This window comes from Strigops habroptila, chromosome 2, assembly GCF_004027225.2.
Source record: "Strigops habroptila isolate Jane chromosome 2, bStrHab1.2.pri, whole genome shotgun sequence".
Classification (NCBI taxonomy): Eukaryota; Metazoa; Chordata; class Aves; order Psittaciformes; family Psittacidae; genus Strigops; species Strigops habroptila.
In genome coordinates this window covers 78,533,955-78,606,043 of record NC_044278.2, presented here as the reverse complement: position 1 = coordinate 78,606,043, position 72,089 = coordinate 78,533,955, and positions in this window count along the sequence as shown.

Sequence of the window (72,089 nt, the reverse complement as noted above, 5' to 3'; positions counted from 1 at the left end):
TTCCCACATGCAGGTGAAGATGAGGTGTTTCAGGGCACCCAGAAGGGCACTAGGTACCTCTGTTTATGTAAATTATCTAACACCAAGAAGTCTGCAAATTTCCTGTGTATTTTCTTGTTTAGTAGTATTTTTGAGGATAGTGTTTGAGTTGTGATAGGCTCTTTTTTTCTGTTTTGCAGAAGACATATCTATACATTTAATTGTATTTCATTTAAAAATACACATTTTTGCTAGCTTTGTGCAAATTTTGCCTAACCCAAAATATAATGGCAGTGGTGAAGTAGCCAATGATGAACCTGGTATCAGTAATACACTTTGAAGACAAAGAAGAAAATTAAATTTATATTTAACTGTACTGATTAGGGGAAGTCCATGGTTTTGAATTAATTTCCTCAGTAGGAAACAGCTTCATCATTATGTCAAGTTTTATAGTACTAAATCAATTTATCAGTGCAGTCATTTTTATAAAAGAACAAGGGTTACCTATAGTATAGGCCATGACAAAAACATGAACATATTCATAGAACTAGCTTTCTAAACAAATAAAACCCAATCATTTTATGCCAATCACTTCTGTTTTGATTTTTTATCAAATTCTTTATCACTCATGCTTTTATTTTCTAAAAAGCTCAAAATGTCCACCTTTAAAATTTCATGTCTAATCAGATTTCATGAAAAATCAGTACTTGGAAGAACTGAGCTTCAGTATTAAAAAAACAAAAAAATCAGATCACATTGAAAAGTTTGACATATAATATTAAATACAATACAACAAAATTGAAAATTAAAATATTATTACATAAAATTTAAAATTCAAGACAATTATAATATTGAATGTAAATAGTGTAACTATCCCAAAAAAAGCATTTTTATACTAGCAAGATAAACCAGAAAGTCTAAATGCTCTATGTTTCTGTTTGCCTTTTTCCCGCAAAGTTTATGTACTTTTGAATCCCCAAATTTCAATAGAACTACTTTTGCCAATAAATCCTACTTGATCCTGTCCTCACATTTGAATTTCTATCCAGAGACACTTTTCAGCCTTCCTAATAAAATTACTTTCAACTGGTGACTTCATATTAATTAAAGTTGAGATACCCAGTGCGCTTGTGTCCTAGATATAGAGAACTCTTTTCGGTGCTTACATCATTGTAACATACATATTCTTCTGGGAAGAATTAATGGAAACAGGAAATCTGCTAACATTTAGAATGCTAAATGAGATTACTGATTAAATTCCTTTCCAATAAAGGCAGCTTTTAATAAAAAAATATTTACAGTACCTAGAAGCACCACAGAGTAATGCAAAACACATTTTATAATGATGAGCATGATAAAAAGATTAGGTTAATCCCCAGTTTTATCTCTATTTGATTGTTTATATTAACTCATCAGTTTAAGAACTGGCAGGTGAAAATGTGATTTTTTGTTCCAGCTCAAGTGATTAAAAAGGCTAACTCACAGTGCTAGTGACTGAGCATCATTAAGTTGGTAGTTTTATATGTGTAGAATATTTTATATAAAAATACCCTTAAAAAGATATTGAAGTCATAAAAGCAAGTGTTAAAAAGTTAGAGAACCATTATTGTTGAAATTTCCTTAGTATAATCAACCCCAGGGAAAATCAATCTTAAAAAATTTCAGCTCAAATGGTAAAAGTCTTATAATGAACGAAATAACAGAGGTGGAGGCTTATAACGGTTAGTGCAGGCCAAAATTAACTGTAAGTTGTATTACTTTTTTCACCTATGACAGAGCCCTGATTCTTTTTAGAGTTCCCTGAGGCTGATTCTAATGAAATTTTAACAGTAATGCCGAAATCCTGCTTTATCACCATAGGCTGTGGCTATTTGATATAACTTAGTGGCACACTGTGGTAGTTTTTGTATCTGGGAGAGGCTTGTTCTGTAGGGAAAGTAAACTTTACTGTTGAGTCATGCTTTAGGTTTGGTTACAGTAAATCTTACTGAAACTTTCTTAGCTATTCTCTTGAGGTTTTTTGGTACCTTTATGGTACCAAATGGAAATCATGGAATATACCTCTTCAAAAGGCAGGTATGACCTGGAATCAAAATGGTAAGGGTCTGGAACCAGAAATTTAAATTTAAGTTCCATTATGATAGAGAAAGACCCTTTCTTTAAACCAACTTCTGTTGCTGTTTGTTTTGGGTTTTCTTTTTTTTTTTTAAATCTTTTCCTCATTTTTATTCTAATACTGAAATAGTCTGTTGACTAATAATTTCAGCCTCAGATAGTGACATGAAAAATACATCACTTGTATAAAAGTAACTTACTGTGGACTGCCTAATTAGAAGTTATAATTTCTAATAACAACCACCTTTTTTTTTTTGGTGAGCTATAGGTTAACATTTTTGAAGGAATATTCTGAAGAAAGTCTAAAGAATATTTCCAATTTAAATAGGATTATGTAAACCAAAAAAATGTTGTTTTATAAGCCAATTCTCCTGCCTGAGGAGTTATTGCTATAAGCAATTAAATAAAAAATAAGAAACAGTTCCTCACCAACCTAAGCTCCAATGTGGGCACATGACTTTCAAGAGTAATAAGCAGTAGCAAGTATTTCTTCCTCTTCCTACCATGTTAGCTTCATGGCAATATTTTCTTTCCCTTCCACACTGAGGCATGTAAACAGGATGGGTGGAGTAAATTATAAAGGTCTTGTAATTTAGCATGGCTCATGTTATCACTGTCCTGGTCACTGCTGATCTAAACTTGTAGTGAAGGTCATGGAATAACTTTCTGGAAGAGTGACAGGGGAGATGTTGGGTGGGGTTCAGGAAATTATTCACTTAAATTTAGACATCTATAATATATGTGTTTACACCTGTACTAGGACTGAGAGACACAGGTAAAACGGCAAGTAGTCATAAATAACATTCTTGGTTAGGATGAAATAAATTAGTCCACACGTCTCCAGTGAGGATAACATGATTAACTCACATACAATCACCCTGCTTCAGATACTTAAAATTACACTAAATGATCCGTGTTCTGGTTTCTGGTTTAGAGAACAGTCAAACTCTTATTCTCTTCCTTCTTTTATCTTCAGAGCACACAAGATCACTGCAACACTTCTGGGATGACCATGAAGGCTGTTGTGAAAAGCAGAGTATTCTCAGGAACAGTGTGGTCTTTACTGACAGATTCTTACCCAGGTAGGCTAGTAAAACTGTAGGCAAGTTACATCACAGGCATTGTGTCTCGTACCTGTCCTATGCTGAGGCAATGACTAGAAGAAAACAAGCAAATTTCTCTTGTCACTTTTTTTTTTCCTGTTTGCTTTTTAGAACTGTAAATCTCTGTATTTTTTAGGCCGACTTTAAAGTCATAACATCAAATCAGATGATACATCTCTTTGGGTCTGTGTCTTTGCATTAAACAGAATTTCAGTAAACTGATAATATTCAGTAATTAATAAAAATGAATAATTGTCACTAGAAAAATACATCTTGCTCTGCTTTTCTCTTTCCCTTTTTTTTTTTTCCTTTCCCCTCCTTCCTCTCCTTCTTTGCTGGAAACAGCAATCTCAGCCACAACAATTAATCTTGGAGAGACCTGATACAGACTAACTTCTTCACTTCTTCAGTTGGCCTGTGTTTAATTTGCTCCTTCTCAGCTGGTTTTGGCTGGAAATGAACAAAGATGAAGAGAAATACAAGTGCTTCCCATCCCCCAAACCTGTTTATGAAAGTAATATTTTAGACTTCTCTCTTTAAAATGTACATTTTCCTATGTATTGTTCTACCCCAGGTGCGTAGCTGACTTCCAGCCACAGATGAAGCCAATAGTTTCTCCCTTGCAAGTTGCAGATTCCCAGGTGAAGTAAATAGTGAAAATTAATTACTACATATATCTTTTCCTACCATCTTCTTCTAATGCCTTTTCTTCCAAACCTGTGTTTCCTCTCCCATATTTTCATCTTATTCTCTAAAGAAGTTTCTCCAGCTGCAAATATTTTAAATTGAAATTACAGTATAATAATGGAAATTACAGTAAGCTAAACCAGAAAAGATAATGCTCATCCAGGCTTTCTATAGATTCCTAGATATGCTAAACTTTGCATCTTTTCTCAAAGCCCAAATCCTACTGATACCTCGCTTGTGGTTTCTGCAGGGCCAGATGCCGGAGGTAACATGCACCACAGGTAGAAGTCCAACTACAGGAAGTACTTATAAAATCCACAGCAAACTTTTTTCCTTTAAGTATGCTGCAAGCATAAATTTCTTTTTTCTTTTTCTATTTTTTTTTCCAGAAAACATCTCTGAAATAGATAATAATTTTCTTCATTTTTGCAGAAACCCATGAAAGTATTGCCAGAGCATAGAGGGAGCTAGTGTCAGGGCTAGATGAGGCAACGTTTTATTGCCATGCTTGGATCAGAATTTCAGAGGATTTCATGATCCTGAAAGAAGCTCAGTCTGAATGCAGCATCCGGAAAAGGATGTGGTATGTTCTAACACACACATACACACACACCCGCCCCCATGCATACAGATACTTGAATATTACAGCAGAACCTCTTAGGACACGGAAGACTTCATTTGATCTCATTTGGCTTTGGGTCTGATCCTGTCCATATGACGAATATGGAGATTTCCACAGAAAATAAAGGAGAGTGAAAAATGGAGTGTAAATCCTATTTTTACAAAAAGCATTTTGTTTCCTCACTTTCAGTTTTGCAGATCAGATCCTGAAGAAAGGAGGGGTTACTGTCTGAAAGTTGATATCCCCCCCACTCCCTCCCCCTACAAAAGATAATTTACTGGGACAGATTATTACACCTGAAAATTTTTAGCACCCCCAAATTCCAGAGAGAACTACATATAATTTTGAAAACATTTTCTTAAAATACATTAAATGATTGTAGAAAGAAAACATAAAATAATAACTTTTTTTTTAAAATAAATACTCGAAGGATTTCAACTTCTAGCAGAGTTTCTTCAGTGAAGAAAGCCAACAAGTCCCATTCACAAAAATTCTTTACATTTCTTGTGAAAGAATTACCATTTCTAATTTCTAATTACTTTTGAAAAGCAGGTCAGATGCACTGTCTCCAGTGCTAGTCCTCTAATATTCATGTACTAAGCTAATTACCCGTCAGAGCTGAGAGTATTCAGCATTAGGATCTTTCCCAGGCTCTGGGCTGCACCCTTTCAATGTAGACTGCCAGTCTATCAGCTGTTCGCTGGGCCTTGAACAACAGCTGCCAGCAACTGCAAACATCCGGCCTCAACTGAGAGGCATAAAGAGCCAATTGATAGGAACAAACGTCAGGATGCAGAGGAATGCCTGCACAATTATAAATTAATTCTTTGAATTTTAATACATTCAATAGAATGAGAGAGAAGGAAAAGTTAAAAAAAGGAAGCTGATGTTAAGGTAAGTGAGTGTGGTACTAAGTTCTTGGTTGCCCTGAGATGATTGCAGTGATTTTTACTTGAGTTGTCTTGGATTTAATCCTTTCTGACCTTCATTTCCTATGCATCTACCCTTGCAAGCAAGTTTATACAATACTCTGATAAGCTGCTTAGCTAAACATCATTTGGCTGTAACAGTGGCTGATTTGTTTCCTTGTCAAAGGATAGCTAAACCAGTTATTCTGCCTCCAAAACATAAAGTGATAAACTAGATGGATATGTCAGTCTTTCATGACTGTGAACTGATACCCCTGCCAAACTGATTCTCTTGTTGTACTGCAATTAGTAATTTTTAAAATATCCTCATGATAGCTTAGCCATTTGAGCAAACGAGCACTGCTTTGTTGGGAGAGGTCTCTCCTGACTGAGTTAACAGTGCCAGATCAGATAGGATTTCTTAGTAAAATATTTCCACAGTCAATGTCCTTCTTACAAAAAATAACATGAGAAAAATAGGAAAAACATGTTAATTTCACACTGCTAGATATGACTAAGTAATTGTGCTATGGTTCATGATCAATTATTGTGACAAGTTGTCTCTTCCTACATTTAATGCAGCATTTCAAAATGGATCATTATAAGCCTGAAGTTCACGAATGAAGTATGTTCAGAGGAAAGCCACAGTTAAATGGTTGCATTAGGAACTCCAGCGGACAAACCCAAGACAATTCAGAATACACAGTTTTCTTCAATGGCTGTGAGAACTCAGAGACAGGAACAGCATGGGCTTGTAATGGAATGTCATCCTTAACTCTGAATTTCCTGGCAGTCATTCATCTGAGTCACAACTTTAACAGTGTTTAGTTTTTTTCATTCCCTCCCTCACCACGTGTGAATCCCCTTTGTGTGTTTTTCTTTCTTTTCTTTTTTTTGGTGATTGTTTTAGTAACAGTTTCTCTATATTACATAAACTTGCAGAAACATGTTCCACCAGTATTTCAAAAATGCAGGGTTTTTTTCTCGTGTGTGAAACATAGTCTGGTCTTCATTGATAGACAAGCCCAACCAATGCCTTTTTAGCCACATATGGGCTCTTGGCTGGCAACTTAATGTTTTCTTGCTTTGGATCTGGAGACAAGAAGAAGTATATGGCGTTAATACTTTGAGCAGGGAGCAAAGCCCAGCTTTATGCAAGCTGTATATGTAAGAGCAGAAAGGCGTTGAAAAAGTATTTGTAGGCCAAGGCTGATGTGGGGCTAGATAATCTAAGACTGAAAAACACATTTCTACCCTGCCTCTCTGTACAGAGGAATCATAGAAAGACATGATGCCAATCTCGGTGTGTTCCTGAAAATAGACTTCATCATCCCTTTTTCCAGTAGTGTATTTGGCAGCACCTAGCCATAGATTCACATTAACACTGTTATGTTGTCTGTTTTTCAAAGCAGTGGGTATCCACAGCTTACTAATTACAGTAAATCAGGCCATCTTTAGTCTAACTCTTTTCTTCCTGTTAGCAGGAGAAAATTCCGAAATTGTATGTGTGCCTTAAGTCAAGTTTTGGATTTTGACAAAATTCAGGGTGTGTTCTTAGGGTTCTTTTTACATTGTCAGTAGAAAAAAGATATTCTGGTCAGAACTTCACTGATTTTTTTTTTTTTTTTTCCTGTTCAGCTAAAATGAAGGTCTGAGACTGATCATGCTACTCTTATGCAAGCAAAACTCCCAGTGAAATAGGAGGTATTATTGCTCACTTGATTTTGGGTATCCATATTGTAGATCTTTATATCTTTATATCTATCTTTATATCAAAATGTAGCAGCTATTTCGACTCCTTTTTGTTCAACAGAATGAAATAGACCCGTTCATGGTTCAAGTTATTGAATTTTGCTACTTTGCATAGGTATCTAACTTTGGATAAGATGAATTGCTGCTGAAACACCTCTTCTTTGCTGTAGAAGACCTCTAGATGAGTAACTAAAATGGATCAGTTTACATTGCAGAGGGGCTGACTGCTTCCCCGAGTGCCAGTAAGAGCTTTACCTGTAAAAGAGGTCCCAGAAGCGAACAGAGCTGGTAGAGTCACGTTATCATACTGATCACATAACATGGACAGAAGTTGGTTGTATTTTTATCCCATGATGGGAATTTTATTTCGTGAAGCCAGGGGAAACTGTCGGAATTCAGCCTCCCTCAAGACTTAGTGCAAAGAATACAGCAATTTTTATTAGTATGCTGAGGCAAGTCCCTGCTTGTCTGTTTCTCCTTTTTCTCCCTGCATTCTAGTTCTTGCCATTAAGGTTATGGCATTTTGTCCAATGACTCTTTAATGCAGAAAGTATAAGGTCTCTGAATCAGGAAATGGAACTTAAGACCCCCTTCTGCCAGGGGAATGCAACTGTATTAACCACTGGACAATGCATGAGCTCTCTTTTGTGTTTCTCACTGATCTAGTTTTGTACAGTAGACCAATATTTAACACGGGAGTCTTCCCACTGCAGTCCCAGCTTTGCACACAGACTGGTAGTTAGGCAGTCTTTTTGAAAGAAGAAATGAACACCAACAGTCCAGGAAAAACCTGCAGCCTCTCTCCATCAGTTTTTTTGACATAGTGGTCCATAGGATAGCTATGTGGTTTTGCTTTATTTAGTGCTGTGAGTGTGCTCTGGTTGTGGTCTCTTCCTCCCTCCTCTCTCCCCCTCTTCCTTCAACATATGCATTTTGCGAGAGTTCGGCACAGGGAAGACTCTTTTGCTTGATGCAAACAGCCTGAAGCACGAAATAAGCCCCCAGATCCTTGGCTCAGACACAATGGCAACATCTCTAAACAAGTACAGTAGCAGAACTTTAGGCATCTGAGCTCGTAAACATTCCTGCATTGACCCCTGTGGTCAATGGCTGCTTAGGCAACTAAGCTAACTTGTGCCCTAAGTCAGTCATGATTTCCCTGTAAAGCCCACTCGCTTAGGTTGGTTTTTTTTTTTTGGTTTGTTTGTTTCTTTGTTTGGTTGGGGTTTTTTTTAATTTCATCCTTTGTCAGCAAACTAGTGGAGTTTAGCAACTTTTCGGAAAATCGTTTAATGTTTAGGAAACAGAGTGCAGTTACTGCTGAGACATGCATAAGTGTATTTGGCCTGAAAGAAGCAACATCTATTTTACAGATATAAAGAAACAATGCCGCAGCTTCCTTTAAATATAGCTTGTTACTTTAGTCTGACCCATTAAGTTTTCTAAACCAAGGCTTGTGGTATTTGGCATCCATTCTTCTGTTCTTTTGATAAGTACCTGAACAGGATGTCCTAGCAAATTAAATGAAAAACAGCAGTGGAAGATTTCCTCCCTCAGGAATAAGTATTAAGATTGGCAGATGGCTTAAGTGGAAATACACAGGAATGCACTTTAGCCAGTACTTGAAAATCGTTCCAGCAGATATTGCTGAGGTAGGTTCATGAAGCCCCATCAGACATCCTTCTGCATTGAATCAATTTTTAATGGCCCCGAGCAAGATTTTTAATTTATTCTACCCTGACTGTTTCAAAGCAGACTTCATATAAAACGAAAAATACATACATAACCTAAAGAAACAATATTTTAAACTAATTTTATACTACAGGAATGTCCTTACCATTTCTTGGTAAGGAAGACTGTTGATATAGCCTAGCTAATAATCATCTCCGAAAATTTGATGCTGGATTTCTTAAGACTTCAGGCAACTTGCAGCTGAGTTCAAATGCACATGTACATGTGCAGTCATTCATGCAAGCATCGACTTTAGCAAACTGATGTGTGTGGAGGTCTGTGAGTAATAAACTGCACAAACCAGATACTTAATATATTTGTTTATGGAGTTCTGATCCCCTCATGAGAATTGTGCACTTCAAATCTTTGCTTCGCAAAAACTCAAAGAATTAGATTCTCTGAGCAGTGTCCGGTGGCAAACAAGCAAAACAAATCAATGACAAACTGCCAGAAGTAATATTTGCTCTTTACTCGCTCCGGATTCTTCCAGTATTAGCTATATCATGGGTAAGTTAAAGAAATCTAGTATCTACTGGCCCTCTAGTGGTAAAACAAGAGCTTTTGGAAAGGGGAGGAAGGTTCAGATTCCAGCAGAAAATACACCAGGTCTTCTAATTGTGGAATAAATCAAAATAAGAGATAAGATATTGTGCTTTTGTATATATGATGTTGTATGTATAAATAAATGGATGGGTAGAAGCTAGTTTAAGTAGTTTTTACAGACTTATGGGGCTGGATCTTAGCTGGTTTGAGGGTTACCACATTCCATTACACGTGCCTGATGGCAGTACTACCATTGTTTTCATAATAAATAAGGCCTGGACTTCCTTGATTGAAGCATAAAAACTACTGTGCTGAACAATCTAACACTATAAAAATAAATATTGTAACTACTTGTCTTTCATAGATGTATATAAGAGGAGAGATGCATACCTGTATGTTTTCAGCAAAGAGAGAAGAAATGACAATAGGGTTTGGCATTTTTGGCCATTTTGAAATACTTTAACTCACTGTGATTAACTCACAGCGTAAGCCGAGAGGCAAGAGCTTTCTCTCTACCTCTACATTTCTGTAAAGGAAAGGGATACTGTTTACCTGTTAGCTATGGAGTCTTCTCCTGTTGTAAACTTCATATAGCTGAAGGGATCCTTTTTTTTTTTCTGGGAATCTGTCTGCAGTGTGATGGGACATGGTGCTCTGCACACTGAAGTGTTTCTCTGTTGTAAACGAGACCTTCTGTATTGCCCTATCACCTGTTCCATGCCATCTAGAAACTGTGATGCGAAATAAACCAGCATGCACAGGTGCTGCAATTTGCAGTTTAATTGCTGCCAGAAGCAGAACATGTAAGGGAAGCAACATTGACTATTAAATGGTTTAAATGTTGCAAAAGCAGTTCAAAGGGTAAATTAAGATGATAATATGAGTGCAGTTACTTATGGAAGCATTGATAGTAGGCTTAGTGTTGCGATAGTGGTAGGATTTTCCTTTTCAAAGAGTAAAAAAGGGTTAGATTTGTCTTCAGGAAATTTTGATGTAAGTAACTAGAAGGGGCCCAGATGGACTCAGAAAAGGTGAAAACATCACTGTAAAATGGCTGTTGTAGCCTGTGTTTGCTGTGAAATGTGAAATATTTTCCGTTTCTCTTTTTTTTTTTTAATGAGAATTACCTCAACCTCAGAGATCTACATGCAAGGATTTTTTTTTTTTTTTTTTGCATGAAAAATATGTAAAAACTGGTTATTCTTGTCAATGTGAAAAAGACATAGTTATACCCTGTACATGGATATCCCTGAGAGATACGCAGATTCATACGCTTAGCTGAAATAGATGAATGAATAGGCGAAAGGCACTAAAAATATGGCAACAATAGTTCTAAAGTTTAAAAATCAGCTGTGAAACAATTACAATGGAAAAAAATGTCTGCTTTTTGAACCTCAGTGTCTCTTGTGACTGGTTCTGTGACTTTCTAACTGCTAATTTTCATTAATTTTTTTCCATGGTCTCCATCTTGACATTTTTAACAACAGAGGGTAACAGAAAAATATGTGTAGGTTGTAGAATGCTGAAGTATATTTGAGGTTTTTGCTGCCACCACTTTTTTGTATCATCTCAGTTTTTAAGCTTATGTCAAACTCACAAGAAAATTGTCATTTCTACCCCATCCTAACTTTTCAGAAATATATTCCCAATACAGCAATCCACTAACGAAAGTAAGCTGAACCACATTGCTGTGACAAAGGTGAAATGAAATGTTATTAACTTTAAACACCTTTTTCTCAAGAAAGAAAAAAAAATAATCGGGAAAAACTCTATTTTGAGGAACGCACATCTGTAAAAGGACAAGACTTTCATTTGGCTGGAGTACTGAACTGAGAACAAGATGGCTGTGTCTAAGCAGCTGAATTGTTAAGCGTGAAGCAGTTGCATGTGTTTTCCAAAGGAACCTCCGGTTTATTTAAACTATAAAATCAATTTAATTGTAAGAAAAGAAGCTCTTAATAGTACTTTTAGCATTTTCCTAGTCAATAATATTCTCACTGCTCTGACATCAGGGTGAGCAGCATGTGGGATGGAAAGGAAATTAGCTTGTTTTTGCAGGAGGACATTTGTCAGCATAGACTAAATTCCTAAGAGAATGCCAGCGGATTTACCACCACTGGAAACAATAGATTCTCTCTCCTCAGCCACATCTCACCACAGATTCAGACTTTTTCATTTCTTGTGCTCCACAAGAGACCTTTTACAGTACTATATGTGATTTTTATGTCTGCAGTAGTATAATGACGTTCCTTTACAGTTTTGTGTCATCATAGGAAGATCAAATTGATGTGAATTGCCGAGGTGAGTATCTCCAGAGAGGACGCCTTTAACACTGGAGCGGGGGGAAGCACAGCGTCCAGGAGCCTCAGTTCGGAGCGGCAAGAGCCACCGAGGGAGCCTCAAGTCCTCGACAGGACTTGCCCAGGAGCCGGCAGCTCAGCTGACGCGAGCAGCTGACTCACAGGGGGCGGCGCCAGGAGTGACGGCACCAGCCCTCAGTGGGTAAAACCCATCCCAGGGAGCGCGAGCGACCAGGAGCGCGGCGAACAGGGCGGGCAAACAGGGTGTGGCACGGCAGTTCGCGCAGGCAGGGCGAGCGGGCAGCGAGCGGGATGGTGAGCACTCGCCTCAGGACCAGGGCCCGCTCTGGGAGCTCTGCCCCGGCGGTGGCCAGCGTAGGCACCCAGACAGAGCCGATGAGAGGGGAGGCTGCGGCGCAGACCTCGGAGTGTAGGAAGTGCCTCGACTGGTCTCGTGAGGCGGGGGTGCGCGATGGACAGGGCTGCACTCGGTGCGCTCTGGTGGAGGTCCTCCTGCAGCAGGTGGCTGAGCTGCGGGAGGCTGTTGGAGAGCTAAAAGATGCCAGGGAAGCTGAGAGGAAGCTGGGCTGCTTGCTCCAGGCTCAAACTGCGCAGGGGCTGCAAACGTCCAGCATTGCTCGTATAGGAAAGAAGGAGGGCAGCAACCCAGGAAGCTGGGAATTAGTCACGGGAAAAACGAACAAAAAAAGGAGGAAGAGGACAATTAACGACAAGGAGCTTCCTCCTAAATCTGATGTCCCCACCCAGAACCGCTTCGCGGTTCTGCAGGAGGCTAATGAGAAAGCACCCACCACACCTAATGAGCACCCTGCTGATGCACCAGTAAAGAGGATCACTACTGGTGCCTCCAGGAAAAAGCGGAGGGTCATAGTAGTAGGGGACTCTACTTTGAAAGGCACAGAGGCGCTCATCTGCCGGCCTGATCCAGTCTCGAGGGAGGTGTGTTGCCTGCCGGGGGCTCGGATCAGGGATGTTACTGAGAGGCTGCCTGCTCTAGTAAGTCCTGCTGACTATTACCCCCTTCTAGTCATCCATGTGGGTGCTAGAGATATAGACAGCAGTTGCCTGGAGGACATTAAGAAGGACTACAGAGCCCTGGGAGAGGTGGTTAAGGGCTCTGGAGCTCAGATAGTTTTTTCATCGATTCTCCAGGGCAAAGGGGAGGACCTTAAAAAAGCTAGGCGTGTCTGGCAGGTTAATAAATGGTTAGAAAGCTGGTGCCATAGTCAGGGGTTTGGCTATTTAGAACATGGGGCTCCATTTGGGAGGCCAGATCTACTGGAGGCTGGTGGAGCTGGTCTGACAAAGAAGGGGAAGAGCTGTTTTGGTAGGAGGCTTGCCAGGCTGGTCAGGAAAGCTTTAAACTAGATGTGTTGGGGGAGGGGAGCATTGATCCATCCCAACATTCCTGGTCAGTTGCCAGCACCTGTAATAAGTGCTTGGAGAGATGTAGAGATGTTCCAGCTGCCCCAGCCATTGAGTCGGCTTCATTTGGAGCTCGGATAAGGTGCCTCTATACAAACGCCCGTAGTATGGGGAACAAGCAAGAGGAATTAGAGATGTGTGCAAGGTTACGGGAATATGATGTCATTGGTATCACAGAAACATGGTGGGATGGCTCCTATGACTGGAATGTCGGAATGGAAGGTTACAGGCTGTTTAGAAAAGACAGGCCAGGCAGACGGGGAGGGGGCGTTGCTATCTATGTCAGTGATAGGCTAGAGAGTATGGAACTCTGTCTGGGGACGGGTGATGAGGTAACAGAGTGTTTGTGGGTCAGGATCAAAGGGAAAACAGCAACGGGGGACATTACGGTGGGGATCTGTTACAGGCCGCCTGATCAAGAGGACTCTGTGGATGAAGTGCTCTACAGACAGATAGGAGCAGCCTCACGCTCGCAGGCCCTGGTCCTCATGGGGGACTTCAACCATCCTGACATCTGTTGGAGGGACGGTACGGCCCGGCACAAGCAATCCAGGAGGTTCCTTAATTGTGTGGAAGACAACTTCCTCTTTCAAGCAGTAGAGGAGCCGACGAGGAGAGGTGCCATGCTGGACCTTGTGCTCACCAACAGGGAGGGACTGGTTGGAAATGTAACGCTCCAGGGCAGCCTTGGCTCTAGTGATCACGAGATGGTTGAGTTTGAGATCCTCAGGACGGTGAGAAGAGCGTGCAGCAAGCTCACTGCCCTGGACTTCAAGAAAGCAGACTTTGACCTCTTCAGGAACCTCCTTAGTAAGGTTTCATGGGATACAGTCCTAGAGGGCAGGGGGGCCCAAGACTGCTGGCTGATATTCAAGGATCACCTGCTACGTGCTCAAGAGTGTTGCATCCCGACTAGAAGAAAGTGCAGCAGGAGGGCCAGGAGACCTCCATGGATGGACAAGGAGCTGCTGAGGAAACTTAGAGGGAAAAAAGAAGCTTATAGAAGGTGGAAGCAAGGACAGGCGGCCTGGGAAGAATACAGGAGCATTGCCCGAGAAGCTAGGGACCAGGTTAGGAAAGCTAAGGCCCAGCTAGAATTAAGTTTGGCAAGGGATGTAAAAGATAACAGGAAAGGATTCTATAGATACGTAGCAAATAAAAGACAGGCTAGGGACAATGTAGGCCCTCTCCAGAAGCTATCAGGAGAACTGGCTACCATGGATTTGGAGAAGGCTGAGGTTCTTAATGACTTCTTTGCCTCAGTCTTCACCAGCAAATGCTCTGACCACACAACCCAAGTCTTGGAAAGCAAATGCAGGGACTGTGAGAACGAAGACCTTAGGCCCACTGTAGGAGAGGATCAGGTTCGAGACCATCTTAAGAACCTGAACGTGCACAAGTCCATGGGACCTGATGAAATCCATCCACGGATCCTGAAGGAGCTGGCGAATGAAGTTGCTAAGCCACTGTCCATCATATTCGAAAAATCCTGGCAGTCAGGTGAAGTTCCCAATGACTGGAAGAAGGGTAATATAACCCCCATTTTCAAGAAGGGGAAGGTGGAAGACCCGGGGAACTACAGACCAGTCAGTCTCACCTCTGTGCCTGGCAAAATCTTGGAACAGTTTCTCCTGGAAAACATGCTAAGGCACATGAAAAACAACGAGGTGGTTGGTGACAGCCAACATGGCTTCACTAAGGGGAAATCCTGCCTGACCAATTTGGTGGCCTTCTATGATGGAGCCACGGAACTGATGGACAGCGGCAGAGCAGTCGATGTCATCTACCTGGACTTGTGCAAAGCATTCGACACTGTCCCACATGACATCCTTGTCTCTAAATTGGAGAGACATCAATTTGATAGATGGACCACTCGGTGGATAAAAAACTGGCTCGATGGCCGCACGCAAAGAGTTGTGGCAAATGGTTCGATGTCCAGTTGGAAACCTGTAACGAGTGGTGTCCCTCAGGGATCAGTGTTGGGACCGGTCCTGTTCAACATCTTTGTCGGTGACATGGACAGTGGGATTGAGTGCGCCCTCAGCAAGTTTGCCGATGACACCAAGCTGTGTGGTTCGGTTGATACGCTGGAGGGAAGGGATGCCATCCAGAGGGACCTTGACACGCTTGTGAGGTGGGCCGATGCCAACCTTATGAAGTTTAACCAAGCCACGTGTAAGGTCCTACACCTGGGTCGGGGCAACCCCAGGCACTGCTACAGGCTGGGCAGAGAAGAGATTCAGAGCAGCCCTGCAGAAAAGGACTTGGGGGTGTTGGTTGACGAAAAGCTTGACATGAGCCGGCAGTGTGCACTTGCAGCCCAGAAAGCCAACTGTATCCTGGGCTGCATGAAAAGAAGCGTGACCAGCAGGTCAAAGGAGGTGATCCTGCCCCTCTACTCTGCTCTTGTGAGACCCCACTTGGAGTACTGCGTACAGTTCTGGTGTCCTCAACATAAAAAGGACATGGAGCTGTTGGAGCGAGTCCAGAGGAGGGCCACGAGGATGATAAGAGGGCTGGAGCACCTCCCATATGAAGACAGGCTGAGGAAGTTGGGGCTGTTCAGCCTGGAGAAGAGAAGGCTGCGTGGTGACCTCATAGCAGCCTTCCAGTATCTGAAGGGGGTCTATAAGGATGCTGGGGAGGGACTCTTCCTTAGGGACTGTAGTGGTAGGACAAGGAGTAATGGGTTCAAACTTAAACAGAGGAAGTTTAGATTAGATATAAGGAAGAAGTTCTTTACAGTGAGGGTGGTGAAGCACTGGAATGGGTTGCCCAGGGAGGTTGTGGATGCTTCATCCCTTGCAGTGTTCAAGGCCAGGTTGGACAGAGCCTTGAGCCACATGGTTTAGGGCAAGGTGTCCCTGCCCATGGCAGGGGGGTTGGAACTAGATGATCTTAAGGTCCTTTCCAACCCTTACGATTCTATGATTCTATGATTCTATGAATTTATAGTGACCACTATGTGCAAATGAGAGTGTTTTGAAAATGGTGGAGTTGTATAACAGTGGTACAGAATATTATATCTCTGGACATCTTGTATGCTTTATTATATGTGGTGTAAATTCCCATTAGCAGTTTCTAACATTAGAAAAGTCTTCTTAACAGAGCTTAGCATTAATAATGCATATTATTTGATATATGGATTATGAAATAGATAACGGGTTTTCTTTGAGACAAGCTGATTCTATTTCTCTGTTAAATTTCTTTCCATGATGTTTTTAAGGTCACAAGTCATATAAAATAATAGTACTCCTTTTTTAAAGAGAAAATATATTTTATATCACAACTAAAAATATTTTTGCAAAACTGTATGAAGTGTTAGCTCTATCAAAGTCAGTTCAATTAAGTTTTAAAGTAGCAATTAACAGACTTTAAGAACCAAAGAGTTTGGATTAGGATAGTTTGGTGTTTAGTCATTTATCACAGGTATTAAAATTGCTTGCCTTAATTAAGCACTGTCAGATTGGCAAACCTAGTGACAAGTGGTTAGCTGTGAAAATTTATCACATTCTATCTTCTTTGAAGCCTTAAATACCTTACAAACAAATCAGTACTTCTCTTTACAGCATCTTTCAGAAATGAAATTACAGAAGTCTGTAATTAATTTAGATGGGTTTAGGTGACATTTTCTGTCAAGTTTTAGTGTAGAGTCCGTATTATTTATGACAAATGACAGACATACCAGATGCTAGGATCCCTGGTTCCCGTGTAACTAGTAACCATTAAATTTAAGTTACAAGTGAGGTTATTGGGTCTGTTCTCATGCTTATGGTCAGGTGCTTGCTCAAAAACCTTAAAGGATCAAGATTACTCAAATCTCTCTCATGACTACTATTTTGACACTGACTTAAAGAAATCATCAGTATCTTCAAAACTTCTGCTCAAAATATGGAACATTTCTCCCTTAGCTGAGGTTTGTAAGATTTAAACATTTCAACATGGGCTGAACATAATAGCTGTCCTTACAGTCAGTGGATAGAAACAGGCAATTAAAGTGAAGTCCCTGAGATCTTAAATTGGAAGATGAGACAAAGTGTGCTCCACTGACAGTACAGTAAGCACAAGGCAACTGACATAGATGTTGATGACTAGTTTAGATGTTTAAAACTATGTGAGATGAATCCTCCCTGGAGGCCCAACTTTTAGTGTTTTTACCTACTTGTGAAAAATATGATATCTCTGTCTAGCTCTATTTTTGCAGTAATAGGCTCATATTACAACAAAGAATGCCTAGTCATTCAGCCATCTGTAATAAGGAATTTTATAAAACCTAGTACATCCATATTTAAAAAAAAAAAAGAAAAAAATTTCATTCTAATGTTTTCTTTATGTCTTTTTTTCATAGTTAAAAAGCGTGCCTTTATTTATGTACACTTGGCATATATTCACACATATGCACATGTATATAAAAAGAGCACTCACGTACTCATTCCTCAATTCAATTCATGACCATTTTTGTGCTATGTTATTTTCGTATGCTAAAATGTTGTGCTACCACCTAATTTTAAAGTTGTTTTTTAATTAAAGACTAAAAACTACATAATCGTTCATATTTTATTTAGCTTAGTACTACTTTCCAAATAAAACAGCAAATATCCTGAGCTCAGCTGAAATGGCTTCCTGTCATTTGGAATTTCATCAATGTTCATATCTGCCAACATACCAAAAATAGCTTATGATGGGTAGAATAATGATTGAACTGCCACAGCATAGTGTAGCATTTAATGGTGAGGGCTAAGTCCTTGCTGTTAAAACAGTTCCACACAGTAAGAAGTCTGAAGACTTTGCGGAGTCCATGGGCTCTCTCTGGAGTTCAGCTAACTGTCCAGAACAAGCAGCCAGTAGAGCTACGGTCTCACCACAAAGCACTAGAATGCAGAGAAAAATTTTGCTAAATGAAGCTGATGATTTCAGTGAGTTCTGGATGAAACTCATAATAAGGTAAAGACAAGTAGAAATGTATGAGTTGGCAGGTAAACCTATTTTCATACAGTAAGACCCAAACTGATGATTGCATAAGCAATTTAAATAACTTTCCACTATCATATCTATAAAATGCATGTAAACATTTTTCAAAACAAAAGGTGTTTTATGACATGCACAATAAACCGGTAACCCAGAAGAGGACAGGTATGCAAAAGGTGTTTCAGCGATAGAATGCAGCTGTCTGCTTTCCAAATTGAAGGCACTGCATATCACTGGCTATTATGAAACTGTGTGCAGTATTGGAAGATGTTGGGTTTGAAATATTGACATGCTAAATTTGAAATATCGACATGCTAATTCTTCTGCAGCTTGTGATGTTTGCACTTATTTTATAAACTATTTTCTAGAAATTACAAAGCTACATCTTTGATTCAATAAATAGCATTTAAAAACACCATGTATATTAAGCTTGTAACATCTTACCATCCCACCAAAGTGCAGAAATAGAAGTACACTGACGCTCAGAGCTACAGGGTAACATTAAATCTAAAGCTATAAATAGATTGAAGAAGTGACTTAACAGATTTGCCTGTGATAGTAACTAGAACAAGCAGTGATCTAATGCTGTAATTTTTCTATAGGATTGCTGCATCACTCCAATAATACACTGGAAAGATTTTTTCTAGGCAAGCTGTTATGCTTACAGATTTTTACACATGCTTTTAAAATCTTCCAACCTGAAGATACCTTCCAAAAAAAATCTTAGATTTCCTATTGTTTATCCTGATGGTTTTTTTACTTTACTTTTTTCATTTACTCAACCTGTTTGCCTATTACAAAAAAAAAAAAAGTAAGATATCTATATGTATGATACAATACTATGCATTCTATTCAGTTATTTAAATAAATGTAAACAAATCCATCACTCTTTTTTGCTACTGCTCATAACCATGAGATCTCATAGATTTTTGGTAATATTTGTAGTGTACTTGGGGCCTCTTACTTTGGTAGAATGTAAGATTAGAGAAAAGCTATAATCTGTGTTCTGCAGAAGATGGCTTTATGTTTCAGGCATAAATTTTTTATATTAGCTGATGCAGCATGTCCTGTTCAGCATCCTCTCCTGGAACAGGCAGAAAGTAAAGAACACAGATGAAAATCTGGGATAAGTAGCAACTCATTCAGTTTATGATGGAGATACAGACATTTTATTCCTTTACAGAGAAAAGGTGGGGGGGTAGAGGAAGAAGAAAAGAGAATAAAATTTATAATAGTGTATGTCCTCAGCAGATGATTAAAAGGGACATTATCCTTCCAAAGGAACTGAAAGAATAATTCCCTGTCAATATGGGAGTTTGGAGATCATGCAGTTGGAAAGGCCTCTCATCTCAGAGGAAGTAGAGGCCTGGGAAAGTTGGTGAAAAGAAAACACACGTAATATCAGCAAATTGAGATGTAGGGTGAAGTTACTGGGAAAATAAGAAGAAAAACATGTGAGTTTGTTAACCAATTTTGCTTGTAAGAAGAATAATTTACAAGATTTTTTTTTTTAATTCGACACCTGAAAAAACTCTGTATTCAGAAATAAATAATTTTTCTAAAAAGATCAGAAAATTACTGATTGAATATAGGAAAATTTTAAAGAAAATATAAAATTCTCATTAACAAAAGAGGTTTGTACTTTTCAAACTATTAATTGACAATAGGAAAGTCTGGAACAGAGTGGAAACATTGTGGGATTTAGACAGAAATTAAAAAGTGGATGCTTCTGAGGTGGTTGAGATACTTTAAATATAAGGTGGCTGGAAAAAAAAAGATAGAGATATCACAGTTTTCATAAATGTGAGACCCAAACAATGTTCAGTGTGCTTCCAAATGCAGCAACAGAATATGGTTCATCTTAGCAAATATGTACTCTGAAAAGCAGGACTAGATCTTTGTTTCACTCAGTGGCTCAGTCTGAATATAACTACAGCTATTGCTTAGATCAGAGGCACTTCCAATTAATGCAAATAATTAGAAGAACACACCTTTGCTGTATCAGTATTTTTGCGTGTATTCATTTCTGAGCTCTTATGCCAGGATGGTATTAGGAGACCTCAAGGAGTCAATGCTTCCCTGAGTACTTAGAGCCCTGTTAGGAAATGTAAACACAGGGAATTTCTGTATGGACAGATGAAGATGGGCTCCTGCTCCTCAGGCAGTGTTTGAAATGGCAGGATAGTGGAAATTTCTCCTGGATGCCACTGAACTACATTAATATGGCACAATGTCATAACAAATACATCTCATGTTACTGCCACCCAGACAGACATATACAATCTTTGCTGGGAGTCACGCCTACCCAGTTTATTGACTGGAGCTACCTATCTTTAGTTCAGGTTGCAGAACAAGAAAAAGACATCATGTCTTTTTATGTGCATGATATTCTGTGTAGACATCAGACTGATCTCCAGCTATACAGGTGAGCAGCATCATGTTTATTATTCACCTCAGCAATATACGTGAATATACTATTCATATACCTTAATATGTGTGTAATGTATAATATACTTTTATATATGTGAAAATGTGTGTGTATATGTATTCAGGGATATGTCAGCAGATACATTTCTGGCATATAGGTATACATCTTACCTCCAGTAAGCATTGAAGAGCAATTATATGAATCATTTTCTGTGATTCTTACAGAATGTTCTGTAGGATGTCCATGTAACATGTGCTTAACAACATTTTCCTATTCATTTATGGAAGAGGGAGTTGCTTTGTGATACTCAATTTCCTTTTTCATACTAACTGAACTGCTCATAAGCAATTGACACAGAAGGATTATCTGTCACCTCAGAGATAGACAAGGGCTAGAAAGACTAGCTAGAGAGACTTTGTCTAAGGAGTACTTGTTGCTCAGCAGATACATGCTATGTCAGCATTAGTAAGTGGTGGATCTGCAGAAGGAACCAGCTTGTGCTGAGGACATGGTCTGTCAACACTATGTGCAATTCAGGACATTTCACAAACTCTAGGGTGTTCCTGTGGGGCAAACATCCATTAACAGTTGGAATAAATTCATTTTGTTCCTTGAGCACACCTTCCATTTCACTTTCAGCTAAACCAAATCCATTTAGAACTCTTTCATATTAAATTGTGAGGACAGTGACTCCACAATAATCAGGAGATTTAGTTTCAAAAGTGCATTCCTGATCTGACCTAAAACTCAACTGTAGTTACACCCAGTCTATTCTGCACCAACAGGGATAGGCCTCTTGGCATATGCATTGTAGAACTTGAGTACTAGGCTGTTTAAAACTGGCTAAAATTAAACTCTAGCAAGGTCAAAGCTCTGGCCAATTGGGTGAAAGAACTGCATTTGTCAGTGCTCTAAGAACTGCTATAAAATTCAATTGAAATGCCAGGAAGACAAACATGAGGGTTTATATGACTATTATGCTCAGATGCTTCAACTATTTAAGCACCCAAGGTGGTGTGTGTGTTTATCCCATCACTCTCCAGTCCCAAATAAATAAGGAAAAAAAAAAAAAAAGGAAATGGGATTTGATCTTCAGGAGTGAGAATATAAATAATAGATGACTTGTAGTGTTGCCTCAAACAGCTATTCTCTTTCATTTCTGCAATTCACTTTTAAACTTTCTTTTAAACTTCCCATTATGTAATTGCTCTTTCAATTTTGTTTCTTCTACTCCCTTTCTACATTAATGGTTGGTAGCTGCTCATGCATGCATACTTTATTTCACTTTTGCATAGGAGATCCAACAATGACCTTCTATGCCAGAAAGAATTGCTGGACAGGTGGTTGAAGGTGTCTGTTTCTTCCTGCAAATATTTTTTTTCTTAAATCTCTGTGAGGATAGAGGAGGAAGAACAGGAATTAAGGAAGGACTGTTATAAACAAAACTATAGGCCTCCTCCATATGGGTGTGAACAGGTTTCCCTAGGCTTGGCCTTGAACAGTTCTATTCCCTGCAGGGCAAGTTCACGGAAGTGCAATGGCCTGCTATTAGAAGGCTGTGTTTTCTAACACCTGGGTGATGAATGGAGTTTCCAGCTAGCAATTAGACACCTCTTGCAGGCAGCAGAAGAGTCCCTTTTTGTACCTTGTTTGCAAAGGTGGGGGTGAGGACAGGGGCACCTAAAAAGCAGAAAGAAAAAACTTTCCTGTATGGTATTTCATGATAGCTTGCACTCCGTCAGGAAAAAAAACTGCGGTTGAAGTTAGTTTCATATTAAATTTCATAAGGGGACATTCCTGCTGGATTCTCAACTGATTTTTTCACTCTCTTAAAACTCAATATCATATTACAGGTATTGAAAATAAATGTGTTTTGCAAGCTAATGAGTAATGAGGCACTTAAGAGAAATCCCTGGACCCCTACATCTCTCTGGAGCCCAGAGAAGTTAGCATTCATTGACAGATCCAAGGGGATTTATTTAAGCCTAAAATAAGTATTTCTTTGGACTTAATTATAGGAAGTGCTTAAGCTGCTGAATTCAAATGCCAAAAGGGATTCATTTAGTCCAAAGTGAATCTTTTCCTGTTCTGAAATTAAATCTCTCAGAACAGTTTAAAACAAGCAAGAAAAAAACCCCACAAATGAACATTACCTGTTTTTATCATGCTCATGCTTATTTTCGAGCTTCAATTTATTCCTGTATACTAAAATCCCTCTTCTTTGGGAAGCAACTCTTGTTCACGTCCCTGATACCTTCTGGAACAGGTATGACAAGCACTTATGTTACAACAATAAGTAGTAAGCAGCTCAAAGAATTTAATAGTTTGAAAAATAAGGGGTTTATGGCTTTTGTGGGTTTTCATGTGTATATACAGTCCATGACTAACACAGGAATGATTGATTATTGGTGGTTAAATTACAGCTCTGTTTCAGTGTCTTCTATAACTCTCTCATTAGAACTTGCATGTCAGAAATTCTGACAAAGTGCCGTTTCAGGGAGTGCAGTGAAACTCATTGCCAGTAGATATCTGGCCCTGATCTCTTAGCAGGCAGAAAGTCCTGATTGATAGACTGTAATAGCCTGAAGAAGTCAGTATCACTTGCAGGCATGAAAGATCTGCATTGAAAGCCTATGTAACTGTACAGGAGCACAAGTATATCTATTTGGGGTAGTTATCAATATTTAGGCTGTGCTTAATGTTCAGTTGGATCAAAGCAAATACATTAAAGTATTATTGACATTTACTTACATTTCCCAAAGTATTTTGTGTGGAAACTGGGGGCTTTATACTGCATTTACCAAGATAATATGGCTTTGTACAGTAGCTGAGTTTTTTTACTGCAGGATCTGTTTAGTCATATAGCTTTAAATTCCATTGACGTCTTTTTTCATGGTGGTGATATATTTATTTTCTTATTTGATTTTAGCCTTGCATTCTAGCAAAGGATTACTGTTACTTCTCCATCACAATTTTTTCAATCAGACATATATGTACACATGTGTACATGTTAATATACATATTATACGGGGAGGTGTGTCAAATAAAAATATACAGGTGTTATATATATTTTATGGAATTCAAAAGATTCTGTTGTATACAAACCAAGCTTCTATCTAGAAGCTAGGATTTAAGCTGATAGAAGCTAATGAAGCACTGCTGTCATTGATGGTTTGTGTTTTCAAGAGAAGAAAAGTCTCCATTAAATACCACCACTGTTTGAAATTGTAATACTGAATATTGTGTTTAATATCATAAATATATTTACACTTTTTAATATTGTATATTAACCACTTATATAGGAATCATATATTAATTACATATTAATTCAATTAACAACATAGATTAATATTAGTTTTTTACAATCTCAAGCAAAAAATACTTGGGCAATAGTTTTTAAAAGTCAATTTAAGTTATTGTTCCTAACATTATTGTTCTTCTTGTTGCTTGTATGACCTAAATTTGAGTTACGGCTTACTATTTTACTATATGCCTTATAAAAAGGAGAATTTCATAAATTTTTTTGTTTTATACCTGTCTTTAGTACTGATATATCTTCATGCAAGTACTAAGGATTTTAGAGACCAGAAGAAGGAAAGAAGCACTTAAAGCTAGATGGAAGTAATCACTGGAGTGCGTGTTTGAAAAGACTGCTTTCTGTTTTGGACTTCAGAAAAGTTATGTTGTTTCAAGTTCTGAAGTGCTTTACTCTGTACGTTTGTAATATACTGGAGAGATCAGTGGTGTCCAACAGCATATATCTGAGCTTGCTTTTGCTTTCTTTTGACAAATCAAAGTATTAGAACTTAATCAGGAAGATTAAAAGTAAGTAGAAATATGTGATTTTTATGCCTTTGTTTGCCAGATACTGAGAGGCTGATGTTACTCCCAGACATTCCTGCTCTCCTACTTAAGAATTAGTATTTAATAATATAATCTGGAATTAGCAATGGAATAATTTCAGCTTGCAACACTGGGAGAAGCTGAGGCACAAGCAAGGGGAACACCTTGGAAGACTACCACAGCAATTGCATACTGTGTAAATGCATTTGTAAAATACATAAAAGATCGCTTGGCTGATCTTTGGTGCTCTTCATAAAATACACTATGTCCTGTTTCAGCAACAGGGGCCAGATGTACACGTTAAGCAGAATTTGACCCTGTTAGTTCAAGGAAGCTGGAACAAAACCTTTACAGAATTCATGTTTAAAACTCAGTGTAGCATGCAGATTCTAATGCAGGCAGATGGCTATTGACAGATCTACAGTTTTAATTATACCAATCTCAGCTGCATCAAAAAAAACAGATATTCTAAGCAGTATACTAACAGTAATCTAAGCAGAGCTTAGATTACTTGAATGATAAACAATTTTTTTCAAATCATTCAATTTGTTACATGGGCTACAAATATGTATAGCTGTGAGTATTGTTAAAATACAAACGTAAGTAGAACCTCTACTTTCAATTTTTTTTTTAAGAATAAGATTTGTCCAATTCTTTGAATTATAATTAATTTTTGAATGAAGCACCTTGAAATTTATCCACAGATATAATGTCTGTCAACATGCTGATTTGCAAAGCATCAAGTATAAACATCTAGATTTTGTTTCTAGGGAGTCTTGTAATCAATTTTATATTTAATATGAAGTTAGAAAAATGTGAGTGAATGTACCAGCAAAACAAAAATTCATGGATTTACTTTCAGCAACTAACAAAGAAGTACTCACTTTTATAGAATGGATAAGCAGTTCAGGATTCAGTACTGAAACACTATAATAAATGATCAATGTAATCTCATGGTTGTGTAAATGGACAAAACTTGTCAAGCTCTTCCAACTAATTTCATTTCAGGCTTACTTAAATGAAGCAGCTGATATTCAACCCTCCCTCTCCAGTACTCAGTTTAATTCACATTTTGATTATATGTACTCTATACATTTTATTGTTTTAGGAAGCATGTACTTAAAACAGTACGTAAAACAGCATGGTATATATATCTGTACTTACCTAGCATGTCAGTTATTATTATATGTCAGAAAGCAATAAAGTTGCTCAGCACATTTTAGCTACACTGAAATCAATAACAAAATTGCCCAGTGTCAGGATTTCACCTTATGTTATTTTTCTCATTGCTTTAGGTGTATTTTGAATAGGATTGAATGCACAGTGAAATCTGTATGCATCTTACAAAAATCCTGAGTTGTGAAAGGGTAAATTATCCACATGGTAAGTCTAATGATGAAGCTAACTTTAATTAGTATATATCCTTCCAAGTCAAACCTTCATGATAGATCTGCATATTCAGATCTGCTTTTACTGTCCTTACAGTGAGATTTCTGGCCAGAGTCTTCAGTCTTGTTTCTTTTCAGTCCGTAAGTAGGCTTTCAAGGAAAGATGGTTTCAATCATATAATTAAAGATCACAGCGTCAAAGACAGTTACTTGGGGAAATCTACAAAATAGTTTTTCAAATCAGTTTTGCCCACCATTCCAAAGTCAATTGTTTGATACTTCCACACTAACATTTGCTGATCAGAAATGACATTTTTAATGCTTTCTGATCCTTAATAATACACTGATTTTAAATTCCGTATGTATGATGTCCTAACCCTCTATAATAGTTTCATCAAGGTATTCAAGCCTATGTTCAAAGCAGCAGAAACCCGTTTTATCCAGTCCTTGCTCTTCACTAATCCTCCAAATAAAAAATAAAAGTGCAAGTACAAAGACTTTATAACACGTATTTGGAGGAAAAAAAAAAAGAAAAACAAAAGCTTCAGTCAATCTTTCTAACGATGTTTTATCTAGTTAAAATCATAGAATAGAATCATAGAGCCATAGAATCAACCAGGTTAGAAAAAAATTTTAAGGTCATCAACTCCAACCATTACCCCAGGACTGCCAAGTCCACCACTAAACCATGTCACTGAGAGCCTCATCTACATGGATTTTGAACACAGTGACCATTGAACACACAATCACACAACCTGTGTATATTGTAAACAATTTAATCGGGATTTAGTCAGGGTTGGGTTTGTTCTTTTTCTGGTTTGGTTTTTTGTTTTTTCCCCTAATTGCTTTGGAGTTCTTACATTTATTTATTCTTATGCAGATTGACGGCTCAGGATTTCCCATAAGAAGCCTGGCACACGAAAGATGGTACATCAGGAAATGAAAATTTAAATGTCCCTAAGGAAAACATATTCATTTGGGAATTTAGAGCAGATGTTTACTTTTTTTTCTGGTTTTAGGAATAACGTGTCTTTTGCATTGGTTTGCTTATTGAATACTGATATAGAACAAGATTGTTCATATAGTTTGTAATCAGAAACACAACAGGGGTTTAGATATCAGAAAGAAGAAATAAGAAAATCCATTTCAAACCTCAGAATAAAGAAAAAGATCTCCTTCAGTTTATACCTTTGTTTTTTTTTAAGAATAGTCTCCACTTTGTAAAATATTGTTTTATATAGTAAAGCCTAGAAGAGGAGAAAATCTTCATGACCTTTCAGTTGTATCATCAGGGATGGAGATTTTCTTCCTTGTTGAGCAGACAATTGTGTATCCTTAACGAGATTCATGAGCAGTTATCTATCAGGTGAGCAAGAGACCTGAGCATATGCATAGTCTGCCTCTGTGTCAGACTCCATTGATTCAAGTCTGTCTTTTGCTGAAATTATTGTAAAAACATCTAGTGAAGCCTAAGCTTCCATGTCCTTTGTGAGAACAGCAGACATTACTGAACCCAGTGACACAGGTGCCATACACTTTCATCTTTGTCTATTTTGTTACTTACGATTCTCAAAACAGAGACAGCTCTGAGAAGGTCAAGGTACTAAATGCTGCACAGGTGTCTAACCCTTTCCTCCTGCCCCTAAAGGAAATTGAGATTTATGTGTTGGAAGTACTCAGATTCTCCCATGTGTTTGTTGGGGTTTTTTGCGTAGGTTTTTTTTTTATTTTTTTTAAATTCTTTTTTCTCCCTCTGTTATGGGCAAGAAAGAGTATAGTGGTTCTTGAAAAGTAAACTCATGACTTTTTTGTAGATTTATCCTAAGCATTTATCCCATTTTTCTATCATTTATAACTAAAGGACCACCAGTAAGCTTAGTTCAACCTATTGGCCTTCATTAACCACATTGTAGGTTATCCCTCCTGAAAAGTCTTTCCTTCTTGTCTTATTCTGTGTCACTTCATGGGTTAAGTACCTTAGAAAATGGGCAATTTTTAAGAAGTAGATTATCCATTCATGGCTGCTGGTGTGCTTTTTTTTTTCCCTTCTGTTCCTTTCTTTGCCTTTTCAATGTAAGATGGAAAAGAACAAAGAGATTTGAAAGAAAGTCAAGCTAATCAGGTTGAATCCCCTTCACCTCAGATATGCAGGAGTTAAATTCTGCAGTTCAGGCTCTAAAGCTGTTCAATAAATTGAGAAGTGTATGTCGAGGGGGAAAAATGGGGGGAAGCCAAGGAGAACATTCTTTTATGGCATTTTGTAGCCTCTGGGAAAGGAAAGCATTGCTCTTTCAGAAGAGTCAGATTAGTGCTCTCCTTCAGGCACCTCATCTGGAGGAACTTTTCCATGGCTGACTATAATCACTGTCATCTGGAAAAGAAGGGAAATGCTGTTTTTGTAATGAACTATATGATTAATTTGGAGCTGTCCAACAGGGCGTGGGCTCATTGACAGTTTTTCATATTGATGCAGCCACTCTTCCTTCAGTAATAAACCTATTGAGACAATATGGAAAGGCAATTGTTAGTGCTGTGTGGTTTATGTAAAACATGAATGTGATATCAAGGGTAAGATTGCTTGAACAGTGAAAACAGAAAAATACATGGGCAGTTGTTTCCAAGAGTTTGTGCGCCATTGTGCTTGTGTGCTTTAGGCATGGAAAGAAATCCATTGAATTAATTGTGACAATTCATTCATTGTAAGGAGAAGAAAGTACTGGGATTTGGTTTTAATATTATTATTACCTAGCTATTATCTCTATGAACAACCTAGAGGACACTATTGCCTTAATTTTCCTCGTATCTCTAATGTTTTACACTCAGCTAATTCCACTCTTCATCACCAGTCTAGTAAGACAGGGGAACAGTTTAAATAGATTTCTTATTTAATTCAGTCATTATCAGATTTTTTGCCTTTGCACACAGAGAATAATGTCTTACTCCACAATTTCCCAAATACAACACATCATAAATAGTGTTAAGTACAATTCAGTGAAGTTTTGTGCTGTAACATTGCTACAGGTTTGAAACCTCTCTTCTGGAAATAAAAAGGATCTTGCCTTACACATCTAGAATCACTGCAACAGATCTGGTGTTTCTGTAATAGCAGGAGAGGCTTCTCTGACAATATCCTGATACAGTGACACTATCTGTTAAACGTATCATTTTCCAATTTAGTGCTTCATATAGTGGTATAAAAAAAGCAACACATTTGATATTCTACAGGCTGTTTTTGAAACAGAAGAATATACAGCTATAATGAAAAATAAAATATTTGGTTTATAGCTGACTGAAGTGTCCCATCTTGTGTCAGAGCAGGGTTTTATAAGATTTCTGGACATTTATTTAATTTGTCAGTCCAAAACAGACAAACCCTCAAAGTTCTCTGAACAATGAAAAAACCCACACACAGTATGTGTCCACTGTATATCATAATCAGGTCTTGCAATTTTCTGCACAGTCATAGAGAAGCATGTATTTAAAGTAAATGCAACTAATTTTCTAATGAGTTTTTAGAAATTCAGACTTTAAATGGTGTAAGTTTTATGGACAGATTCTAATTCTTATAATTGTTTTTTCTCTTCTCAGTGCAGAAAGAAATTCTGAAATGTAACAGCTCAATTTAAGTGAAAGCTGTGTTGAAACATAGTAAAATGTAGAGTTTGAATATTCAGTGGGCTATGTAGGCACATCCCTGCACCTGTCCAGAGCTCTGCTGAAGTTAATATACACATGCACAGGTTGAGGATTAGAGATTCAAATGATGACAGGGCTAATTCTTAAAATCTTAAAAGCCTATATTCCACAACACAGCTCCACACTTGCTCTCACTGGATTGGTTCTGAGTGAACATTTAGGACTGTAGAAGTGTTTCTAACTATATGAGTGATTTGGATGCAGGAGGAAAGCAATTTTTGATCTCAACAAATTTTTAATATATTGTTCAGAATTTCCAGAAATGTTCAAATTGAATTTCAGTATTTTAATCTTGTTATCTGGAGATGTGGGTTCACTTCATCTGTAGACTAAAATAATAAAGGAAATTATAGTGTTTTTAGCGAAAAAATAGCTAAGTACCACTGAAACTGTGATACAGTTTCAATAATGACAGTTACTGATAATTTTTATTAGCACTCTGCTGGATGTTTGAATATCTCTGAGCTAACTGACATGAATCTAAATGCCTGATTCTTAACTTCTATCTAATGATATGATTCCACAATGTAGCTACAAGGTTGCAATCCAAAACAGATTAGACAAATATATTTTTCCTGCTTTCCTAACAGTGACAATATTATCAAAGGCTAATATTTTCTGGAGAAAAAAAAAAAAAAAAGGAATTCTTTATTTTTAAAGTTAATCAATTGAAGGCAAATCTTCCGGCCTCTTAGGGGAAGACACAGAAGAATTATATAAATATGATGGTTTAAAGTATTTCGTCTTTCTAGAGTTACAAATTTGGAAAGAATCTGCTATTTGATTTAACTTATTCCTCACTGAGTCTCCTAATCATAGGATTGGCTTGTTGTTACATTATCTCTAGGTATGCAAAGTGTCAGTAACTTAGGTAAATGAGTAATTTTTGCTGGACAATTTAAATCAGTGATGTAAACTCAGGAGATGCTAGTCAGTCAGATGCTTTGTCTTGTGTAGGTTTTTCTTTAAGTACAGGTGAGTTATTTTATATTTGAGCAAATTTGTTTTAGTCAGGATATGCAACAGAGCTGATGGGAGTTAATTCAAACTCTTGTAACAAATGACATTTACAGCAAAAGTAATTAACAATTTCTCCCTACTACTATCATTGTCTTCCAAACTTACCACCCCCTTCAGCTCTATGATCACATCTCATTCACAAGAACACAATGCAATATCCATAAGCAAAGTTTACAGTAATTATTTTGCAGAAGTAATTTGAGAAGTGTTGAGGGAAAAATAACTCAGGCATCTAGAAGCTGTATTAGGTAATACCTCACTGTTGGTCATAAAATTTAGTAGTCTTTAAGAAGATGTCTGTATACACTAATCCAAAACCAGCAAGGCCTGTGAGTACACATATTATGTATTATCTTGTTTTCTAGCTATCTCCTAGGAGTGCTGATTACTAATTATTCCTAAAGTGCTACCTAAACTTCTCAGTAACTTCGTATCTATGTAACAGCTGAAGCTTTTGGTGTTTATCTTAATTGTGCTCTCAATGTCAGTGAGCCAAGGAAGATAGCTTTTAAGCTGAACTGACAATTTTATAAGATACAGAAAGTTTGGTACTTTATATAAGAATGATCAGTACAAAAATTGACAGAATACAATCATGTTCAACACTTAAAATGATGTCATGCTCATAATATCTCAAGTAATTCTGCATGGCACTGTACTGTGCTAGCTAGTTATATCATAAAAGCTACCTAACGCCAGCCTGGTGCCTATTCTGCTTATATAGAGCTGTAATATGATTGCAATACTTATCTTTTTATACTTAGTTCTCATTCTCCATTAGAACCAGAACTCGCTCTTTTGTTCTTTTAAGAGTATTGTTCTTAAAAATGTGTTTGTAATGTTTTACAATTACTGAATTAGATGACATCTGTTGGAGTTAATCTAGGTCATCTCTTTACTGACCTTGAAGGAGCTGGAGAATCTGAAACTTCAAAGAATCTGAAATATTTTAATTGCTCCCTATCCTCCTTCTGCTTCATCTGTAATAAAGCTTTCAGTCTACATAATTTCTGTCCTACCAACTTAGCCACAGTATCTAAACCTTGATTTACTGTAGGAGTTTACTTGCTCTAATATTGCCTGTGTCAGGTGATACCTACAATCTATTTTGCATACTCAGAGAGAAGCAGAAAGCTTATAGTCTAAAAAAATCCCACCCCAAAGTCACCATTATTCTAGTTTAAGGGATTGCTAAAGAAGAGCTGAAGGAATAGGGAATTAAACTAATGAAATAATTTAGAGAACTATTAATCATTCTAAGACATTATTTGACATTCATGGACCTCTGAACATTTTCAAAGCTCTTTTGCACCCTCTAGTAACTAGGGAAGCATTCAAAGTTCATAGCATTCATAGTCGAAAAAATACATTTCTCCTAGTGGCAGTGTATGTAGCTACTCAGCTCGTGGCATAGTCCTCAAACCCTCTGACCCACACCCGAGCTCACAGTAGGATTCTCTCATTGTTTATTTAATTCTAGGAATAGAGCCAATAGTACTTTCAAAAGCAGGCCTAGAAAAAAGCAAGGAGATGAAAAAGTTATCCACTCCTCCATGTCTGAAAGCCTATTGTCTAGACCTCCCACTCAGGCTGTGGTAAATGATGGTTCAACTATCTCCTCTGTCCAAGTCAGACTGCAGATTGGCAGGCATGTTGTCCACCTCCTTGAACAAATGTTTTGCAGACAAGTTGTGAAGACTCCAAGGTGGAAGCCATTCCATTTACAAAAAAATTTCAGGACAGCAAGCATACCCTAAGTACCACAAACGTATGTTTTCTGAATGTGTATTATTTTTTGGTGATACATAAAGCTTTAAATTAAACTTAAACTTAAGCTTAAACTTAAACTCTGTCTATCTTTCTAATTTATCATCTTTCACCTTTCCCAGCTCATTGTTTCTTTCCCCATCTTCCTTTTGCTCTCCAGGCTTTCTTGTCTTATTATTCTCTTTATTTCATGTAGATGTTTATCAATTTGCAAAGCAACAGTTGTTTCTGATGACAGACACATCTGTATATTCAGTCTTTGTATCTCTAACCTAAAATGTTTTTATCATGATAGCAAAAAATTTGCCCTTTAGTAAATGGCTCATGGCGCTATGCTGTTATAAATTTTTCACCTCATTTTCAGTCTATTTGGAATGGCAACTAAGATTATGGTGAAGTGGTGTTTTTATACAGGGTATTATAAGTGTGTGATGTGAGGCTATGTCCTAATTTCTGGTAGCTCCTAGGTAAGTAATCTGTCTCTTGATTGATGATGGGATAAGAATTTGGTATGTAACATAGGAGAGGTACTTGCGAGCCTACTTTTTTATTTTTCTGCTTTGTAATGCATATTTGCTTCATTTTTGTGGACTTTCTTCTTCCTTGTCCTAATTTTTTTCATATCAGTTTACTGCTTTGCATTCATCTACCATGCAAATACATTCATTGTGGTTTTTATTTCCTTTTTTAAGAAGTCTCTTTAAGTATGTCTGATTCTCTTTGCAGAATGTTTTATAACACTGTGAAATGTCTGTGGTATCATGGTTTAATCAATGGAAAAAGAAAAAAAATTCTCTTGTACTGTTCATATCTGAACTGTATGAGCCACACATCTTGAGTGACAAATCAAAAAGATCTCTTTTCTCTCCATTTGCCTTAAAACTCTGAGTTCAAACAGGATTTTACCAATGACACAGGGGCACAAGCTTGAAACCTCTGATGGGCTGAACAGTCACTTGAGGTGAAAGCTGAAATGTAACAATAAACCAGCAAAACTTAGACATGTAAACTTACATTATTACTACATCTGTCTCATGTGATGGAATTACCACAAGAGCTAAACCAGAAATTTTAGAATATCTAGTGACAGCTGCCTGGGGCTCTGGCCTCTCCAACTTCCAATTTCCAAGTTGTGTGCTTTCATCCTGTATTGCTTTACGGCAACATTGGCAATGCTTAGAAGAAACAATACCCTTTTTACAACCCACTCATATTTAAATGCAGCTCCCAAATATCTGCTTCACCAAGAGCATAAAACTATTGTGTTTTCATCATCCAGTTTCTTATAGAGATCCGGTCCTACTGTCAGGGCCCTGTGAGCACTCTTCACCCTATTGGCCCTGATGAACCTGACCTGGTATCCACCACCCAGAGTCCTGTGTCCCATTTTGGCTTGGTCATGACCTATCCCAGTCCCACCAATGTTGCCTGTGCTGGCCATAACTCTGCAGGGAGCTTGTCTCCTGGACAGGCCCCTCAGCTCCATCTTGTCTCCTCCCCCATCTCCAGCTGCTTGTGATAGGACACCCTAGCTGGCCCCTATCCTTGGTTCACTGTTCCCCAAAAGTACTGGGAGCTGTGAGTGGTCCCTCTCACTGGATGCCATCTAGGCCCACCTCCCTCAGGGCCTGCAGGTCTGTAAGAGAGATTGCAGTTGCACTGCGCGCTGGCACTGACACCAAAAATTGATAATTGCAGAAAAACACATCTTCCAAAAATCATATTTTTAGCAATATATTTTATCATTCTATTCATAGTTATTCTTTCCAATACTTCCGAAACTTAATCAGGTTTCCTTGGTACTAGCTTTCACAAACGTGGGAAAGAGAAAAGAACTAGCTCAGGACTTGCTTTGAGAAGATCAGAGGATATCTATCTGCTCTCAGAGGAGCTGCCAATAAGAGGAAATTATCATTGAGGATATTTTTTTTTGCAACTTGCATTATTTCAGAGATCTGGTCTTCCCGCGCTTCCCCAAAAAAAACCCAAACCAAAACAAAAAACAACAACAACAAAACAACAACAAGAAACCAAATCAAGACAAACCCAAAAAAACCCAAATAAAATATCTCCCAAAGAAAGCATGCTGACATTAGTAAGAGGCAGCAGTATATCACATAGGGGGAGCAAATGGGATGGTAACTACTCACATATAAGTATAAAAATGGTACCTTCCTGGTCAAGGCAGTAAGACTTCGAATCTCTGCAAATCTCATTTATCACTGTCCATCATATTCGAAAAATCCTGGCAGTCAGGTGAAGTTCCCGATGACTGGAAGAAGGGTAATATAACCCCCATTTTCAAGAAGGGGAAGGTGGAAGACCCAGGGAACTACAGACCAGTCAGTCTCACCTCTGTGCCTGGCAAAATCTTGGAACAGTTTCTCCTGGAAAACATGCTAAGGCATATGAAAAACAACGAGGTGGTTGGTGACAGCCAACATGGCTTCACTAAGGGGAAATCCTGCCTGACCAATTTGGTGGCCTTCTATGATGAAGCCACGGAACTGATGGACAGCGACAGAGCAGTTGACGTCATCTACCTGGACTTGTGCAAAGCGTTCGACACTGTCCCGCATGACATCCTTGTCTCTAAATTGGAGAGACATCAATTTGATAGATGGACCACTCGGTGGATAAAAAACTGGCTCGATAGCCACATGCAAAGAGTTGTGGTAAATGGCTCGAGTGTCCAGTTGGAAACCTGTAACGAGTGGTGTCCCTCAGGGATCGGTCTTGGGACCGGTCCTGTTCAACATCTTTGTCGGCGACATGGACAGTGGGATTGAGTGCGCCCTCAGCGAGTTTGCCGACGACACCAAGCTGTGTGGTTCAGTTGATACGCTGGAGGGAAGGGATGCCATCCAGAGGGACCTTGACACACTTGTGAGGTGGGCCAATGCCAACCTTATGAAGTTTAACCAAGCCAAGTGTAAGGTCCTACACCTGGGTCGGGGCAATCCCGGGCACTGCTACAGGTTGGGCAGAGAAGAGATTCAGAGCAGCCCTGCAGAAAAGGACTTGGGGGTGTTGGTTAACGAGATGCTTAACATGAGCTGGCAGTGTGCGCTTGCAGCCCAGAAAGCCAACCATAGCCTGGGCTGCATCAAAAGAAGCGTGACCAGCAGGTCAAAGGAGGTGATCCTGCCCCTCTACTCTGCTCTTGCGAGACCTCACTTGGAGTACTGCGTACAGTTCTGGTGTCCTCAACATAAAAAGGACATGGAGCTGTTGGAGCGAGCCCAGAGGAGGGCCATGAGGATGACAAGTGAGCTGGAGCACCTCCCGTATGAAGACAGGCTGAGAGAGTTGGGGCTGTTCAGCCTGGAGAAGAGAAGGCTGTGTGGAAACCTCATAGCAGCCTTCCAGTATCTGAAGGGGGTCTACAAGGATGCTGGGGAGGGACTCTTCCTTAGGGACTGTAGTGGTAGGACAAGGGGTAATGGCTTCAAACTTAAACAGGGGAAGTTTAGATTAGATATAAGGAAGAAGTTCTTTACAGTGAGGATGGTGAAGCACTGGAATGGGTTGCCCAGGGAGGTTGTGGATGCTCCATCCCTGGCGGTGTTCAAGGCCAGGTTGGACAGAGCCTTGAACTACGTGGTTTAGGGCAAGGTGTCCCTGCCCATGGCAGGGGTGTTGGAAGTGGATGATCTTAAGGTCCTTTCCAACCCTTACGATTCTATGATTCTATGATTCTATAATCTCTCCCTGAAGAGACAGAAATTTCCTATAGAAAATGCAAACTTCCCAGTTCTTACACAGTCATAAGGTGGATGTGCAAAAGAAAGAAAGGGTTTCATTGTAATTTCGAACACCTGTCCCAGAACTCCAAAAGGAAAATATTAAATTGAGAAGAAAGAACATGTGTGCCTGGCCATCCTGTGTTGAAGCACAGTCACTCCATGCTTATTAGTGTAAAAGACATCTCCAACTAATTGAAAGTAAAGAGCAGTGAATTAGTGCATATTTTAGCCAATTAAAATTGTGTTAAACCATTCTCTTTATTTTCACTGAATGTAGGATGGATTTCCTATGTCATCACCACAGCCGAAATTGTAAGGCTGTGGAAAAAAGTTTACACCTAAGGAAAAGTAATACAATTACACACTGGGATATAAGTAAACAGATCACAAATAATACAGTCAAACATGCTCTTGTTACAGAATCATCGAATCATTTATATTCGAAAAGACCTTTTTGATCATCAAGTCCAACTTCTAACCTAACACTGCCAAGTCCACCAATAAATCATGAGCCTAAGCACCACATCTACACATCTTTTAAATACCTCCAGGGATGGGGACTCAACCACTTCCCTGGGCAGCCTGCTCCAATGCTTGACAACCCTTTTGGTCAAGATATTTTGCCTAATATCCAATCTAAACCTCCTCGACCTAACTTGACAATCCAGGATGCTTTTGGCCTTTTTGGCCATCTTGGCATGCTGCTGGCTCATATTCACGTGTCTATCGACCAAAACCCCCAAGTCCTTTTCTGCCAGGCAGCTTTCCAGCCTAGCTCTGCAGTTCCCTGGCCAGCATTTGCAAATTTTCCTGATTTTCTCTCTCATGTGTCTGAACTTAGATTTTGGATTTCCCTGAGTGACAAATGTCTAGAAATTAGAAGTTACAATTTTTAACTTGAAGACATCTGATTTTTTTTCTGTGTGTTTAGCTTTTAAACTTTGCCTTGAAAGTTTTTAGATAAATTTGTTTGGGGGTGCACATATTTGCAGAGCAAGGGTATTTTCATACATCTAGCAAATAAAAGAAAGTTGTTTTCAGGTATCAAACAAAAGTACTGGAAGCATTTATTTCACCCGTCTTTACAACACGAACGACCACAGGAACAACCATGTTTCTGAAATCAGAGGTAACAACGTATCTGTTAAAAAAAAATAAAAATGTGGGACACATTGTCAAGTTATGCCTTTAGGTTTGGAAAAGATTTTCTGGCAAGTTAGGAAATCTGGAAAGCTCCACGAAAAAAGCAAACTGTGCTGAGATCTCTGGGCTCTTCTGTTATTTATTTACATCTGAGTCAAATCCCATTGTAATTCTCCTGAGGGTATTCATTTTCAATGTGCAAATCAGATAATAATAAATCAACCAATATAACATACAGAGGCCCTCAAAATAGCAATGTAGATCACATGAAAATAATTTTATTGAAGCAAGGACCCAATAAAAGAGCTAAGACCAGAATAGATACTGTACTTACTTTTAATTAGATAGAACTCTATGTCTTACATTACCCAAACTAACAGAATTTCTCTAAGTTATGAATCATTTATAGCTTCCTCTGTCTTGGGTCACTGCACACTCACTGTTCATCAAAATATATAGATGCATTCTTCTGTCACTCCCATAAATTTTTCTCTCACTAATGCTCCTTTTTTAGATTATCACTTCAAGACAGATTAAATTTTATCTTATCTATCTAACTTAACTGCACGTAATGGATGTCCAGAATATTTTAAATAAATATCAAATATATGATACAAATCTCTTTGCAGATACACATTTGTAAATGATCTTTTTTAAAAACTTTTGTTTCAGGAATGCTGAGCACAAAAACGAGGTAGAATCCTCATAACAGATGTGTTCTTGGCTCCAGCTAACTATTCACAAGGGAGAAATATATTTTCATTTTAAATGCAGGATATTGCATTGTTTCTGCTTAAGGCACATTTAGAGTTCAAGTATTTGCAGAATTCACTTCAGCTGTATTTTGCCTCAGTCTTTGTTAGTTTGTCTCAGCAGCAGACTGAAAATTAATGTATTCTACAAATATGAGTATAATATAGACAGTTCAATTCTGGGATTAATTTGTGTATCCAGGTTTTCTTAGTTCATGGATAAGTGTGTGTTTAATTTTTTTTTCCAGATGATCTGCTTGTGTCAGAGAGTTGGAACTAGATGATCTTTAAGGTCCCTTCCAACCCTAACCGTTCTATGATCCTATGATTCTATGACATCCACAGATGAGACAGACATTTGGAGCTTGATGCTGCTAAATCCAGTTGCATCCTATTGTACTAAATAGATTTCAGAAAAATGAACCTTAAATCCTCTGTTGTGTTGGAGATCCTTCATACACATTGAAAATGGTTCTAAAGGTGGCATAGCTAGCCACAGAGAGTTTCCATGCCAAGGGGATCCTTATATTTCATAAAACTGATGCAAAATGCTGTCCAATTTATTGCTTGTAAGCATAGGGAATTTTACTGTAAAAAAGGAATGACTGGATGTTCCTTGCATTTTCAATATGCACTCAGAGGTTGCAAAGGTTAAGGAGGCTAAGGACTCCTTTGCTAGTTTTACCCCAAACACCAAACTTTAAGATATCCTGTGCATTTGTCAGCTGCAGTCAGTCTGCTGCTCAACGGTGATCTTCATCAATCTTTTGAACCAAACCCCAAAAGATGTGTTAAATTCATCTCCGTGGGCATCAGGGCTCTCTATTAACTTAATTGATGCTGATAATAGCTGTGAGAAGTCATATGAGCAGCTCAATAGTAGCTACTATAGGTTCAATATTCCCTCAATCCTCAAGACTTCATTTCCCTTTTGGAATTGTGGGTGCCAGCTAGAGGATGAAGGCCCTGAATACTCTGCCTTGTAAAGGTGGCAATGATCCATATTTCACATACTGCGAATATGGTTTTACTTACTTTCAATTGCAACATAGTTCTTGCATACTGGTTAGTAGTGTTTCACACTGGACTTGGGGAATATAGAAAGTTCATAAGATTTACATGAGATTTGCCATTTGTAGTTCACTGATATTTCACAAGTTGCGTGTAAGTTTCTTTGAGGGTAATAGAATGCATGTTTGTGAATAGTACTGCACTGATTAATCTTCTATAGCATTTGATATGAATTTTAGTAGCCAAAAATTAGAAGTTCAATAGCCTACCTGTAGGTCTGAACTCTAGCCTGTAACTGTCAAGTGTGTGTGACACAGGAACCAACAGTCATTTAGAGAGACTACTGTGTATGGTGATTAATAGTTGATAAAGTACAACACAGTCATAGAAAGTACAACGTGGAAGACCATTACCAGTGCCACAAATAATTTACAGATTGCTTTGTATTATTACCCTTACATTCAGAGTCAAACCTTCAAATTCATTTGCCTTAAAAGATAAGGCATAAAGTATCTGTCTTGATTTTAATCATAACAGAAGGAATGAGAAGAGTACTTTCTGTCACAAAATCTGGAAAACTGTCTCTACAAATAAGATAACTTCAATTTTATTCTCAAATAATACTAAAACAAGCCTAAATACTTGCACCACATATGTCAATTATATTTAACTTTTGTAAAACTATTTTCTGCAGGGTTTGTGTCAGGAAATACAGAATTTAACTTTGTCTTTGCTATTACAGTCAAGCCTGTTAATAAACCTGTTAATAAATATATATGGCTCCATCTAGAAGCAGTAATGTTCCTTGTTCCACTTATCTCGGTGAAAGACTGCTCCAGAATCTTGCTCCTCTCAACACGGTTAGAATCTTTGCTCTAATTTCCAGCCAAAGCTTAGTCATGGCGAGGTTATACTCATTCTTTTACTATCCTTATCCCTTTATCATTGATATATCCAGGGAGAATAACAATGCAATCTCAAGGCCAAATTCTCTTCTGTTTTCATCTGTTCTTCAATGGGAGCCATTTTGCAAAGCAACAACAGCTCATTTGCAAGGCACACATTGTGCATTATTGTAACAGTGGCATAGATTCATACAATGTCAATCAATCTACCTTGGTTTTTATGGTAATCAGTGTAAGCTGGGTGGGATGTAAACTCCATAATCATACAATCAAGGTTCCAGTAATAAAGTTGTATCTCAGGAGCAGGTTCATGAATAAGTGATTTAAACTGAAGAAAACAGTTTGGTTTTAGGCTGTACTGAAAATTTCATTGAGTATTGCATGTACGTGAGTGGGAGCAGTACATAGTCTTAGCTAAGTGTAATAGAGCATGATAGCAATCTAAATTGAGTTGTGATGGCTGACAATGCTACTGAGAAAGATATTACAGGAGTCTTCCCGTGGAGCTTCTCTTGTTTCTTTTGACTACTGATTTCTGAAACAGCTGGGTGGTTTTGCAGAGTCATAGGTTGTTACTGTGTTTGTAACCTTATCCATATTAAGATAATGAAAAGCATAGTGCAGTATTTGTAGTGAAGAAGGATCCTTGGTTTAAATAATACATTATAATATTCTACCATCATAATGTTCTTTGTTTTATTCCTCAGACCTTCTAATGTTGTGCTGGCCTTTTAAATACTATTACACATTGGAAAAAAAAATAATCAGTAAACTGTCCTTTGAACTGATCCTTTAATCCTTTTTTATTTTTCTTTTTAAGTCTTTTCTGAGACAATAGAACTAGTTTACAAACCAGAAGTGTCTGGTTTATATTATTTTGGCTAATATGCCTTGTTTGGCATTCACCAGCAGTGAACTTTCCAGATATTTGTTTTTGCATTAGAATGCCTATCCTGTTGTTTTCCTTTAGTATTTGTGCTTTTGATTTTGTAATTGTACAAGTAATAATAGCCAACAGAAGGCTACTGAAAGTAACAGAGACAGGACCTACCTTTCTCTGACGGCTTTAGAGGTACTTTCCTTTAAGATGTGAGACATCTTTCCTGTGTTAGTCCTAACACAGGACTCACAAAATGCTTTCTTCTTTCCAGTGATTATAAAGGGTGTTTAAGGTGGCTGGTTCAGGTAAACTCCAAGCCAGATTTCAGATAATAGCAACCTTCCTATCTGCTGCTCTTTGGTTTCATAAAGAATTTCAAAACTATTTCTAGGTTTTCATTGATATTGTTGGTGTCTCCATGTCCAGGTCAGTGGCCATCAGCATTCATTTCTCTATTGTGCTGTCAATATTCCTATATTGGTCTTCTGAAGACTCACATTTACGGACTAAGTATTGGAACTAGATTTTCAGTGAGCACAGAATTCCCCAGCCTATACCATAGGTTAAATCTGTCTGTAGTGGGCAAACTTTTAAGACTGTAGTTTCTTGAGCACCTGAGGTGAAACCAGTGGTCCATCTAGGCATTGTCCTGTAGCTGGAAATAACCAGAAATAGATGTCTAAGGAGAAAAAAAAATTTAAAAAATAGTGATGCTTCTATGCTTGCTCAGGTATCTTCCAGTCTTCTCTTTGATCAAATTTCCCAGTGTTTTGGAAATCAGTCTTTGTTATCTAGAATAAAGGTTTCTTTACAAATAAGATAGGAAAATATCCAGACACTAACAGCTTCAAGCAGTCCACATAAAACAAAAGGAAAACTAAAACTACCTAGTCAGACTGAGGACCTTGTATCTTTATCTCTCTAGCTGGCCAGCCACCATAAACTTTGAGGACACTCCAGGCCTCTTCTGTTTATATTACTGACAACCACAACAATGTAACAGTTCTGTTACATGTATAGCAATGCAAATTAGTACCAGGATAATCTCAATTTAACCTCCAAAACCTGTTTTTCTTTAATACATCCCCTGAAAACTCAGTGTCGCTTTCTCATTGCCTTTAGTCAACTTGAATCACATATGCTGGCACTTTCTTTTCCAAGCTAACGCATAACTACAACTCTTCTTATGTAGCTTATGTGTCCAGTTTCACAAGACTTTTTCTGGTTTGTAAGTAGAGGCTACAAGGAATTACAGTTCATGCACCTGATGAATTTCATTCTTAGTGAATATCAATTTGGGTCCTCCTCAAAGTTCAGATTAGAAGTTTGAGTATTTAATTTTGCTATTCAGTATCTTACTGATACATTCACCTAACAATCTGGCATTAACTTCTGAGGAATCACAAGCTTCTACAAGCTCTTTGTATATTTTCAGGCATTTAAACAAAGTATGGATTTAGAACTTTTGAGTAAATGAGAAGTTTTTCTCATGATTTTGTGTCATGACAAATCTACTTCTACTTTGCTGTTTTTGAAAATTCTCTATGAGTGTACTCAAGAATCTGCACAAGATTTTGCATCCATGTTCCCAGGAACAATCCAGTATTTCTCAATATTCAGCTTCTGTGACTGAGGCTTCCGTTCATCTTCAGAACATGCATATCCTTAGAAGGTAATGTGATCCCTCACAAATCGACATTTGTTTTTCTCAAGTTTAAATCATTACGCCTTAAAAAGCTTTAGAAGCCTCTCTGCTCCTGCCAGATGTTCTTCCAATGTTTTATGGAAACAAATGAAGTCATCTAAGTATGCGAGGATGTCTGAAATTCTCAAAATGTGGCTTAGATCATTTAGTGCCTCCTGAAAAGTCCCGCATGTATTTGCAGTTTGAAAAGCATTCTGGAGGACTGAAATAATTGACAGGGTGTCATAAACGGTTTTTTTCCCCTTAATCTTCACCTACTGGTTTTTTGGTGGGGTTTTTTTTTTGTTTGTTTGTTTTCTTTCCTAATTCGATGTCATGCAGATTCTCAGACAAAACCAGCAAAATATATTGCTCTTGACATGGAGTCTGGCATAGAAGGAAATCAGTAACTACCCTGCCCTATGCCTTCTGTTTTCTTAGGTCAGTGCTTAAGGCTGAGGGCTTTTTTATAATTGCCATGACAATGAAAATTAACTAATCAGAACATCCTGCAGTATGTAGTTTAACTTTTTTCAGTGCTACCTGATGCATCAAAAGAAATTGAATTTCGCATTCTAAGTGCAAGTACAGGTATTGATGCAGCGCTTAGCATTTATCTTAAAAGTCATTGATCGTTAATTTTATCTATAAACAATTTCTAGTTCTTTTTATGTGATGTCATCTTGTCTGGAGACTCCATTTTCAGTAGCCTTTGTCCTTATATCAGCTGCAAAATTTATCTGACCAATCATGAAATGTCTCATTCATGAAATAACTTACCTCATAGGACCTATGAGAAGCCTGTGAATATTGTATAATTAAATATTTTCCAATTAGCGTCTTCACTATCAAACATCTCTAGAGTGGTAAACCTAATATAAAAATTCAGCCCACAGGAATTAACATCTTACAAGATTCTAAGTACTAGATTTCACATATGAGGTATTTTCACACAAGGAAGTTCATACCTTGCAGCTGAACACTGACACTCATGTCTTGGGAAAACGTACAGTACCTAAAAAATGTTAGCAAAGTATGATTTGATTTTCTTATGAGTCTATACCTTCCATAACACAAAATCTATCAAATTAACACAAAATCTAATTATCCCTGCAACTTCTAGTATTTGACTCAGGTAAAGGTGCTCTTAACATCTTGAAGCTACTTTCATCTGTTGTAACATCCAGGAAAATAGTAGGATTTCAGGGCCAGGTGCATATGTAATCTGTATAATTTTGATCTGAAAACTGCAACTCAACAAGTCTTTTACTGACAAGTAGACTGTTTAATGGCTGGGAAAGTAGTAATAAAAATTGAGAATTGTTGTGATTTCCACTTAGAAATCTATTAATTTTATTGGAAAGCTGAAGTAACATCAAAGCAAACAAAGACAGAACTCAAATTCATCTCAACTCTCTGTACCTTCCTCCCCAGTCTTCCAATTAGAAGGAAAAAAAAAAAAATCAAACAAATCAGTCATTTTGTCACAAGCCCATAATAACATAGCATAACTTCTTACTCGAGATATTGTATGAAAATTATTTTAAAAAAATATTCTGATATTGAGCTAAAAGCAGGTGCTCTTACTGCTCGGTCAAGAACATTCTGAATTCATCTTCTTTTAAAAATGACTACAACTGCTCCTGAGTTTTTATCAAAGATATTTTTGTAGGTGTGCTCTTGATCTCTTAGACAAAGTGCTAACAAAAACTTTGCATAACACAATACTCTGAATGGTATCCCTAGGATCTTTCTTGATATAACTTCATAATTTGACTGTTAGTAACTCCAGTTCATGTATTTTTTCAACTAGGTGCAAATCCATTATTGTTTCATCTGATATAGAATCCTAAAGAAAATTTTGTGAGATATACCAGTTCTACTGAATCACCTGTATACAACAGACATGTTGTAGTATCCAGAAAGGAAATGGCACACATTAAACAAGGCCATTGATTTATGTTCATAGAGTCTATTTCTAGTCACCTTATTATTACTGAGGTGTTAGCAAAATGGCTGTTCATTAAGTTATTCCATTGTTTCTATGTGTTCTAGACTTGGGTTGACTTTGTTTACCTTTGATTATCCTTTTCATTGATATTGCTTTCCTTATGTTCTTTTAAACATCATTATCTCTTCCTTAGCATTCAAAGAACACCACCAGTGTTCTGGAGGTTGTATTCAGTGGATTCATTAGTGCCAGAGGATGGATTTCATCAGCTGTTATTTACTGACAATGAATCAAGTTGTCGAAACACTTTCTGAGCCATTCTTTCCTTAATAAGTCACTTGTCTGTAATTTACTTTTGGCCTTAGTCTTTTTTTTTTATTTTATCCTTCAGTTCTCATGCTTGTCCTTTGTGCTCATCCTTAGATATATATATTCATCATGTTCTTTAATTTTCAGATAATTAAAAAGGTTACTGGTGCAGCTATGTTTGCTTTCTGCTTTGCTTTGTACCTGTTCTCAACATCATGATAGTTTTTAGCCATGCCTTTTCTATTGCCTACTTTGGACATTTTAGAAAAATTGCATAACAGTAAAATTTCTAAGTTCTGAAGTCCAGTACAGAAATAACTGGTATCTGATCTCTTTGAAACAAGCATTCCTCAAGCTTGTGAGGATATATTTCTACAACACAATATCTGCTTGCACCTGTAATTGGGAATTCCAGCACAGACAAGCATTCGTTTTTAGAAGAATGCAGTTTTAGTGCAAAGCCCTCCTCTTATTACCTTATAAGTAACACAAAACAGCATGAATAAAACAAGGAAATATGGATATATATCGATTATTCTTCCTTGCAAAAAACCTGAGACAGCTATCCTGATCTGCTCCTCTGTTGTTAAACCAGAGCTGTTTGGTGCAAATATTTGCTAATTTTTTGAAAAAAAATAGTTAGATGGAATCCTTTGTATCTAAGATGAGATACTGACAGTGCTATGCTGTAGTGTATAACCTTGCAGTTATATATAAAGTGTCTGTTAAGCCTAAGGAGCTGAGAAAAATTTAAATGAGATAATTAAAAGTAACATAACCTCATGCACACCTGTTCAATTACCACAGACTTCTGATTTATGCTGAAGTGTAGGGTCTTCGATTAAAATAAAGAAAAGTATTTACCATGATCAATGAAGGGTTCTTGGGACCAAATGAAGTGCTAACACAATTTGTAATAATAAAATGTATTTCCATACAATACGATAAATCTTCTGGAAATATAAATTAACACAGTCCCATTGAAGTCAATAGTTGTTCACTGGCTCCACTAGAATAATATCTATTTGTCCTGGGTTTCGGATGTAACAGTTATTTTTCTTCCTAGTAGCTGATACAGTAAACCAGCTGAGAACCTGGACTGTTGTTTATAATAGAAACCAATTGTAATGCATGCTAAAAATGTTACAGGTGATTGTCAAATAACGGATGGGCACACACAAACAAACACATGATCATATAACAGGCACCACAGGCTAACTTTATGCTGCCTTTTAAAAACTGACTTTGAAAAACCTGTTATAGGAGGCAGTTTGGCTAGCTTTATTGCTTCTAAGCTGAAGCACTTTCAAAATAAGTGAAGCACTCTAATAATTTTTAGGCACTCTTACTGTTTAACTGGTCATGCTCAGAAATTTTATGACTTCCAAATGGAATAATTCAGGGCACTTCAGTCTCCATGTCAATAATATTGAAAGTATACAGTCTTTAACAGTTAGAAAACCAGGACATGCTCTTTTAGCACACCTTTATAATTTTCAGCATAACAGAAGATTGTATCATTTAAAACTGTCTTCAACTTCACACAGAATATTTAAAACGTTGAAAAAGTATTCACTATTCACTGCTGCTAAATATGTTTTATAATAGAGATAGTAATCAAATGCAATAATATTATTTTTTCCTTTATTCCAATTCTTTCATTCTGTTCAGAGGAATTTATCTCCACATACAGTGCACAAAATGCTTATTTTATGTATTTCCTTAAATAAAAAATCTTCATGAAATTTGTAATAGAATCATGCCCACCATATAAATATGCAATTTTAATATAACCACACTCCTTCAACTGTTATGTTTTTAATGGTATTCTGTTCGGTAAGAGTCAGGTGGATGTTAGTTAAATGGGAAAAAGATAATGATGAAATAAATCCATTAATATAGTGAACTCCATATCCATGGATAGGTGACTATATACGTGGGTATTGGTGAGTTCTTTGATGTTGATATGCACACACACAAACACAAGCAAACAAATTAATAACACATGCTTGCAGTGTGAATCTGGCATGCATGTGGATGTAGGGCTATCCAGGATTTGTGGGTTGGTGACCTAAAATCTGATTTGTTAGGTAATGCCTGAAATATGACACCACCCTGATTATATTAACAAATGAGAAAATAAGATATCTTTTACTATGCCATTCTGCTGTATGTCACACCAAATATGATCCCTCAGGCTTTGATGAGTATTTTCAGACAAAAATCTTTCACAAACTACTTTGTCAGCAGTGCAGTACTATGTATTCAGAGAATCACACTTTCCAGATGATGTCATGATCAGCTCGTACCTTGTCTTTTCTTTATTCTTGTTTTAACAAATTACTTGCATATGGCTCTCATTTTTTAGAAAACTTAATGTCCCATATAACTTACGCATCATCAGTGTTACGTAGGCTTTCTGAAGGTAGTTTACTGACTTTTTCTAAATAAAGCACCCAGTAAAACTCGCCAGAAAATCTGATTATGTTGATACTTGTTTAAAGTCCTTTGGCTTTGTATTGAAGCAAAAGAGGAGTATGGACAATATACGTATAACTGTCTTTGCTCTGGTGGTAGTAATCTTCAGGAGAGGGACAAAATTACAGCTGGGGACATTTGGGGACATTTATTCCACAAATTACATTCCCAGAAATGTTTGCGTCTATGTCTACAGGGGTTTAAAATATGCTCAGAATACTTCCGCTCATCTAGTTACTGCTGCTTATCAAATTATCTGTTATGAATTGAGCACAGGTAATTAACATATGTGTACCTTCCTTTCTCTAACCCATTGCACCTCTGCAAGTGAAATGAGATAATTTTTTTAAGTGGTGCTAAGCACATTAACAATTTTGAAGATTACAAATCATGACTAAGCTGATCAATTGACAAATGATAACTTGTTAAATTGCAATAAATATGTTGATGGTAATCATGTGAATGTGCATTTAGAATAATAAGATAGGAGTTAAGATTAAGAAGTTAGGCAAAAACTGAACTAGCAAAAATTTAATTTTTAAATGGTAAGGTAGAACAGACAAGCAAAAGCATCTGGAATTAGATGTTAGTTTCACTGGAGCATTTGCAAACACAAAGGCAAGTTAATCAGACTTATCAACAACAGAAAGCTACATGGGGTCATACTGCCAGGTTTTTTTCTATAAACGCAGATGTGAACAATAGCTAAGCTCAGTTGTAGCTACATACTATGTTTAAGAAAACTTGGTTTTACTTGAATGCTTTGCGATTTTATTTGTCATATACTTATACAAACAATAAGGAGAAGTTATGTTTCATAGTTATGATGTCATCAGAATTATTTTGGCTATGACAACATTGCAGTACTTAGGCATGCTTATTGGTTCCTAGGTCTGGAGATAGCACTGCTAGAGCCTTATTAGAAGAAGACTTTGAAGACAGCAAACTTCTTCCTGTACATCATGGTTTATATACAAAGGGACTTTTTTCTGTCCTCTGGATGTCGGGATTTATGTATTCTACTAGAGAATGGATGAAAGACATTGTCCCTGCAGAGCACGCACTATCAGATCCGAATAGGTAAGTCTAGGTGCAACTACTCCTTGTTTAATTGAAATCAACAAATTTTCTTTTAGCACTTACAAGAAACTTAGGGCTTTGCTCAGTTGCTTACACTTAGGCAACTAGTGCTTTTTGAGATACTTTAGTGTATTGGGTCCACCTTCCATTTTAGAGGGGCATGGATCTCTGTAGATCCTGTATTGTATCCGCAAGATCTGTGCAGAAGTCTTGGATACCTAGACCATTCTAAGTTACACAGAATGTATTATATGTGAGCAATGAATTAAGCCTGTAATATTCTTTCCTATCTGAAATTATACCAGGAAAGACAATAATTTGTCTTTAAACACATTAAGAAGATGGCTCGTGTCCCGGCTGTAGATAGCTGACTATATATGCCTGTGTAGTCTGAGATGTCTAGCTCCCACTATGGTCAAAATGGAAATCTAATTAAAGAAGCCAATAGAATCTAGAGAAATATTTGACTTACCCTAACAAAGACACCTGTATTTCGTCAACTGAAAAGCTGTCTATGCCATCTACTGTATTAGCTAGGTCTCTATTGAGTTGATATCTATACATATATAACTAATATATGCTTTCAGTCTGTCATTGAGTGCTACTTAGATTACTCTAGACGGGTGCCTGGTAAAAGATGCAGACAGGAAAAACTAGAAAGAGGAGTGGGTTTAATATAAGGGATCATTACATTACAACCTATTTTCTTGCTATAATTAATATTTCTGGAGTTTTGATTCAACAGAAGATTTGAATGGAACTTGCTATCATTATTGTTAGAAGAGTGTTAGCTACTGGGAAAATTTAGGATGTTTGTAGAGTTTTAGAATTTCCCACAGTCCTTCTCAAAAACATTCTCTGATTTCCAGGTTTGTTCTGAATGTAAGACAGAAACTTCAGAAAGGGTAAAGTCAATCATTGAACAGATGTTAGTCTCAATCTCAACAGGCATTTCAGAACCCTGATGACCCTATTACCCAACCAACCAACCAACCAACCAACGAACCAACCAATATCTCTGCTGTATTGTATAATAAATGTGAATGAGCATAATACCACAGCACATAAAATTTGATGGATTAGGTTTTTTATATTTGAAAGAGAAAATAATACGGCATGCTGTTATAAAATGTACATTTACTTGATTTTAATCCATAGAATTATAGTTAAAAACCAGGAAAAATCTTATTTTCTGTAATAATTTTCTATCCTTATGTGTTTTATTTTATTATAACTTACTTATAACTTTATTATGACTTTATAATAGTGTCGTTGTGTTTTGTTTTGGAATTTTGTAGGGAAAAAATATCCACAAATCAGTGTATAAAAATATGATTTATTCTAGTAAATATCATTCACATATAGCTCAAGAATTTTGGAATATACCTATATTTGTAAACGAACAGATTCAAAATACAAGATAATATTACATATCCTTCTATTAGAGGCAGGATTATAGTTTAAATCCTTCATATAGTGAAAGTTTAATGTGCTGAATAAATTCTTCTACCTAAAATAGCAGCAAATCAAAACCACACTTGACGTTTCTTCCTGCTAGCCTAAAAACGTATGTTGAACTATTTAGGAACTTCTACATAATAGGAGGGAAAGGGAACCCCCTAGTGCATGAAGTAAGAATTAAACATAGATGTTACCTGAACTTGTATCGTACAAAGGTGTGTACAAAATAGTATTCAAGCAGGATTTTATGAATTAAAGAAATGAAATACCATATACCTATTTCTCACTAAAAATGTATTTTGATTTTGGCATAAGCTCAAAGCATGAAGACTAGAAACATTCATGGTGATTAATTCAATTTGTCCTTCTGAACCAACCAATATAAGTATTTGAGGTTTACTATCTTAGAAATTGCCATGAAACTTGACATTAGTTATTGGCTACAGGATGAACTCTAAAGTCATAGCAGTTATGTGAAGCATGATATACCTTGTTGTCATGAAAATATTTTAAATTAATCATATCTGGAAAGTCACTGTTGTGATATTTTGCCCTGTGTGAATACTCTATTCCACTGAAAAATGGCATCAAAATTATCCCTACAGGGAATTTCAAATATTGAAAGTATGAAAGTTTAAGTTGTCAGTTTCTGCTAATGAACCTCCCTTTGTGTTTCTCATATCTATTGATTATAGGAGTCTTGAAGGACTTGTAAGCCCAGTCTTGAGTCCTTACCTTTTCATGTTCACCCTAGTGTGTTCCTATTTCAAATGTTTCCTTCATTCCTCATAGTCCTTGATCCCTTTAGCAATACTTTTCTGCTTTTGTCTGGACTTTCTTCTTTCTAATAAACATTCAGCTATAGGAGAAGTACAGATGTACCAAAATCCTCTAGCTAATCACTTGCTGGAATCATTATCAAACACAAACATGCCCTCACAAAGGAGTGGAGATTTCTGATTTGGTAGCTGATGTAGCACTTTGCATTCAGCATGGACAGCTGTCAAAGACACTTTGACAGCTGTTAAAGAATTCCAGCGCTGAAGAATCATGCATCTCTATTAAAGCTTTTAGACTACTATGTATTGCATTGTCAGTCCATTTTATTCTGGGACTTTTTTACTGACTTTAAGGAAGTTATCCCTGATTCCAACAAAATTTTGAGGTCTAAATTAGCTTCTGTGTCTCTATCTATCTGTTTGTTTTAAATACATGGCAAACCCAAATACAATTCAATCCATTCTGTTTTCCAAAGGTACAGCTGCATTCTGTTTGCTTCCCAGATTGCTAATAGGACATTTCAGAGAACTTAGTGGTAAAGTCTAGTGCACAATTTACCTCATTTTGCTGACTTTTAGATCACTCATAAACTCAAAGGTTTTTATTGTCATTGATCTCAAATTCAGGATCAGTTCTGACATTTGTAAAGTGTAGTTTAACTAAACTGAAAGCTATAACATAAATTAGTGTATATCCTAACAAAGGAAAGTCTTAAAGGAAATACTTTTCTTCAGAGATTTTTTAATTTTAATATATACCGGCTTTTCTTGGGTGAGTTTAGCTTCCTGCTTTTCATCTGTATGTTGATAGACACTATACTATTTTTCTATTTCTGAGTGTCTTTCTTCAGAGATCTCAGCCTTTATTTCTACATTACCCTCCTCTGACTTCTGCTAGTTATCCTACTCTCTCCTCAAACTTTTTGAAGCTCAGGAAGACCGAAGGAAAATGTTGCTGCTGTCACATTTTAGTGTTGGGCCTGCTGAGAATAATGTATCCCTCTCCCAACATGTTCACCCCGTCCTTTGGCTGCTCCCTGTCGAGGGACATGCTGAGAAGGAGATGAAATAAACTATCATACTCAGTCATCAGTTTGGGAAATAGAACTAGGAGTAAATTTTAGAAATAGGCCTCCTGTCCACTCAGCAGTAAGAGAAAAGAACATCGTACTACAGGGAGCAGAAGTGAAATAGAGAGAAAAAATACTGAAGGAAGACAGCCAAGACAACCCAGTGGTGAAGGAGGCCAGTCAGGGAGCTGGAGAACTTAGAGGAAAGCTGAGCATCCAGCCAGAAGCCGTGACTGAAGCAATTCTTGTGGGAAAGCTTGACTGGGGGATTTTAGGACTCATCAGGAGACCAACAAGAAGGAAAGACAGGTGTAGAACACTGAACCTCATAAGTCATTCTGTAACCACATTCCAAAGAAAATAAAAACCTCATTAGTATTGGAAAATTTGACTTTTGCTGTGCTCACTTGACCAAATTAAGTACTCACATCAAAAGTATCAAGCTGTACTGGTCAAATGTATTGCATAACCTCATCCTGTGTCAAGTCTCAATTGGAGTAAACTTTGAAAACTCCATTAACTGCAGTGAAATTATATTTATATAAGCCAGCTGAAATTCTAGCTCTCAAAATGTGAAATTTATTTATTTGTTTTATTACCTTTAAGCTGACTGCTCATGGGTAGCAACAGAAAAGAGAATATTGTAAAAACTCACTAATGTAACCACATACTGAGGAAACTGCATTTTTAGCATGCATGAACAATCCCTACCAAGTGATTGGTTAATGTGTATTATGAATTCCTAAAACTGGTTACTAAGAGTGCAAATTAATGGCTATTTCATACAACAGATTCTGTGCTGAAACACTTGCAATATTGGAAAGTTTTAGATCCTATTGTCATGTATTTTCAATCTAAATCAATATGTAACACCCAGAGAGGATGGTATTAATATCGGCTAACCAACTTCAGGACTCGATTCATTTATCTAGTCATAGGTGTTTAAAGCCATTTAGGACACCTTTGTGAATCAGCCTGGCTTCAGGCTTCCATTTCAGAAAGGGCTGGATATCGTATGGATCCTATAATACATCTGCCATTCTCACACAAATGCCTCAAAATAACTGCAACCTCTCAGATTGCAGTAGATGCCTATGCTAAATAACCAAATCAGGCCCCACATGCCTAGAGTGGCAGTGCCTACGTGTGAGCTAGTGATCTTCCACTAGCTTCACAGTCAGTAAAGACAAATCAGTGCCTTTACTTCCCAGCACCAACAGTGAAATGTAAATGTCCTCTTCAAGATGACTGCATCCAAGAAATGTCAGTTCATTCTCCACTGACAAAAGGAGACAAAAGTAAACATCTCAGATCTTATGTCTACATTTTATATGGATATTGCCATCTAGCACCATAATGTTGCTCCTAGAAGAACCTGTGTCTTCCCCCTTTCCTTCTGTCTTGTTCATCACAGTAAAGATGATGCCACTCATAAAACCAGTAGTACCACTATGAGCTCCCACACCCCACCTGGCCAAAAATAAAGTGCCATTTTCTCCTTCATCTGCAGAATTATTGAAATACCTATTATCTTTGCTTGCATGGTGCTAAGAAGGCCTTGTGAATTACGGTTGTTTAGTTCCATATAGGATATGGCCTTACAGGAAAAGTATTTTGCTTTGTTTCTTATTGCAGCTGGACAGCATACTGATTGCAGTAACCTTCTTTTGCAGAGAAATATAACCGTTTTTTCATAACAGGTCTTTTTCACCTCACTGTTTAGTAAATTGGCTTTCTGAGGGACAAACAGAGAGTCACAGCAACTTGAGCCGTTCGCCAGAGAATACATCTGCTGCTTTTCTTAATAATGCCTTTAAATGAACATCTGCAAACCTCTTGAGACTATTGACTGATTGTGTCTTCCAAACTCTTAACACAGAGAAAATAAACAAGCAACCCCCCAATATTTTAAACCTTGGAAGCATCAGCTTCATTTCCTCAATAAGAAAATAAACGATAAAGCTGAAACTGATCATACTTTCAAGTAACTTGTCTATACACAAAAGAAGTCCTGTGACAGAATCTTGATATTTAAATTAATGAGAATACATAAATATGTATGTGCTCACATATGTACGAGTACACATTCGTAAATGTACACCATTGAATTCAGTGGATAAAGCTGGTTGTTGGAGATCTGTGTAAAGGTGTATTTATATAGACAAATGTATATCCTTTCATAATAGTAAAGCCAGTAGCTTTTTCCACCTCTGCTTCTTAAAAACAAGGCATTAAGCCTAGTGGGAAGGGTGGTCTGTGAGCACTGTAGGTTGAAACATCCTCTGATGCAGAGGAATCCCCATGCTGGGGAATCTACTGTATTAAAGAAATTTTTTAGTGTTTTGGCCAATATAATCTGTAATTAACATATTCACAGGATAACTGAAAATGAAACATGAATACAGAAAAGAGTTCAGATAGCAATGGATAACAATATCTGACACTCAACTATGACTGTAGCACTTCCTTCCAACGGAAGCATCCAGTCATTTCAACAATAAAAACTTACTTCAAAAATTACTCCATAATTAAAATGCATCACCAATGTGCTCTTCTTCATTTCAACAAATTCAGGAAAATTTGTTATTTCTGAATTGCAAATATATAGTTATATTGATGCAACTATAAAGTAATAACACCACCAGTCCTTTTCTTCCTACAAAGGACTAGCTTCTAATTTTCTGATAGTAGAAGAATGATTCTTATGACTCCACCTTCACCCAGGCCTCCAGGTTTTGAAGCAAGGACTTAAAACGCTAAAGGGGGTGGACTTTTAAAAAGATGTACTTTTTTGTAATTTATAACAAAAAAACACCCCTTCCCTCCTCCCCCCCTCCCCCCCCCCCAAAAAAAAACCCTACAAAAAACCCCAAAAAAAACCCCAGTAAAAATGCTTCTTCCCAACGGAAACATTAAATGTAAGTCTGGAATTCTGCATATGAATTTACTTTCCTGAATGCACAGAGGCTCAAGTTCAATGAGCGAAAGGCTGCCACTCATACAGCTGCATACACTAGGAATAAAGGCACTTCTTTGGGCTAAGGTAGATGTAGGTATAAATACCCTCAGGCTTAGCAGGGACTAAAATGCACCTTCCTCTAAGTAGTCTGCCTACTAAACTATGAAAAAATGTGCGCTGCCCTCATATTTTCATTTGAGTCATCTGTATTTTCATCTGAGCTCAGTGGAATTTGAAAAAATTAGGTTTTGTCGCTCCCTGCCTTGCTGAACAGCCTGCAGTCACTTGGTGACAAAAGTGCCACGGCTCTGTCTGCGGATCTCAAAAACCTTATCCATTTCAGAGTAAGCCTAGATGTTTAACTGAGCAAGGGAAGAGGCATCACAAGGTATACAGGACAACAAGTTCCAGGTGCTCTGGGAAGTTTTTGTCTAGCATATTATATGTTTAGACAAGGTCAGGCAGGTAGGCAAGCAACACGTTTCATGATTGCTCACTTGGACGTAAATACACACATTTAATCCAATAGAAATTTGTACTCTCAAACTTAGTGTTGAATCATATCCTCAGGTCTAACATCATTTACTAGATTGGAATAACTGCATGATCTTCAATTTCCATAGGTATTACAAAAGAAATCCATCAGCTGTGGTAACACATTCAGATCTTACGAGAAAAGCCCATGTGAAAATGAACAAAGGAAAGTTACATCGGTGTTAAAGAAACAGGGAAAGACAAAAGTTCGTCCATTAACATTTCTTTTTCCATTTCAGATGCTTTGCTAAGTCTGAAACTTCCCCTAGCATAGAAAAGAATTTTGAAAGTGAGAGGAGGGGAAGCAACACAGCCACTTCCAAAAGAATAGAATAAATGAGAAAAAAACCAAGCACTACTTTAGACCAGAGACAATGTTTAGGTTTCCATTCTAATGTTTAAATGAGGTAGTTATATTCTGGAATACCATACCCGAGAAAAATTTTGGAGAAAATAAAAGAGAAAGGGAAGGAGAGATTTTGGTTCCTGGTACAATAGACCTTTTTTTATATTGTAATTTTATTTTTTTTTTTTTTAGTTCTTCGTCTTATAACATTTTATAAGTAGAGTTTTCTTTGTGTATTTATGTGAATTAAAGATCTCCATGCACCTTAACAGCTCAGTAAAAAAAAAGACAATTCAGGTGTCTTTAGAATAAGTAATAGGCCAGATTTCATTAATATTATATTAGACTAATGACAGCATTGAGAGTTAATAAATAGGGATGCTCAATATAAAGAAAATATCTAATAAATCCTGAAATTTGAGCTAAACACATGTTTATTTGATTTGCCATACATTGATATTTCCATTAGAGGAAAAAAAAAAAAGAATGGATCTGATCTTATATTTTATTGCCAACATAATGAGCTATAAGAAAATTGTTTAACCATAAAGCTGACAGAGATAATGCCACTGTCTTCACAGCAGTACATGACTGTAATTAAATAATTATTTATCTGTTTGTCACGGAATCACAGAATGGTTGAGGCTGGAAGACACCAGCGGAGTTCATCTGCTCCAACATCCCTGCTCAAGCTGGGAGCACAATACCTAGAGCACATTAGTCAAGATTGTGTCCAGACAACTCTTGAATATATTCAGGGAAGGAGACTCCACTGCCTCTCTGGGCAACCTATTCCAATGCTCAGTCACCCTTGCAGTAATTTTTCTTCATGTTCAGGTGGAACTTCCTCTGGTTTAGTTTACACTTGTTGCTTCTCGTCTTATCAGCTGGCAACACAAAGAAGAGTCCAGCCTCTTCTTCATGACACCCTACCTTCATACATACTTATGTACACTGATGAGATCCCCCCTGAGCCTTCAGTTCTCTAGGCTGAACAGGCCCAGTTCCCTCAGCCCCTCCTCATATGAGTGATGCTTCAGATCATTAATCATTTTAGCAGTCCTAGTAGATCTCCCTAATGAAGTCCAGGGTATCATTTACCTTATTGGCCAGAAAGGCACATTGCTAGTTCATGGACAACTTGTTTCATCATTCCTGTTGAATGGGAACCAACTGTTCTGAATGAGCAATTAAGCTATTAGGCAAAATGGATTGAGATGCTCCTTTTTTTTCTTTTTTTAATTTCTTTATGCTCTTTCTTCTACTTTTTATTCTGCTGTAAATTACCAGTTCCTGACAACAAGAAAAGTGCATAGATGAAAAACAGGGGGCAGGTGAATTTAGTCAAAGCTAATCTCATCTAATCAAATTGTGTTCACTTTCTCTAAACAAAGGCTTCAGGCACTTGAAGAAGCCTAAAGGGAGTCAGAGCATGAGAGCGATAATTCACAACACTTTTCCACTTGAAAATTCCATTTAAGAAACTTTCACCTATCTTTTGTACATAATGAAAAGAGGAACTATATTTGGTTAAATTTCTAGTTTGGAATAAAATGGAAATAGTGGGTTTGATTAGTTTATTTGGTACAGTTTTCATAATCTTCATTATTACCTGATTGTGGGTTTTTTTTTTTGTTTGGGGTTTTTTAACTAAAGGAATCTTTTGGTGCCATTTATTCTAGTTTATCATGTAATGAGGTTGCAAATGCAGAATTAGGACTCATAGAGCCACAACTGATTTATTTTCCAGGGACTTTCACAGCCTCCAGGCTAAACATCTATGGAGACTACACCCTATTCTAAGGACTTACTTCCTCTTCGGAAGCAGCCATGTAATGTTGAAGTGACATTGTACTCTACAGCCTTTGAAGCATGTACCATTGCCGAAGCAAAATCAGAACTCCACCCAACAGATTGCGTACTTCAGAGCGCCTTGCAAGCATGGCTTATATGGATACTGCAGAAGCTTGGGTCAATGTAACACACATAACCCTCCCTAAAATGTTTAGACATGGTTATTGCAGTGGAGATTACAACACTTTTCTTGGATATGCTATTCTAAATACTTCATAATTTTAAAAATCAGACTATGAATGTAAATGAGATTTTAAATAATGAACACTTCTGAAAAAAATCAACATCCCCAGTCTCTTAGTGCTTGTCCATTTCTTACGCTTTACTTCAAAAAACCAAACTGCTTTAGGTTTTTATTTTTGCTGTCATACAGATCCTATATATAAACCTTTTGGTCAGTAGAATTCATTAATTTATGGTGTTTAGGGTACCCAGCAAAATAAGTATCAATCCCTTTATACACAGCACCAAAATGCTATCTATCTCTGAATAAAATAATATAGACTACCTCTTCAAATGACCTTCCAAAAACAGAACAAAAACTGATGTGAGCAAATATTTAATATACATGACCTCCCATGGCTCCCTGAAAATTGAGTGATTATTTGTATTATTGCTGAGTACGGTGAAAAGTATAATATCCCAAAGAAAGGATGCTGTTGTTATTAAAAATCTGTGATCCAGGGTCCTCTAGAAACATGTTGTCTGCCAATTACTCAGAAAACAGAATTGATTTAACGCAGAAGTTACGGAAGTCTGTGAAACTGCAAAATATAATTAAGCGGTAGGACAAGACAGCTGTTCAATCGCATCTATCAATTCCACATTTTTATCAGTAAACTGGCAGGGAGATTTGGAGTTTCTCTGGTATCTTAATCAACTTCAGAAATTACTAGTTAAAGGGTTAGAATGGGGAGCAACAGGTAGGAAGAGCTAGCAGTAGTTTAATGAAGTAGAGTCAAGAGAAGCAAAGTAACTGAGAAAATGGTAGGAAACAGGAACAGATTAGAAGAGATCAGTAATTGGAAGTGTAATAGTGGGGAGGAAACTTGATTTGAGTGGTATGTGCAGACAAAGAGCTGTAAAAGAACTACTGTAACGCTTGGGTTTTTTTCTCTTTTAACACAGACATTTCCTTACACACAATTAAAGTAGATTTAGGGGATTAAGAAATAAATGTCTCAGAGCCTGTGGGAATAGAGTTGTCAGATCTAGTGTCTTGGCCACATTCCAGTTTGGATATTACCTCAATTTTTTAAAGCTGCATATGGTAACTCTCTGTACTTCCTGTCCTAAACTGCCAAGTAGTCTTACTTTATGTTGTCAAAACAGCTGCTTATTCTTTAGTAGTTTGTGAGTCTTTGGTGTAAAAGATGGTATATTCAAGAGTCTGGATCAAATAAATTGCATCAAGTTGCCAAAAGGAAGTTTTATATGGCAAAAGTTGTAAAGGTAAAGCCTTCCCAGAAATCCTGCTGCAATAGGTGTGTGGAGGTCAGGGAAAGGAACATATTCAATGCATTTGAATCAGCTTCTGGAAGCAGGAGTTCTATTTTAGTTCTCATTGCACTTGATGAACTTCTTTTTTGGGACAAGGAAAGGGATTTGGAGTCATGGTGATGAATCCAAGAGGTGGCATTTGCATATGTTGTGAGAGTGGAATTTGATACAGCTACTTTCATCTGCTCAAAAGCATAAGGATTCTGAGTTTCTGAGTTTACACATCTGAATTGAGAGGGGGAGGAGGGGAAATCAATGCTGAGACAGAACATTGACCTCCTTAAGTCTTTTTCTGAGCAATGAACTGGGTAATGAATTGTGATATCATCTGTACAATTGTCATTAATGAGAAATTAATCCTTCCCTTAGGAAGTAAGACCTGCTGGATATCATTAGTCAAAGTTGATAGACTTGCTTGCCAGGACAAATTTCTTCTGGCTATATTTGCACAAGCACAAACAGGCATCTTGACTTCTGTGACTGCTTGGCCAGTGCAATAAAAATAATTATAATCTTGGTAACTAAAAGAGAGGAAAGAGAGTCATAAAATAATTACCTCGTTTTTATTTGCACTCAAGACTCTTTTATAGTTGATTTCCTATCTGTATTTAACAGTTTCTAGTAAGTTGATTCTCAAACTCATTATTCTTTTTCTGGGCCTTATTTGCTTTTATATTTTCAAAGAAGTGAAAAAAATATCATCCTACCAGGAATGCTGTTGCAGACTCTTATTTCGTTGTAACTTTTGTTCTTGCCTAATAGCTTTCTCTTCTGCTTCATTCCTCCTAAGGTTGATGAGTACTATAATGGATAGTTTTGAGGGTTACTGGGTGAAGGTAAAGTTCAGGCAGGTTGCCTTTGAATGACCCCAGTGACAGTTGTAAATGGGGTAAACAGTTCTAATAAGGAGTTCAGGCATACAATGGCCCACTTCACTATTTGGGGGGTTGGGGAGGGAGGAATGGTCTTTATTAGCTGAAGAGGTTGTGCTGCTAAGCAGCTTGCAGTTCACATGCTAACGGTTAATTTTAATGGACGGGTTGTGACATTATTCTGAAAGAAGTTAAAATAACATTTTCACAGCCTGAGGTAATATAAAAAGTCTTGCTGTAATAAAACACCCCACTGAAACAATAGGAGGAAAAAAAAGAACTTTTACATGATAGAAATAGATACAAAAATAAGAGAATTCATTGTCATGCATTGCAGTTTGTGCTTAATTAGAGATATTCTAAGATTTTTTGCAATACTAATGGTGAATCATTCTATGGACAAGGTTTATTTAGTATTATAGAGGCATTAGTTAGCATACCACTTTCCCTTGACATATGCAACTGCAGAAAACATGCAAATGCTAACACCCTTTAAGACACTGTAAATAAATGTTTTCATTTTTCTGCTTTAAATGGTTTTTTGGTTGTTGCAATAAGCATTTAAGATTAAATGAATCATTCAGAACTGATTTTTCTTTTAAAACTGGGTGGAAGAGTGAGATTCTTTGAAAACTGCGTGAAAATGTTGAAGCATTAGTGCTGGCGTCAGCCCCACTGGGATTTTAGCAATTTCATGTGTAGATTGTTTTCAGTGATGAATGTAAAATATCAGGAACTATGTAACATGAAAAGGTTCCATGTACTTCCACGCAATGGAAGCGTAGGTGGAAATGAAAATGCACTTTTGTTAAATATTTTAGTAGGAAGAATCCTAAAGAGATTTTTTTTTCGCCCCAAATGTTATTCAGTCTTTGAAAATAGACACAAATATAATCATATAACAACATAATTACTTTACCACCTCATTTTATGGCAGGAGTAGGATTGTTTGGATGCCCTAAAAAGTTATTTTGATGCCTATGCATATTTGAATTTCTTTGAACTGGAGTTCTAAAAAGGCACCGTGTCATTGCAGTTTTTTAATCCTAAACTTGACTCCAACTTAGTCTAGCTTTTGTCTGCAACCATTGTGCAGTGATTGTCTTGACAATGAACACAATCTACTTGCAAGAGAGAATCATAAATACGTGCAAAGTATCAAAATTGGGTCAGAATAACAATGTTTAGGATATTTCATTGTATGAATTCATGAGTAATATACGAATGTTTGTGGGAGCTATGTAATTACCTGTTCCATTACCAGAAGACTGCACCATTATTATCTGTATTGATGTGGGCAGGAGTGCACAGGCAACATAGTTAAGAAATACATGCTATTTTTGTGATCTAATTTACCGAGGAGGTGATGCATGCCAGCCATAAAGGAACAATTGCCATGACTTGTTTTCTCAGCCAACTGCATGTTGTTTGGCAAGTTAACAGGGGAGAATTACATGGGTTATATATAATGGAATGTCTGAACAGCTGCTGTGGTGAGAGCAGTCGACAGGTTTGTCAGCTTTTAGAGTAATTAACCCAGCAGGAAATCCGTTCCCAGGTGGCTACTGGAAAGTATCAAGTCTGGTGAGGCAATGACGGGTGAGAAAATGAGAGTGGAGATGCGTACAAACATCTCTCTTTTTACAGAACAACAAACACTTCCCTGAAATTTATGAGGTTGAAACATAAGAACAGAAATACTGGTTCAGTCCATTCACCATTGTAGACCCAAAGCCTGTCTCCAGCCCAGGTCATAAGCAGGTGGTTAGGGAAGAAGGCAGACAGGACAGGTGAATGGCTTCCTAACATGCTCTCAGATTTCAACTGATTTCATTTCAAGGGATTCCTGGAGTCCCACATGGCTTCTCTCCTTAATCACCCCCAGTGCACAAGTCTTGAAGTGGCCATCCAAACTTCTCATGAGCCTTGTAAAGTCTTCGCAACTGGAATGTCCTTTGGCAGGGAGTTCCACAGCTTTGTTGCCCACTGCATGAAAAAACAATTCCCTTTCTGAACTTGCACCTTACTTGTCTCTACTGATGGTCCCTTATTCTTCCACTGAAAGGGATGAGGAACTGTCAGCTCCTATCCCTTCTTTTGCTCATAATCATGAGTATTTGTACTACTTTTATATCCCGCTTTTTGCAAGCTGTGTCTTTCCCATGCTGAAGTATCCCGTATCATATTACACATGGAAGTAATTTCATTCTCTTTTTATTTGCTTTGCCTTTCTTTGAAGCTAGTTACGGAATGAAATTACATTTGATTGGGTAAGCGGAGCGATCACAATCTAATCTTTGCTCACTCTATGTAAACTAGCTTATGTAAACTGTAATAGATGAACTAAGAAAGATATGCTGGATGATCTCTTTGGTGATTAGTTACAGAGAAGCTAAAGAAAATAAATTAATCCAAATGCCTAAATGTAATCCTTTGCTATTAATTCAGTCCAAGTCAGTACACTGTAGAGGACCTACACTTCATAGCACCATATTGATGCAGTAGTAATTATCTATTTTCAGATGGCTAAGTGCCGGAGAGGGACTAAGAAGTGTACAGGAACTTCTTTTACAAGAAATCTATCAAAACCAGAAGTTAACTATAACTGGAGGCATTCATTTTTCAAATCGTGAACAAGCATGGTTAACCAAAAGAAGAATTTTATATTATTGTTCAAATAAATGCCTAATCCAGCTAAGCTACCACCCAGTATAGGAAACTGGAAAATACGAATCTTTACAGATGATTCAGGGATAGAAGCAGCTCACTGTGGGTAGGAACCAGTGGGTGGAATACAGGGGAAAAATGGATTCAACTGTGCATGCAAATCAGGGACAACTTGGAGAGAATTTCGAAGAATTGTTGTTACCCACATTGTTTAATGAACAATTTAGTAATTGGTCTCAAGACATTTACATCATTTATTCCCAATAGAACCTATAAAGCAAGTTCACATTTCAAAGAAAAGATAATATAGTGTGTTCCATGGTCACACCAATGGAGATGGCAATCATGAAGTGAAAATCAGGCATACAAAGGATTCTGTGTAATGATTTTTAATATAAGGCAAGTTAAAATGCTTTCAGAGTTCTTCATAAAAAACTTCTTAATGGAAAAGAAAAACCTTGACAGATACAGTAAAACCAACTACCATATTCTTCATTCTTCTCCTACATGCATACGCTCTTCTTTAAATATAAATACATGTGCAAGTAATAGAATTGTTAATATGTTATCAATGAATATTTAATGTTTCAGAGAAGTGTTACAAATTAGCTATAATTAACAACATTACTTCCACTAATAGGGCATGTTTGCTTTGTCCTCTGACTTTTTTTCAAGATTTCATCAAAATAAATTCATTAAAGAATAGTTTTCTACCTTATATTTTGAATATGTTCCTACACATTATACCTAGCCATTGTTGTTACACAGAATAAAACTACATACATTTTTCAACCAGAAGATTTGGATGAAACATAGCCCTTGATTTCAATGTTCTTTCATACTTAATTTCAATTTCAGTAAAAACTACTATACCTCTGGGCCAAATACTAAAATGCAACTGTCATTGTAAATTCACTTTATAGGAGTTATTAAATATCATTTTTTGAGTGGTTAGTATTGGTACTTGCCCAGAAAGCATCATGAATAAAGCAAATTCTTAGGTACCAGAACTAGTAACTCTGTATTTTGCGACTGAACATTTAGGCCATTGTTTATTTATGGGTTGCTGTCATTACTGTCATTAATTTTTAATATTTTAAGTTTGTGTGGCTATTCTTAGGTACCTGCAATATACCATCAAACATGCATAAACACTATTGCAAGAGTAATTTCAGGAAAAATACTAATATATTTTTACTTCACCTGGAGTGCTAAGAATGAAGTACCACCTACTGTAGGAGAAGATCAGGTTCGAGATCATCTAAGGAACCTGAAGGGGCAAAAGTCCATTGGACCTGGTGAGATGCATTAGAAGGTCATGAGGGAAGTGGCAGATGAAGTTTTTAAGACACTATGCATCAGATTTGAAAAGTTGTGGCACCTTGGTGAAGTTCACAATAACTTCAAAAAGGGAATCATAACTGCCATTTTTAAAAACAGGAAAAAAGGAAGACCCAAGGAATTACAGGCCAGTCAGTGTCACCTTGGTGCCTGGCAAGATCATGGAAGAGATCCTCCTGGCATCATCTGCCTGGACTGATGCAAAGCATTTGATACTATCCCACAGGACAGGCTTGTACCTAAACTGGAGAGACGTGGGAACTTGGTGGGTAAGGAATTGGCTGGGTGGTCACACTCAATGAATTGTGGTCCATGGCTTCATGTCCAAGTGGAGACCAGTGTTGAGTGGTGTTCCATGGGGGGAGGTACTGGGACCAATATTTCTGGTGCTAAAGTGCTAACATCTTTGTTGGCAACATGGACAGTGGGATTGAGTGCACCCTCAGCAAGTTTGCCAATGATACTAAGATGTGTGTGGTGTGGTTGGCACACTGGAGGGAAGGGATGCCATCCAGAGGGACCTTGACATGCTTGAGAGGTGGGCCTGTGTGAACCTTATGAATTTCAACAAAACTGAGGTCCTGCACCTGGATTGGGGAACAAGTAAGGACTATTTCCAATTTCCCGTCAGTTCTCAAGTTTCACAGACTTTATATGTGAGATGGGACACATGATGCTGTGTAGAAAAAAGACCTCAGTGTTTCTCTGTGAATGCAGTAGGGCATGTACAGCAGTCTAAAGGCTGGAAGCTGGAATAGGTGGAATCACTTTGCTGTAATTGTGGTTCAAAATAGATTGGTTTCTAAGAAAACTGGCTTCAAGTTCTTCTCAGACAGATTTCCCTTACACATTAGACAAAAGTCTAAACCAAGAAGGGATATGATTACTTCAATACTGAATATTGCAAAACCCAGTTTTTTTGGTTCCTGTCCCATAGCCACATCCGTATTTTAAATTAGGTGCATAAGCTGCTTTTACAATGTAGAGGGAGAATTAGATGCCTCAAAAACAGATCCAAAACAATCAACATGCTAGAAAAAGAGATTCAGGCAACAGCAGGCAGCAGCATTAAACTACATGCCTTACAGACTGTTAGGCAACTCCTTTTCATACAAATGTTTCCTTTACACTTTTGTATCATGCCATCAACAATATCATGGTATCTAGACATTTAACTGCATTATGCCATGTAAATTCACTCTATATATCAAGTGTCAAATCAGAACCAAATACACTGCTCAATTTTTAAATAAAAACATGCATAACCCATAGCTAATTATTTGTAGAAAATATCACACCACTATGGGAGCCTTGAAGTAGTTATGAACAGAAAATAGGGATATTGAATGTGAAAACTTTTCTTCTGTGTCTGTAGTCTATTTTAATGCACATTACTAAACATCCAGTCCAGAAATGAAGCACAAGAGCTTATAAGACTCTACTTCATCCTGCTGGTTTGGTATTCCTGGCAGAAAAGTAGGAAATGAAATGTCTTTACACTCTGTGCATGAAAAGTACTTTAGGACCCTGGAGCTCTGATTTATTATATTCTTTGGGGATCTTTGTTTTCTTACTAATTTTTCCATTAGCAGCTCAGCAGCTTTTGGAGAAACTTTTTCATGTTATGGGTGTATTGATTGCTGTTTTACATGAAAAATATCCTCTTTTCTGTTACCACCTTATCCTGCTGTGCTAGGCAATCTTTAGCAAGCTGTATTTCATTTCTCTTTTCTGCTCTATGTTGTGCCATATTTTATTCACGCTTCATACTTCTATTACATATCTAATATTTGTTTACTCAATAAGCTTGGAGTTTTCAGTATTCATACCTCAGACACTCATAAAATGAATTCTAAGAATTATTGGACTTGCAGTTTTGTGTTTCAGGGCATAATACCAGAGTCTATGTCTTTAAAAATAGCTCCACTTCAACTTCCTTGGCTTATTTAATGTTAAAGAATCTGGAAGATGCAATCTCTGAGGGTAAACTGGGTGGAGATTCTTGGTGGAACTAAAAAAAAAAAAAAATCAACCCAAACCAAAACCGATACTGCTTTGACAGGAAAAGAAACCAAATAGTGGCAACAGAAAAAGCTGACAGCTGAATGCAACACAGCTAGAATATTCTACAAGAGTTAAACTCCTTGTTGGTTTGCTTCCATGCTGTTTAGACAGTGATTTAGGTGAGTCTGGAGAGAAAAATACTAGGAAGAATGCCCTGGGCAATAGTGCAATTTGGAAAACTGAGAGTATGCAGCCTGCAATAAAAAAACCCCATTAATATCCAGAGCGGGCTTACTAAGTGAGATGTTTTGGAGTAAACCTTTGGCATCTGAGTATGAAGAAGATTCTGAATTCTACACAGAAATACAAAATAATATTGAACATTTACCTCAGGACACAGTCTCTCAGGAAAAAATGCTGAGCCTGGGGAGGTGCTACTGAGCAGAACTAATTGACAATTCAGTCCATAAAAAAGATTAGGATGACCTTTTTAATTTTAACTAAGCTTCTCTTTTCATTGAAAGGAAAAAAAATTAAATCAGACAAAATGACCGCGAAGTAAAGAACACTTGAAGGATATATGTGAAATCACTGAAAAAAGCCACTGTTAAAAAGGAGGTATTTAAAATAAATCTTGTGTGAAGGTACAGTTCTTCACATGATGTTCAGCTGTCTCAGCTAGATGTATCAGTGGTTATGAGAAGTTTGGTGTCACTTGGGCTGTGTTGCTGATGTCCTGAATGACATCTTTGTCTCTAAACTGGAGAAACATGGATCTGATGGATAGACTACTTGACGGAATTGGCTGGATAGTCACACTCAAAGAATGTGGTCAATGGCTCGATATCCAAGTGGAGACCAGTGATGAGTGGTGTTCCTCAGGGGGTGGTACTGGGACAGGCACTGTTTAACATATCTATCATCTATGACATGGACAGCAGGATTGAGGGCACACTCTGCAAGTTTCCTGCTGACATCAAGCTGTGTGGTGCGGTCAATACACTAGAGGGAAGGGATGTTAGCCAGAGGGACCTTGACAGGCCTGAGAGGTGGGCCTGTGCAAATCTCATGAAGTTTAACAAGGCCAAAATGCAAGGTCCTGCAGTTGGATCGAGGCAATCCGAAGCACAAACACAGGCTTGGCTGAGATGATTGGATTGAGAGCAGCCCTGAGAAGAGGGAGTTGGGGATGTTGATTGATGAAAAGCTCAACATGACACAGCAATGTGCACTTGCAGTCCAGAACACCAACCGTATCCATCATTAAAAAGACAGTCTTTTTTTACTTTGTAAGTTTCAAATATTTTGCTAATAAAACGGTATGCTAGTTGGTTATCACTAAGGAGTATAAGAAAATCCAGAGATTAAGTAGCTATTAGTGGCAGTGTATAATCTTCTCTTAACAACTTCCTCTGTACCAAAACACAGTGCACGTGGGAAGGAAAAATATTATGTCACTCTTTTGAAAGCTTTCCATGAGGAATGCAGGAAATTATAGGACACTGAAGCCTCACACTTATACAGAGCAAAACAGTCAAAACAAGTTAGTAGAATGTCGTGGTTTGAGCCCAGCAGGTAACTCAGAACCACACAGCCGCTCGCTCACTCCCCCCCTTCCTCCCCCCGCTCCCGGAGGGATGGGGAGGAGAATCGGAAGAATGTAACTCCCACGGGTTGAGATAAGAGCAGTCCCGCAACTAAGGTATAATACAAAACCACTACTGCTACCACCAGTGATAATAATGATTAGTGAAATAACAAGGGGAGAGGATACAATTGCTCACCACTCGCCAACCGATACCCAGCCCGACCCGAGCAGTGATCTGGGCCTTCCGGGTAACTCCCCCCGGCTTATATACTGGGCATGACGTGCTGTGGTATGGAATACCCCTTTGGCTAGTTTGGGTCAGGTGTCCTGTCTCTGCTTCCTCCCGGCTTCCCCTCCTCCCTGGCAAAGCATGAGACTGAGAAAGTCCTTGGTTGGAATAAACATTACTTAGCAACAACTAAAAACATCAGTGTTATCAGCGTTGTTCCCAGGCTGAAAGTTAAAAAACACAGCACTTCACCAGCTACTAAGAAGGAGAAAAATGACTGCTATAGCTGAACCCAGGACATAGAAGAATTCTATTGCTCCAATAAAACAGAATTGGTGGACACTGAGGTAAATACAATCCACTTAAGTGTGAGTCAATAGGGGTTTTGTAAAGGGAAATGTCTTGCAAAGCCCTTGGAGTTCTTTAGAAGGATATAGATTATATAATTGGACTTCAGAATGGTTTTGGCATAATCCCTCACTAAATGACTTTAAGTAAACTTTGCAGTCATGAGATAAAAGCTTAGCTGAATAGTCATTTCAAAAAGAGGAAATAGAAAGTATAGGTTAATACTCTTGTCTTTCCATGGATGGAGCTTATAACTGGAGTTCTGCCCAGAGCTGTGGTCTGGGATATAGGCTGTTGAACTTACTCATATATATGCTGGGGAAAAAAAGAGTGATTAGTGAAATGACAAAATTTGCTCATACAAAATTACTCATCATACTGAGGATGACAAGAGACCGTGAAGAATTGTGCCAGAATCTTATGAGACAGATGAATCAGTAACTCAGATAGAATTTAAACAGACAAATCTGAAGTGGTATTAAAAAAGAAAGCAATCCTTGTTTGCTGGACTTACATATGAAAAGAAGAGCTCTGAGATGATCATAATCAGAAATGAAATGTAAAAGTTAGGCTGATTCATTATAGCTTTATCTATACTTAATAAAATCAAAATATCCCAACACTGGCGGATATGACACAAGAGCAAGGGAGGCGTGTGCCCTTCATAAAGGACAGATTGAGTCCACAAAGGATATCTAGAGCATTTCCAATAAACAAGTTTTGTAGGCATGTTTTTTGGCAACTGAATTTCTTCAGTTGCCAAACTGACTATCTTCATGGATCTCCTTTGATTTTGGCTGATTTGAAGTTCACACATGAACACATACAGCTAGGAATCTTAATTTTAATGTTTCTAGTCATGCTGTATACCTCCCCATGTTGTCCGTTTATGACCTTTTTTTGTTTTTAATAAATGCAAAGCTGTAGTCTTCTGGAAGTGATATGTCATTTGCCTGTGTCATCTTTGCCTGTGCACCTCAGCCTGTTTGGGTCTCAATTAAAAAGATTCATCTTAAACGAAAAAGAAGTGACTGCTGTGCAAATGATCCTGTTCTGCACGAAGTCTATTCAAGATAAAAACAGAAAGCAAAACTTTCTGGCTTTTCTAAAATTCATTAGTTAATCTCTAATTTTTATTTCTATTGGTGATATCCCTTGTTGCAGTGACAGTGATGGTAGAATGATAACTAAATCTCCAGAAAACACTTATCCCGAAGAATCTTGGAATCATCAGTTCATTCAGTAATGACAGATTTCTAAGCTGTTCCTGAGACATTTTCTGAGAGCAGTACTGTATGCCACCCACCACAGAGGATTTCACTGCAATAGCAATTCCAATAATATCTAATAGTATTGCTGGAGCTGATCTAGGGGACTGCAGAGGTATGAAAGGAAAGAAGATAAAAGTGAACTCCCATGTGAAATCAAGTATTTATGATATGTGGCAGATAGTCCTGTTTGTTGTCAGGAGAAGTGCTATGTCTGGAAAGAAAATGGCAGTGTTCTCACAACCAGCAGAATACTGAAAGCATGTAGAAAAAGTAGTTTATAGCAGCTGCTAAGGTACCTGCAAGATATTGCATGGAAAGAAAGGAGAAAGGTAGAGTATTACCTTCTCTAGGGAAATTGCCCCATAAAAAAAGTTACATGTGACAACATGAGGGCAGAAGGTGCATATCTAGTCTCTCTGTTTAAATCTGCAGTTCGTATCCCTGATTAACTGTAGCAGATGAGGGAACATAGAATTATTTTTCAGATTGTACTGATTGTAAGATGTTATGGCAAATAGAATAAATGTATGAATCTTTTTCTGGGGTTTGTTTTTCTATTTGCAAAATAGTTTGACCTTTTGAAAACTTTTTCACTACTCTGTTGATCAACTGCAGAACTCAGGGAACTTCTAGTTTGTGGAGAATGTTGTTTTCTTAGAATTTGACTCAAATTTGGCTAGAAGCTTCTAGGCCTCTGCAGCTGCAAGGTCTTGTCTAATTCCTATTTCACTGAACATCTGCAGAAGGACTGCCAGGCTCTGTGGTGGCCAGAGTAACATTCACACTGCCCTGGCATTACAAGTCTAGAAAGACTTTTTCAAGCTACCTAGTCTCTATGCCCCACCTCTAAGACAAGGTTTCAAAATTTAAAACCTTAAGAAGGCTACCCACAGTCATGACTTCCGAGGTAATTAATGAGAACTCAAGAGACAAACTTTATTTAGACACCAGAGTCTTGCAGTTTATTTATTCCATTATAAGGTATATGAAAACTGGCATTTTTTATTACTCCTAAATCAGAAACTCTGGAATGGTAAGATCTGGGTATAGGCAGATCTCCACCATGTGCTGGCAGAACCATGTGTTTTTTCACCCAGGGTAAGAAGCAGCACATTCTGGTGTTCCCAGCCCTGGAACAGACCAATCAGCAATCCAAGAAATGCTTTCTTTGGAAACTTGATTTGAATTTTGCGACACTTTATCAGAGAACTTGAAAGTAATTCTTTTGGTCCAGTGCACACAAAAAAAATTACCTTTGTCAGGTTGGCAGTTTAGAACTATATCCTAAAGTAACTGTTTTTACTGCTCTTACAGTGATTTTTAAAAGGGGTTATTTTTTACCGAATACATTAAAAGTGGTGCTAGATATTGTATGTGAAACAATATATGGCAAGCAGAAAATACTGGTTGAGAAGCTGCTCATCTTTCTTCTACCAAGTGGGCGTATGTAGCTTTTTTTATACTGCATGCTAATTTTTTTGAATGACCAGACTCTTCAAATTCTTCTTTTTACATAACTTTGTTTGATAAGCAAACACAAAGCAAATTGCCTTTCAGCACAATCTTTGTGAGACATAGTGATGTGGTGGCTTAACGAACACCCTCACATTGAACTCTTCAGAGAAAACAATGCAGTTCAGTCTGTGCACATTCCTCAGCTCTTGAACATGGTTCTGCTTACCTATTTATTCAGTCAAAGGCTGTTGGACATCTTGGCTCAGAATTGGACTGCAAGACAAAAGAAACAGGAGAAGCTGTTAAGAATCTATCTTTCTTCCACTATAAAAAAAACCATAGTTGAGTGGAAGTCAACAAACCTCCATTCTGGAAATTATTTTTCCTCTTTTCCAGGTCTGTGTTTTCAATTATAAATATCACATTCCCTCTATGTTAGAAAGACAGATGTGCATGTTCCTGTTCACCTTCACCTGAAAATATATCTGTAACCTGAAGCACATGTTCTTTTTCAATTTGTGGCTATCTTTTCAGATACATCAGAGGCTGTCTACCTGGCCACATGACTGTGCTATGATAATGTTTGTTTTGCTAGAAAATGTTTACAGGATCAGGATCAGAATGAGCAGAATGCAGCATACTGTGAGAGTTATCCTTTCTGCAGGAAGTTTCCTTCCCTAAGAAGTCACATCTGTAAAGTGTTGTTTTTGGGGGGATTTTGTGGGGTTTGTTTTTACAATGGGTAACACCTGTTGATGCTTTTGTGCTGGGGGAAAAGGGAAAAAAAAAGGAAAAAGACATGAACTGGCAGAAAAAAAGCAAGAGCACAGTTTTCTGGCTCTTATGACCTCCATAAACACCAGATGCCTTACAACTGGAGCCTGGAAAAGTCATCATGTCATCATAAGTTCCATAATAAATGCAGTGCAAGTGTGCAGCCTGCAGGCAATTCATATGAAGGTGATTTGGTGTCAGAAAAGGTGGCATATAAGGGAATGAATCTCCAGGTCGTTAAATAAATCCATCTATTGGTGAATCACTAGTGCAAGTTTATACAAGGGTAAGAAATGTGCATACAGGATGGAAAAGAGGAGAAGATTAAAGGGGAAACACAGGAAAAAAATAACTTACCTTACTTAGTAATTCTTTACAAAAGCTACATTTGTACTTTGATCAGTCTCCTCTGTCCTTTTTCTACCCTCAGTCAGTGAATAAAAATACTTACATGATTGATAAAAAATGCATATGAATATGTGCCCTGAAAAATGTAATTATTGTGAGTGATAAGATATGTCAAATTGCTTGAAACAACATAACCTTTGGATGTTGGCTTTTTTCCTGGTTACAGTCATTTCATTCAGAAACTCACAACTGTGCTTAACCCATCAATTTGTGGCCCATCAGGATAATGTATGTGTATAATTTTCAACTATAACATAATGATAATGATATTTCCAGTTCTGCAATTCTCTTACTTCCCTCTCTTTCATCTCCTACTACCTTTTCAAATTGTGTAATTACTGGGAAACTTCCAAAGGTATCTTTAAATGAAGGGTATATTTAAAGAATTTAAATT